At 52.4% G+C, this 62680-nt stretch overlaps 19 protein-coding genes across 19 annotated transcripts; 13 read left to right on the top strand and 6 right to left on the bottom strand.

Annotated features, from left to right (window-relative positions):
• Positions 1 to 6637: 6637 nt before the first annotated feature.
• Positions 6638 to 7570, top strand: DACRYDRAFT_24952 (uncharacterized protein). Its single transcript, XM_040773931.1, has one exon. The coding sequence runs from the start codon at positions 6687 to 6689 to the stop codon at positions 7326 to 7328; it is 642 nt and encodes a 213-aa protein (XP_040624457.1). The 5' UTR covers positions 6638 to 6686; the 3' UTR covers positions 7329 to 7570.
• A 530-nt stretch (positions 7571 to 8100) lies between these two features.
• Positions 8101 to 9385, top strand: DACRYDRAFT_84520 (Aldo/keto reductase). Its single transcript, XM_040776686.1, has 4 exons — positions 8101 to 8265; positions 8314 to 8397; positions 8451 to 8501; positions 8551 to 9385. Exons 1-4 carry the CDS (start codon positions 8152 to 8154, stop codon positions 9340 to 9342), a joined length of 1041 nt encoding a protein of 346 aa, XP_040624456.1. The 5' UTR covers positions 8101 to 8151; the 3' UTR covers positions 9343 to 9385.
• A 2219-nt stretch (positions 9386 to 11604) lies between these two features.
• DACRYDRAFT_58917 (uncharacterized protein) lies at positions 11605 to 12012 on the bottom strand (the record flags this gene model as incomplete). Its single annotated transcript, XM_040775527.1, has 1 exon — positions 11605 to 12012. A coding segment is annotated over one exon (408 nt), but the record flags the coding sequence as incomplete, so codon positions are not given.
• Positions 12013 to 13881: 1869 nt separating this feature from the next.
• On the bottom strand, positions 13882 to 17140 carry DACRYDRAFT_24950 (HOOK-domain-containing protein; the record flags this gene model as incomplete). The annotated part of the gene is made up of 10 exons (XM_040773930.1): positions 13882 to 14085; positions 14146 to 14313; positions 14364 to 14438; positions 14484 to 14540; positions 14591 to 14726; positions 14771 to 15008; positions 15060 to 15822; positions 15883 to 16123; positions 16184 to 16432; positions 16483 to 17140. Coding segments are annotated over 10 exons (2744 nt in total), but the record flags the coding sequence as incomplete, so codon positions are not given.
• A 1171-nt stretch (positions 17141 to 18311) lies between these two features.
• On the top strand, positions 18312 to 19421 carry DACRYDRAFT_24949 (uncharacterized protein). Its single transcript, XM_040773929.1, has 4 exons — positions 18312 to 18579; positions 18635 to 18756; positions 18823 to 19128; positions 19186 to 19421. The coding sequence occupies exons 1-4, from the start codon at positions 18458 to 18460 to the stop codon at positions 19344 to 19346; spliced, it is 711 nt and encodes a 236-aa protein (XP_040624453.1). The 5' UTR covers positions 18312 to 18457; the 3' UTR covers positions 19347 to 19421.
• Positions 19422 to 19664: 243 nt separating this feature from the next.
• DACRYDRAFT_119237 (uncharacterized protein) lies at positions 19665 to 22462 on the top strand (the record flags this gene model as incomplete). The annotated part of the gene is made up of 9 exons (XM_040770751.1): positions 19665 to 20691; positions 20746 to 20883; positions 20949 to 21267; positions 21313 to 21347; positions 21398 to 21484; positions 21535 to 21813; positions 21871 to 21932; positions 21992 to 22025; positions 22072 to 22462. The coding sequence occupies 9 exons, from the start codon at positions 19665 to 19667 to the stop codon at positions 22431 to 22433; spliced, it is 2343 nt and encodes a 780-aa protein (XP_040624452.1). The 3' UTR covers positions 22434 to 22462.
• A 904-nt stretch (positions 22463 to 23366) lies between these two features.
• DACRYDRAFT_84517 (Zn-dependent exopeptidase) lies at positions 23367 to 25959 on the top strand (the record flags this gene model as incomplete). Its single annotated transcript, XM_040776685.1, has 6 exons — positions 23367 to 24384; positions 24435 to 24571; positions 24624 to 25148; positions 25210 to 25319; positions 25366 to 25748; positions 25805 to 25959. Exons 1-6 carry the CDS (start codon positions 23616 to 23618, stop codon positions 25957 to 25959), a joined length of 2079 nt encoding a protein of 692 aa, XP_040624451.1. The 5' UTR covers positions 23367 to 23615.
• A 1107-nt stretch (positions 25960 to 27066) lies between these two features.
• DACRYDRAFT_119234 (uncharacterized protein) lies at positions 27067 to 29547 on the bottom strand. Its single transcript, XM_040770750.1, has 5 exons — positions 29381 to 29547; positions 28904 to 29320; positions 27712 to 28689; positions 27292 to 27665; positions 27067 to 27237 (listed from the first exon to the last, which is right to left on the bottom strand). Exons 1-3 carry the CDS (start codon positions 29529 to 29531, stop codon positions 28508 to 28510), a joined length of 750 nt encoding a protein of 249 aa, XP_040624450.1. The 5' UTR covers positions 29532 to 29547; the 3' UTR covers positions 27067 to 27237; positions 27292 to 27665; positions 27712 to 28507.
• A 589-nt stretch (positions 29548 to 30136) lies between these two features.
• On the top strand, positions 30137 to 31355 carry DACRYDRAFT_97006 (uncharacterized protein; the record flags this gene model as incomplete). The annotated part of the gene is made up of 4 exons (XM_040777417.1): positions 30137 to 30557; positions 30617 to 30967; positions 31021 to 31123; positions 31173 to 31355. 4 exons carry the CDS (start codon positions 30137 to 30139, stop codon positions 31267 to 31269), a joined length of 972 nt encoding a protein of 323 aa, XP_040624449.1. The 3' UTR covers positions 31270 to 31355.
• Positions 31356 to 31434: 79 nt separating this feature from the next.
• DACRYDRAFT_119232 (uncharacterized protein) lies at positions 31435 to 34827 on the bottom strand (the record flags this gene model as incomplete). The annotated part of the gene is made up of 4 exons (XM_040770749.1): positions 32417 to 34827; positions 32273 to 32364; positions 31665 to 32224; positions 31435 to 31617 (listed from the first exon to the last, which is right to left on the bottom strand). Exons 1-4 carry the CDS (start codon positions 34813 to 34815, stop codon positions 31435 to 31437), a joined length of 3234 nt encoding a protein of 1077 aa, XP_040624448.1. The 5' UTR covers positions 34816 to 34827.
• A 464-nt stretch (positions 34828 to 35291) lies between these two features.
• Positions 35292 to 36443, top strand: DACRYDRAFT_71837 (uncharacterized protein; the record flags this gene model as incomplete). Its single annotated transcript, XM_040775955.1, has 3 exons — positions 35292 to 35500; positions 35565 to 35825; positions 35877 to 36443. Coding segments are annotated over exons 1-3 (969 nt in total), but the record flags the coding sequence as incomplete, so codon positions are not given.
• Positions 36444 to 39931: 3488 nt separating this feature from the next.
• On the top strand, positions 39932 to 41923 carry DACRYDRAFT_24946 (uncharacterized protein). Its single transcript, XM_040773928.1, has 5 exons — positions 39932 to 40131; positions 40183 to 40643; positions 40695 to 40837; positions 40889 to 41015; positions 41066 to 41923. The coding sequence occupies exons 2-5, from the start codon at positions 40593 to 40595 to the stop codon at positions 41753 to 41755; spliced, it is 1011 nt and encodes a 336-aa protein (XP_040624446.1). The 5' UTR covers positions 39932 to 40131; positions 40183 to 40592; the 3' UTR covers positions 41756 to 41923.
• Positions 41924 to 42129: 206 nt separating this feature from the next.
• Positions 42130 to 44261, bottom strand: DACRYDRAFT_119229 (WD40 repeat-like protein; the record flags this gene model as incomplete). The annotated part of the gene is made up of 8 exons (XM_040770748.1): positions 44072 to 44261; positions 43826 to 44018; positions 43592 to 43744; positions 43323 to 43536; positions 43200 to 43267; positions 42724 to 43138; positions 42512 to 42670; positions 42130 to 42396 (listed from the first exon to the last, which is right to left on the bottom strand). Exons 1-8 carry the CDS (start codon positions 44091 to 44093, stop codon positions 42130 to 42132), a joined length of 1491 nt encoding a protein of 496 aa, XP_040624445.1. The 5' UTR covers positions 44094 to 44261.
• A 154-nt stretch (positions 44262 to 44415) lies between these two features.
• On the bottom strand, positions 44416 to 45285 carry DACRYDRAFT_84508 (uncharacterized protein; the record flags this gene model as incomplete). Its single annotated transcript, XM_040776684.1, has 3 exons — positions 44416 to 44716; positions 44842 to 45054; positions 45115 to 45285. 3 exons carry the CDS (start codon positions 45283 to 45285, stop codon positions 44465 to 44467), a joined length of 636 nt encoding a protein of 211 aa, XP_040624444.1. The 3' UTR covers positions 44416 to 44464.
• A 200-nt stretch (positions 45286 to 45485) lies between these two features.
• On the top strand, positions 45486 to 46889 carry DACRYDRAFT_24944 (NADP-binding protein). Its single transcript, XM_040773927.1, has 3 exons — positions 45486 to 45704; positions 45758 to 45958; positions 46010 to 46889. The coding sequence occupies exons 1-3, from the start codon at positions 45512 to 45514 to the stop codon at positions 46717 to 46719; spliced, it is 1104 nt and encodes a 367-aa protein (XP_040624443.1). The 5' UTR covers positions 45486 to 45511; the 3' UTR covers positions 46720 to 46889.
• A 1110-nt stretch (positions 46890 to 47999) lies between these two features.
• DACRYDRAFT_119226 (uncharacterized protein) lies at positions 48000 to 49712 on the top strand. The gene is made up of 4 exons (XM_040770747.1): positions 48000 to 48255; positions 48307 to 49058; positions 49107 to 49358; positions 49408 to 49712. Exons 1-4 carry the CDS (start codon positions 48058 to 48060, stop codon positions 49652 to 49654), a joined length of 1449 nt encoding a protein of 482 aa, XP_040624442.1. The 5' UTR covers positions 48000 to 48057; the 3' UTR covers positions 49655 to 49712.
• Positions 49713 to 54328: 4616 nt separating this feature from the next.
• DACRYDRAFT_18532 (uncharacterized protein) lies at positions 54329 to 55417 on the top strand (the record flags this gene model as incomplete). Its single annotated transcript, XM_040771365.1, has 5 exons — positions 54329 to 54564; positions 54613 to 54955; positions 55001 to 55086; positions 55140 to 55194; positions 55391 to 55417. The coding sequence occupies 5 exons, from the start codon at positions 54329 to 54331 to the stop codon at positions 55415 to 55417; spliced, it is 747 nt and encodes a 248-aa protein (XP_040624441.1).
• A 1197-nt stretch (positions 55418 to 56614) lies between these two features.
• Positions 56615 to 56830, top strand: DACRYDRAFT_42507 (uncharacterized protein; the record flags this gene model as incomplete). Its single annotated transcript, XM_040774520.1, has 1 exon — positions 56615 to 56830. A coding segment is annotated over one exon (216 nt), but the record flags the coding sequence as incomplete, so codon positions are not given.
• A 1297-nt stretch (positions 56831 to 58127) lies between these two features.
• Positions 58128 to 58706, top strand: DACRYDRAFT_59008 (uncharacterized protein; the record flags this gene model as incomplete). Its single annotated transcript, XM_040775532.1, has 2 exons — positions 58128 to 58265; positions 58326 to 58706. Coding segments are annotated over 2 exons (519 nt in total), but the record flags the coding sequence as incomplete, so codon positions are not given.
• Positions 58707 to 62680: the final 3974 nt, after the last annotated feature.

Below are 62680 nucleotides of genomic sequence, written 5' to 3'. Positions count from 1 at the left end.
GAGGGNGGGGGGGACGAGGAGGCTGGCTGGAAGAGAGGCATGGTGCATTTCTATAGTGATCATTGTAGCAGTGGATTATTCTACAGTATTAAGGGGTACTAATTTACTCCTTCTGTTGCCTTTTGCTGTCCCCTTGTTTGGCATTGGCCTTGCCCCTGGCATTTTGCTTTGGCTTTGGCTTTGGCTTTTCCTGCCTGCTCCCAGCATCAATAGTTGATATCTCTTCTTTGTGACTGTCTTCATGGTGACTGTCCTCAGGGTGCATCACATCCTTTTGATCTGATTTCTCTAGTGCTTGCATGTCAAGCCAGAAGTTGTCAAAGAGGTCCTGCCTTGTCTCTTCAGGTTCCTTGTCATCAGACAACTGATAGGAATACCAAGCTGTGTCCAGAGCCTCATCCAGCCATTGATCCTGAATGTGACTGGGAATGTCCTCCCTGGGCCACTGCCAATCTTGGAAAGAAACTATAGGACAATGTTATTGAGACTGTGAGAGTGGGGAAATAGATACTTACTGTTCTTGTAACCATGCTTGTGTCTGAGGCATGGGTGAGACAACCCTTTCTTTTGACATTCTATGCAAGCAGTGCCTTCACATCTGTAACAGCAGTGTTCTAACCTTCTACAAGGCATAGATCAGTGCCAACACTCATAGCACATATCATGTCTGAAATAGATCTGTAATTCATGAGTAAGGTATCATGGAAAGAAGATGGAGAATGGACCCAGAAAGGAAATGGGAAGAGGCCTTTGACCCTAACCACATGTGCAGACTGGCAGACTTCAAGGTTGGGAATAAAGTTGATGTCTACACTCAGAGGTGGGCAGTGGAGAATGTTGGTATTGATATTGCCAATTTGAAGTCAAGTGGAGAGGACCACAGCACTCTCAGGATAGAGATCAACAAGAGGTTCTTGCTCAGGATCAGGCCTAGCAACATGTCAGGAGAGCGAGATAATACCTTCATAGATTTCTTCCTGGGAGGATGGTTGGCCAGCAGATTCAAGATCTGCCAGCATTTCATCCATGAGGAATGGACACACATCAAAAGAACTGTTTGTCATGAAATCCTTGATGGATTCTGTCAGGGGATGTCCCTAAAATCAAGTGCAGACACACTGCAATTGACAACAATCAGAGCACAGTCACATGGCATGACACCCCAAATGACAGCCAATACTATAATCACCTGACTCCAGGAAGGACAGATCCCAGAACATGAGATGTCAGTCATAGATTGTGTGGGACCAACCAGACAAGAGACATAAGGTGCCTGCCCTAAGCAAGCTGTATAGTCAGCCATGGAATTTGCTTCCTTTTTACTTCCATACCTAGACATATATAGAACCCTAGGTATAGCCCTTGTAGCTCTTTAGAGCTAATCTCTTAGGAACCCCCACAGTCCAAGGCCATTAGGTTCTAACCACAAAGCTTTACTCATTCCAAACATGCACATGACATGCACACAATTGTGCCTGTCAGCTGCCAATCTCCCCTTACTTTATAAACCCCCTGTCGATCACTCCATTTGTGAACAAATGTTGAGGTATTGATTGATGTATGACTCACTACTCTCTGATTTGCTCATTGCCTGTTTGGTTATTTGATCATCAACAATTGTTGGATTGTGTTGCCCTCACAGATTCAATAATGGTGTGTGGTAGGCCTTCCAAGGTGAATGGCCATTCTTTGAGATCATATTGGAGATGGGCTGTAGCAGCATGTCTGAGGACATCACGCATGAGCAGGGTGAAGAGGGGAGTGAAGGGGGAATTGAAAAGCTGGTGATGGAGTAGAGGATCAACCTAGAATAGAGATCAGATAAATTAGGGAAAAATGTGCAATGAGAAGACCAACAAAATAGGCATGAATCTTGGCTATCCAGTGTCAGGGGACGTCGCTAAAATCAATTACAAACAGCTGCAATTGACAATGATCAGAGCACAGTCATATGGCATGACACCCCAAATGACAGCTGATACTACAATCACCTGACTCCAGGAAGGACAGACCCCAGAACATGAGATGTTGGTCATAGATCATACAGGACTGACCAGACAAGAGACACAAGGTGCCTGCCCTAAGCAAGCTGTATAGTCAGCCACAGACTTTGCTTCCTTTTTTACTTCCATACCTAGACATGTATAGAACCCTAGGTATAGCCCCTGTAGCTCTTTAGAGCTAATCTCTTAGGAACCCCATGGTCCAAGGTCATTAGGTTCTAAACATGAAGCTTTAATCATTCCAAACATGCACACAATACACACACAATCATGCCTGTTGGCTGCCAATCCCCACTTACTCTATAACACCCCTGTTGATCACTCCGTTTGTGAACAAACATGGAGGTATTGATTGACATATGACTCACTACTCTCCACTTTGCTTGTTGCCTGTTTGGTTATTTGATCATCAACAATTGTTGGATCATGTTGCCCTCACATCCAGTTTGTGAACTGATGAGGATGGTGGTCAGGTTTGGGGGAAAAGGGTGCAAACTCACAGAGCATGCCTATGTATTTAGTGGAGTATACATTGTCTTGGTACCTTTCAGCTATGGTACCAAGGCTGCCAGATTCACATTGGCACAGTACTTCAGTCAGAGTCCAGTCTGGACTGAATGACTCGTTGACTTCCTTGAGGTACTTGATGTTGATGTGCAAAGAAAATTCAAGCTTCCAGGTCCATATATTGATGAGATTGTAAGTAAGGGGCCCATGCATTTGTAGCCATGTGGGTATTTTCCCCTGGTGAATCAAGTGAAAGTAGATAGACTGTAATGAAGAGCAGAAGAAAAATTGGTGGAATTGGGAAGACATACCATCCACTTGCACCAGTCATTTACACCATGTACTGCATCAACTATGTTGAGTGGGTGGATAATGGGAATGGGAAGACAGCATTCAAGGTCATTGATGAGGTCAGCTTCCTTGGAGTCAAGGATGCATGTATGATAAGAGACATGCCATGTTGAGATTAGGTGGGTGAATTCATCTTCTTTGACTTGGCTCAGAGGAGGGAAGTTGCAGTGATAAGTTGAAGGAGAGGTCAGGAATACATTAGGGAAAGCCTCAGTGTATATGTGGCCAATGTAGTGAATGAAGAGGTCGAGACAGCCATGGTCAGATTTCAGGGTATGTGAATACCACTGTTTGAAAAACTCCTGTGAATGAAGGTTCAGCACTATGGAATGAGGATTGTGTTGTGGAAATGCTTACATGAGTGGATAAGAAAGATGGAAGAGCATCAAGAACATCTTGAATATGGTTGGTGAGCTCCTCTTCAGCTTTGACAAGAGTTTCGATGGCCTCAAGCACCTTGGGATTGAATGAATAGAAAACCTGGTTCTGAGTGCCAGAAGAAGCTTCTTTGCTGGAAGTATGGAGGGTCTTCAAGATAGCCAGGACAGACGCATGCTTATGTGCAAGCACCATGTGATCAGAGAGCCCTTCCTCTGAGTGCTTGGGGGGCCTGCTTCAATGTGGGGTGGAGGGAGGTAAGATAGTCTGGTCTGTTTCATCTTGGGTTGATTGAAGCTGATTGAACTGACTATTTTGATGGGAAAGGGACTGCAATTGTGTTGGGTCAGGAGAGGGGTCTTGAAGGACAGCAATGGGAGGAGGGGAGATGACAGGGAGGTCAGGAATGGTGTGTAATCCTTCAGCAGTGTCTTGCAGAAGGAAATTCACTCTGATCATTGCCAGCTCTTCCCTATGATAACTTTGACGTGATTGCTTGTGTGTTGGAGGAGGTGAAGGAGTTTCCAGGTATCGGAGAATCTCTGTCAGAGAGGAGGGACATGTGTCTTGTGGGGGTGTTGAAGGATGGTGAGTGACACTGGGTTCAGGGTCAGGGAGTTCTGCTGGGGGGCTGTTGCTACCAGGGAGAGTAGAGATCCAACACCAATAAGGTGTGCACTGCCAAGGTGTGGTTTTCCTTTGGTTTGCCATGAAAATATGAGGAACAGGAGAAAGAAAGAGAGAGTGGAGTTGATGGCAGTAGACAGAGGAATGTGCAACTTATAGACAATGATGCATGCTAAGGGACAAGGCCATGGAAGATAATGTGCAGTGTTAAAGCGGAGCTTGAACCTAAATTTAATTACCCTGCATACAATGGGTCTGAGTATTTAGGGGAGTCAGACCCTCATGAGACCCTTGTGAGACCCTATGCGAAATGAAGCTGTCCTCTCCCGCCGTCCGTACAATCCTGACCCGTCCCTGTCGGTTCCTTCAGGCAGTGCATCTCCCCGGTTTCTTCATAAGTACATTTGCACTAAGTTTGCCTTGCAACAAGCTTACCAAGTCGGATCTCACCCCACTCATGGCGCCTGCATTCAAACTACCTGCGTTCAAGGTGAGCCTGTTGCTCGCAGCCGGCAGTCGATTACCGAATGAGCTCACGTTGCGCTGCAGTTGTGGTTCAAAACCGTCATTCGATCTAGCGCGAAATCCATACCAGTGGAGAATGGAGCAGTGTCTCGAACGGACTCTATGGATAAACTGCCTGTAGAACTATGCGAACTGGTCCTCCAGCATCTGCCGCCGATGTTTGCCTGGAGATGTCGTCATGTCTGTCGATCTTGGCGATACTACATTGAAGAAGTGCTGTCCCGCGATTGGCTGATTGGAAGTCGGCTTTTGATGATGTACCTTAACCATCCGAGGGTGCTAGTCTTGGATACTAGCGAGAAGCGCGCTCTTCGGCTCACAAGAGGTGATCTCATACTAGATCTTGTCGCTCGAGAAGACGACTGGCTTGTATTCAAGCTCACAGCATCCTCACTTCGAACACTGTCAGAACTATCAGAAGATGACACCCGGTCAGTAAGAGACTTCTGGCCTGAGCTCTTAGTCTCATCTTGTGCAAGCCGCTCGGCTTTTCGGCCTGTCCGCCTACCTTCTCGTCGAGAATTGAAGCTATATATCTGGACAATATCCGTCACTCCACAGACACATTCTGACCCGGATATGCGCTTCTTGACGTTACGAGCACGCCCATCCAGCGTTTTCTCGACGAAGAAACCACGCCAGGATTTCAAGCTTCAACCTCCGCATTTTTTGCTCATCAGTCGGCGAATACTGTTTTCCAAACTGTTCGGAGAAGACGAGAATGAGAACATGCCGGTCATGCCATTCCTCGGCCAAGGTCCGTAGTCACACGGTCTCATGTTCCTAGTGAGTGTGTCAATTTGCAAAGAAGCCTCCTCTCACATCTTCCCGGCGGTGGCCGTGCAGATGGCAACGATTCCGGCCCGTCAGGGTGCAGGATATCAGGCGCATCAGTGTGCGAGATGACCCATGCAGTGTGGTAGCACTATCACACTCGTGCGATCTTTGCTATTTTGTTGGGACTATACTTATATATCGCCGTTGTCCCATTGTCCCGTTCAACTAGCGCGATACTCAGCTTCTGCATTCACGCGCACCCGCCCCTAGCTTCTTTATCAGAAGCCTATCCCAGAATTGTCAAGAACGCCTGCCTTCTGGCTTCTTTCTTCTCATCTGTCCCCGCGGATCGTCCCAATCGTTCCGCGGCTATGCTCCCCACTTAGGATTGCGCTACAAAATCGCCGCAGGCGTCCTGGCGGGCCGCATTCTTTTGTTCTCTTGTCCTCCTTCGTCCGCATCACGTTATACACCTTGTCTCTCCTCATTCACCACACGCCCTTTTGGATTCCTGTACATCTCTCTCTCTTATGCCTTGGGTGGGAGACGGTGCTGTTGGGCTGTGTTCTTGATTTGTCAACTCATTAGCGCCGCAAATCCCGTTTATCACGGCTGACGCGTCGTTTGTGGCCTTTTGCTGTCAAATGGATTTATGGCAATCGGACACACCTGTGCCTGCGATGGACACCGATATCGAAACCACGGATGAGGGCTCGTCTTCCAGCCCCGGTCCGCGTCGCTGTGAGCCTCGATTAACCTCCCGATGACTCGATTATGACGCTTTGATGACTCACAGCATGCGACTGGAGCGAGGCGCCTGTCTTCCGTGCCACTACGAAACATTCTCTGTCTGATTTGGCTTCAGACATCATTTCTCGAATCCAAACGCATGATCCCAAAGTCGAGATACCTAACCGATCTGAAGTCACTTATATCATCCAACCGATGTACACGACCAAGAGCGAGGAATATCCTCTACACTCAGTACGAGAGGCACAACAATGGCGCAGTCTGCTCCACAAGTACCCGTCAAACATGCGGCCCCGCTCGAATAGCAGCAAGGGGAACACGAAATCAACACGTGGGCTCGAAACGCGCGGGACCACGCGGTTTCGCAACGTGGACGAGGAGTCTGACCCGTCTGTGCCTGCTTCTGATCCGTCCAACTTCGAGCTGCGCTGGATGCTGCCTGCGCAATCCATCACCCCTGAACGCTTAACTCTGGATTCTGACAATATGGATGACGACAACGATGACTTGGACTCTGACGACTACCTGCCCGACTCGCGACGTGTGTCAAGGCGAAGGGCTTATATCAAAACTGAACCGAACCCCTTCCGGGAGAAAGAAGGTCGCTATCAGTCGCGCTCATTCAACATCCGGTTTGCTGATATCCCCCTCACCGAGCGCCGGCTCGCTAAGGAGAATGCGTCCTTTGCCATGCGCAGGGCATTGCTCGCGCAAACGCACCAGGGACTGAAGATCCAACCCATCGGTGGAAATATCGCCCGCATCGTCATGTGCGGGTTCATGAAAGCTGGTGACCCGACGATGACCTGCGGGATCTACACGACAAAGACATACGATCTCATCCGACATCGTGTTGCACACTTGTACTATGAGTGCCTCGTCTCAGAACTCGACGAGATCCCCCCTGGGGGAGGCCTTGTCTTTGGCGGGTTCCATGTCGAGCTCCCGACCTGCCCCACCTGCGGAAAGACCTTTACGCGATACGACAGCTTGCAACGACATGGGAAGCGCACGGACACTGCCTGCTTCGCGCCCAACTTTGAACGCTACTCGGGCGAGCGCGAGAACAAAGTACGCCGATTAGAGATCCTCCGTCGTGAACTGGAGAAAAATGTCGGCATGCAGTACTGGATTAATACCCCTCAGCCGCTACCCAAGACCGTCAAAGCCAAAGTCGGTATCCGGAATGGCGGCCCTGGGCTGGGGAGCTGCGTGCTGGAAATCCTCAGTGTCGAGGAGACCTATGCACCGCGATACGAGTTTACGACGGTGAAGGACGGAAAGGAACTTCAGGTCAGGCTGCTGGATCATAATGAACCGGGAGGGATACCGTTCTATCGACCGATGAAGGGGAGTTACGACCCTAACCCGAACGGAAAGGGGTTGGTCCTTCCGCCGGCGGATGCGTGAGACACGACGTGGATTTCTTGGATCATGTTTTGACGGATGGACAATGCGTGGACGAGAATGTCTTGGATGATGTCTGAACGCATTTGGATACGATTGAGAATGGACCTGGGCAGTTTTTCCCAAAATCGCCAGGGTACACCGCTGGCAACGGTAAGCTTCTTGCATGTTCGCACATATGGCGATTGTTACGACATTTTTTGTATATACATGGATACATCGACACAAGCCTCTGTGAGAATAAGGATACAAATTGGATAGTCTCCCTCGACCTTGGTGGAACTCTTGGAGCTACGCATCAGTGACAGAAACACGCCCGTCAGAAGCGGGAGATTCCCAGTCCTTCGTGATTAGGTGGAGGCTCTAATTCTGGTCCTGTGGGGAATTGCCAGCTCACCAGTGTCCCCACTAACCGAACCTAACGCCCCATGCTGAGTCAGCAGTCTGCGACAGAGCAAGAGACAGGTATTTTGGAATGACACGAGTCATCAGCGGGGAAAGCTCGGCTCCAAGTGGAATGATGTGGGGAATCGGGCCGGTAGATGTACCACGGGGACTAAATGGGATAAGGTTGCGCCATTCTGGGACGTCTTCGACAAGTGATAGCAATGTATAGGGCTGCTATACAGTGGGGGGGTCACTCAGCTGGGAAGCCTTTTGATCCACATGTACCCTGTCGTTGTCGACCGGGCATGGGCACGGGACGACGACCTCCACCGGCTGCCCCAATGCCTCAAATAGCGTCATCCAGCATGCGGCAACCCATCGTCCCTCTCTGCTTCGTATTCCTACATCGTACACCTCACCTTGCACTACAAGCGAAACAATGGCCGATCAGAAGAACCTTCCTCAGGTGGAGTATCGCCGTCTTGGCAAGTCAGGCTTGCGGGTTTCTGTTCCCATCCTGGGTGCGATGAGCTTCGGCTCGCTGAAGCAGATGGTGCGTCGGTCATACTGAATAGGTCGGAGATATGCTGACCATGCATAGGACTGGGTGATCGAGGAGGAGGAGGCTCTCCCTCTGCTCAAGTATGCATGGGACAGGGGTGTCACTACCTGGGATACCGCTAACGTGCGTTCGCTGGTACAATGTCTATGACCTGCGACCCCTGATGCGAAATATAGGTCTACTCGGCTGGTGTATCCGAGAAGATCATCGCGAAGGCTATCAAGAAGGTGTGTTTCACTGTACGCCGTTATCGAGCCCCGCTGAGGATATGTGCAGTACAACATCCCTCGCTCCAAGCTTGTCATTCTCACAAAATGCTTCGGGCTTGTACCTGACACGCTTGATATCCGGGCAAACGACAACCCGGACTTGAAGAACACGCGTGACTACGTCAACCAGTCCGGGCTCTCCCGCGGAGCTATCTTCAATGCCGTGGAGAACTCGCTTGCGCGGCTCGAGACGACCTACATCGACCTTCTGCAGATCCATCGTTACGACCCTAACACACCGTTTGAGGAGACGATGTGCGCGCTTAATGACCTCGTGCGCTCGGGCAAGGTGCGCTACATCGGTGCGTCGTCGATGTTCGCCTGGCAGCTGGCAGAATACAACCACGTCGCGGAGAAGAACGGATGGACCAAGTTCGTTAGCATGCAGAACCATTACTCGCTCATGTACCGCGAGGAAGAGAGGGAGGTGAACAAGTACTGCGAGTACGCCGGCATTGGCCTTATCCCTTGGGGCCCTGTTGCTGCTGGCCAGCTGGCTCGTCCGCTCTCGGACCAGAAGGACACCGCACGCGCCGTAGCGAGCGCCGCGCTGAGGACTCTTTCTGCCGCGGACGAGGAGACGATCAAGCGCGTCGAGGCGCTGGCGAATAAGAAGGGCTGGACGATGGCCCAGGTCGCGTTGGCGTGGATTGATGGCAAGTGTACGAGCCCGATTGTTGGCTTCTCCAGCCCGCAGAGGCTCGAGGAAGCTATCATTCCGGACAAGACACTCTCTCCGGAGGACTACAAGTACCTCGAGGAGCCGTACGAGGTCAAGACGATCCGCGGGCACTCGTAGACAGTTTGGGTATACAGTTGAGAGATATAAACACGTAGCAGGCGACACTGAATAAAACCTGTCAACCCTTTCGTTGTCTTGATGGTGTCCCATGTTAACACGCACATAACCTCGGGGGTTCAAACATGTTTCTGTGGCACATGTTCAGGATATTCACATGGATGACACGTGCTCCTTCCGCATGATGGGACTCAAAAGCAAAGCAATGAGATTGTGTATGAAAACAACAGTCTTGGATATAATCAATGGAACTCCAACCTGTCCTCTGACCTCATGTATCTCACATCATTTCGTGTCGTTTCAGAGCAGATCAGCCAGGACAGCACCCTCAGCCCCACCATTGGAGGAACTCCGCGTTCTCCCCAGTCCCTCCTCGAGCTCCTTCGCCCTCTCACTCTCGTCCGGTTCCCTCTCATCCTGGCGCGTCCTGCTACTGCGTGCAAGTAAATCCTGGACGCCATCAAATTGCCATCCATCAGCAGCGATAATGTCAAGCAAGCCGCTTCTCTCCAGGTACTCGAAGTATCTTGCTGAAAACCGCACTAACACTTCCCCAACCGCACCAGCTAGCTGGGGGTCGTTTCGGACAAGGTTCCGGAAGCCATATTCACTGAGCAAGTCGAGCCAGCCCGAGCGCAGGATCGGGTCTGCGGCACGGCGCTCGCGCGGTTGCGCCGTGTAACCGTTATACAGCAGAAGGGAGGCAAAGCTCGCTGCTTCCGCATCGGCGAATCGTCGGGCGCAGTCTATCAACCTGAGAAACTCATCACTGTGGATGGCGTTGGTGCATGCAAAACGCAGTCCTTCTTGGGAGATGCCGGCATGTGCTCCATGCACATGAGAACCGGGAGAATGCACCAGTAGCCGTTCTTGCGCCTGTGTTGATTCCTCAGCACTCATCCCAACTTGACCGCCCGTGAGAGCGATCAGCTGCAAGTGCGCGAACCGCACTTGACGCCAGGTACTGTGATGCCTGAGCAGTGCAGCCACGCATGTTTCTGCGATATTGAGGTCCACCTGCCTAACGAGGGGTAAGGCGCTCAAGGTAGGTAACGGCGCCTGCCTTTCAGGATAGACGAGCGCCTCACCCGCAAACCGGGATACGATAAGGTCCAGCACAGGGAGCGCATGGTCTACGTCGAGGTTGTGTAACACGTACGAGCGGGCGGTGAGTTCTTGTTCCAAGGTACGGTGGGCGTCTGGCCCAGGAGGGAGAGTGAGGAAAAGAGGCTCCCGAGCGGGGAAAGAGGCCATGACCTGCGGCACTTGGGCGAGTCGGCCGGGTAAATGAGATCCATGTCGCCCTTGCGTGTTCTCCGCTGCCCATAGAGCAGGCATCAGCCCCGCGAGAGCAAGGGGAACGGTTGCGCTGCTAGCGAGGAGGTCATCCATCGCTGGCAGGAGGGTACTTGTGATCCGTGCTTGGGCGGCAGGCCGTCCATGGGTTGAAAGGAGCATCCGGGCATCCTCACCCATGAGCCAAGTACCGAACACACTTATCTCCTCACCATACAGTCCTTTCTTTCCCATCTTCTTCTCACCTGCACGGCCGAAGTGCTTCGCTGGTCGTCCCATCGCATCCGCCAATTCTTCTACAGCAACAGCATGAAACTCGTCCCATCTCTTGGCCTCCACCCCCACCCTGTTCTCCCCAGCACACCAGACCCGAAGGGCCATGGCTCTCTGCCGCTCTGCCTCATCGACAAAGTCCATCCCCTCCACTCCCTCCCAGAGACGCTCATGCCATGCCGGCGGATGTGAAGTGAGATACTTCTCCGGTGCGAACGTGCTAAACACCGCGAGCTTCTTCGCTGTCTCTTCTACTTGGGACCACTCGCGTTCTCCTGACCAGGAGACTCGGGCGATCCCAGCTGCTGCGACGGCTTCGAGTGACTCGCGTATCATATGCCATAGGGGTGCACAAGGCGCCCAGCCCCAGAAGGCTTGGAGGACAGTTTCTTTCTCTTCCTGGCTGCCGCACGCGCGTTCCAACCAGCCGAAAGCACTCGTATCAAGCTTGGATTCGTTCCTCGCCATCCACTGTGCGGCGCGCCGGTCAAGCCAACCATGCCTGGGCCCGAGGAGTTCTCCAAATACGCGCCACTCGATCACCGCGCGCAGAGTATCCTTTCGCCCACCCCAGAGGGAATGGGTGACGGTGCGGAGTTGGGGGCTGAGAGTCAGCAGCGAGAGCGGGGACTCGAAGGCGCGAGTGAATCCACTGTTGTACGGGCATGTAGGGAAGATAAGAGGCGCGATGCCGAGTATGAAGTACCCGCTGTAACCGCCAGCAGTGAGTACGGTCATGAGAATTGCGAGAGTTGTGTGTAGCTCCCAGAGGTAGACCGTCAGCCCTGCGAGGAAGCAGAGGACGGCGACGTGCAGATAGAGAGGAAGGGACTCGGCTACGTCTTGCACTTTCCAAGCGACGAATCCCAGGTGGCGGAAGTGCCGCTGCCTGGCCTGGATGTGCGGCTCCGCAGAGGCAGAGCAATGTGCGTCGTACGCCCTTATCCACTCCTTGACGAGCATGGCGAGCACAGCTGTGTACAGGGCGACAACGAGCGATGTGAGCCAGAGACCGTTCATCCACAGAATGCTGTTGCTTGCTTCCTGCGGATCCGGAACTGCGAACGGTTCTGGTGCAGAACCTGTGCTTCCGGCCGACATGGCCCGCAGTTGGGCAGAGATGGTCGCCAGGGCGTCGAGCTGGTTTGCTGGGTTGTCGGGGGCGAGATAGGGAAGGGAGAAGACTAGAAACGCTGCGAGCACAGCGGAAAACAAAGCCGACTGGCCCATTAGGTGTCCTCAGCATGTATGTGTATGCTTCTTGAGCAGGTAAACGCACGAAAATAAGCAGTACATCCATCCCCTTATCCCATTGTTCGACCATCTCCCTATCACACACCTCCGCCTTCTTCAGATACAGCTTCCACACCGGAGCCTCGGGTCCATTCCCCAGCTCCTTAGGCATGTCATCCACGAATCGCCTCTGAACAGCTGGGTGTTCCCAGGGCCTCGTTTCTTCAAGCCTTGATGGGCCGTTCTCCTCAGACGTGGAGAGGGAGGACCATCCTTGTTGTTGCAACTCCGGCGGCGTAAGCGGGGAACGCGACTTTTCGCCTCTTGTCATCGTCAGCTCGCTCGCTGAAGGGTGTGCAAGACAAAGACGCACTGAAGTCTGCTATCTCTCCGTATGCCTATGTACCGGCAACGTGCGCGCTTCGTTTCATTCTTCGCCTCCCTGGAGTGATGCACCGCCTGTTGAAAAGCAACGTTGATCGCCATCAGGGCATTAATATATTATTGTCATGAACTACGCCTTGTCGACATTAGACTACAAGAAGTATCGAATTGTTCCTCTCCATGAGGGGTAGGTACGGATTGTGTGGTTGAATGAGATTGAATGAGATGGTGGGAATGACCGATGTGTGTTCAGAGCCGTAACATGAGGCATCATCAGCCTGGGAGGGCTGTGCAAATGATAATGTATACAAGGGGAAGACCATGAGTCCTTGTTTGAAAGCAAGGAACGAACAAAGGGGTGCTTGTCATGCATCGTGTTGAGTTGCTCTTTTCGTCTCTCACCCCCTCACAAAACACCCGGATGATGGCGACACTTCAATCTGGGTCTGAGCTTTGTGACAGTGATGACAGATGTTAGAGGTACTGCAAGAGTTTTGCCGAGCAATACTTGTTTGACAGTCTGTTATGAATGAAAGTGTCCAACTTGCTCACACACACTGCAACCCTGCGAGATAGCCCTAACCCTGCGATTCAGCCCTAACCTGTATGGCCAACTCCATGTAAGTATATGTAGTCCTGAAGTCCTCGCATGCAACACCGACTTGGCACTTATATCATTTACCAGAACAGTGAGTTATGGATGGCTTCAACTACATGAATATGATCCTCACTAGTTGACATTGTCTGACGACCCCAACCAGCCCGGCAAATACAGTCTTCACCCAGATTGTGGACATAAGTCCCATCGTGCCTACTTGGCCCATAGCCAGCTCAGCACATAGCACACCTCATTGCTTTCGTCCTGCCACGTAGTAAACTCATCCTTCCCCTTGAAGTCTTCCTCGAGCAACTGTATCTCAGATCTGCACTGAGGGGGAGGAGACAGAGGTGCAGTGGAGTGCAACAGTCTTGCGGGGTAAGGCTTGATCCATCCAGAGGGGAGGTCCGTGCCAGGGGGGGAGCTCCAGTGTCTTGAAGGGTTGACAGTCAGCCCTGCATCACCCAGGATGGGCAGCACAGACAGGCCAGAGGTTTAGACGAAAGCAGAGCACATCAACATCGATGTGCAAGAGAGCAAACAATGCTCGAAAGTGTGGGAAAGCGGGAGGAAGAGAAGATTTTTGCTTCCGGGAAAAAGTCACGTGGGCTTCCGGCACGCTCGGCAACGGTGGGACGACACCACGGTGCTCGATAACTCTTTCTTACTTTGAAAGCAGGGTTGGGTTCAATATCTCATCTTCTGCTCGGAATGAATGTAACACGCGAATCTCAAACGGACAAGAGATTAGAGCTATTAATCGTGTATTCATAACTTCGTAATACGTTACAATCATAAACCTATAACAAGTGCCTCGTGTACGTATAGGCAAGATACTCGATCGCCCTTCCCACATTCCTCGCGGGCATAGAGTGGGTCGTCAAGTTCCAGCCCATACGGAGCGGGCGGGGTATGACCAGCCTCTCCACTCTCAGCGGGAGAGGTTGGCCATCATCTGTCTACAACATTAGCCTCGCACCCAGTACCAGTCATTAGGATGACCAGAGAGAGAGACCTACGTGTTCCCGCTGTTGGGCTAGCCAGCTCTGCGGCTGCAGGCGTGTTCCGGTACGAGAGGCTGCAGTGCGAAGTTGGGTCTGACGCTGCTGTGATCCTAGGACGCGGAACGAGCTCTGCAGCTGTTGTTTTTCCCGATCGTACGCAGCGGCGTTCTCCTTGATCGTCCGCTAAGGCGGCGTTAGTCAACATGCACGCATGTTGCAGAAAAAGGACTGACCGTGAGAAGCGCGATCTTATCCTCGAGCGTGCCGATCTGCGACTTGTACGCCTTCTCAGCTTCGGTAAACGTGCCCTATCCTGTATAAGCGCGCGGCCAAGCATGAAGAACACAACATACAGGATCGACCTTGCCCGCATGCTGCTTGCTGAACAGTTCATCCTGGTCCTTGATAAACTGTCGCAAAATCAGCATTCCCCAAGCGGGCAAATCCACCCCCGCCTCACCTGGCGAGCCTTGACAAGCTTCTGTCTCTCGAGCTTGATCTCTTCCTTCAGCCTGGCATTCTCGTCCGCCAAATCGATGAGCCGCCTCTTAGTCTCTTCAGGCAGGTCCTTGCCGGCAATAGACGCGCGCAGGTCCCTACATCTCTCAGTTTCCTCCTCACCCAACGAAGGCACACGCACCCGATATCCCTTTCCCGCTTGAGCATCGCTTCCCGCTGCCCGATACCTTCTCCCTGCAACTCGATCTTCTCCATGAGCAAGCCGTTGACCTGCTCCATCTGCATCCGGTTCTTCTCTCTCAGCTCGCGTTCTACCTGCTTGAGCCTGTCCAGCTCCGCAGAAAGACCGGCGTTGTCAGACGAGACAGATGCGCGGAGGGAAGCGAGTATCTCCAGCTGGTCCTTGTTTACCAAATTCACTGTCTTGCCATCAGCACTATCCCACACGAGGAGCACAAAGAAAGACATACAATCCGACTTGGCGACCGTCAGTTCCCGCAGGACAGAATCCAGCTCCACACCCTTCTCTTCCAAGCTCTTCTTCGTCCCGTCCAGTTCTTCCACAAGCTCGTTCAGCCTCTTCCGGACGGCGATGACCATCTCCCCGCTCTCTGCGCCTCCCTTACCCGCGCGGATCTCCTCCACCTCGCGGCGGAGCACCAGGGCCTCCCTGTGCGCAGCCAGGTACTCCTTCTCGTACCTCGCCTTGAGCCGATTGGCGTCCTCGAGCAAGTTCTCGAGCACCAGTACACGGGAAGCAGTCCCATTCTCCTGCTGGGCGTCCAGGAGCTCACGCTCAAGAGCCCGGATACGCAGCTTGAGATCAGTCATCGTCGTCCCGCTCAAGGCGTCATCAAGGGTCAACGCCTCTCCCTCCGTCTCATGCGCCTCTCCCAGTCCCAATCCAGGACTAAGAGGTTCCTCCCCTCCCCACCCTTCGCGCAGCTTGACCCTCATCCCACTCTCCAGCTCCCTAACCCTCTCAGCATATCCCTCCGCCTCGCGCCTCTCCTGCTCCCTAAGCCTGTCCAGCTCCACCCTAGCCCGCCTCTCTTCCTCCAACTTGACCCTGAGGCCTTCAACTTCCGCAGCACGGGCAGAAGCCTTGGACTCGAGCTCGCTTATCTGCTGTTTGTACGCGTCTAGGAGAGGCTTGACGTTTGCCGATTTGGAGGACTGAGCTTCTAGCTGAGAGTTGGTATTCACCAGCTGGGTATTCTGTTCCGTAAGCGTCTACAAGCGCATTAGCACGTCATCTACCGCGGAAGTAGCATAGGTTGGAAACAAACGCACCTTGACCTGCCGCCTCAGATCGGCCGTCTCCTCCAGCTTCCGTTTATACTTCTCGATAACGTTCTCGTTCTTCTGCGCGCGCTCAGCCGCATGCCGGAGCTCGTCCACCTGGTCCTTAAGTCTTCCCGCCGAGTCAGCCTTCTCCTGCAACTCCAGCGCGCGCCGGGATATATCCGACAAATCGCGTTCCTGGCGCTGCACCTGCCCTTCGAGGGAAGAGATCGTATCCTCCGACGTGCGCCTGCGGAGAAGAGAACCGATCAGCAACACCGTCCGCATCTAGGGAAAGGAGTAAGCGCACAGTGTATCCTTGAGGCGCTCAATCTCCCCCCTGAGGCCGGCTTCTACCTCTCTCCCTCTTCGCTCCTCCGCTTGCGCGCGCAGCTCTCTCGCAGTCTGGAGCGCGTCGTCTTTCTCCGCCTGGAGGTCCGACGCTTGCGTCTGGAGCTGATCCACTTGCACCTGGAGCGCCTGGAGGGCAGAGTGAAGCTGGGTGTTCTCCGACTGTAAACGGGAGCGCGCAGACTGCAACGAGTAATAATGGTCGTCACTGTCCCAAACCGCGTCAGCCCTGCACAAGAACCAAGAAGAGCATCTCACTCAGTCATCATACTCGTATCCGCGTCCTCTGCCGCGCCCTCCGCTCTGGGCGGGAAAGCAGCCATAACACGTTCAATAGCGCGCATCATAAGCGTCTGCTGGTCCGTCCTCAGCTCCCTAATCGCACCCACCGCTTCCTCCTTCTCCTCTCCCTGCACAGCGACGCCCACAACGAGTCGGAGGAGTTTGAGGACTTCTCTTTCCCTCTCCGCGAGGGAAGGGGAGGGGGAAGAAGTGTCCACCAACAGCTGGAGAGAAGGTACCCATTCCTCTCCTGACCCGTCTTTTTCCCCAAGGCCAAGGAGAGTATCAGAGCGCTCAGCATACCACTGTGCTACGCGCCTGTAGAGCGCTTTGAGCTGCGTGAGCCTGAGGGGCCAGGGGTCGGAGGGGGAGAGTTGGCGTGCCGGGAGGGGGAAGTGGGTGGTGGAAGCGCGGGAGAGGAGGGAGAGGAGGAGAGTGCCGTCTGTGAGGGATGTGAGGGTTGGAGAGGGCGTGTTGGGCGGGGAGAGGGAGAGGAGGGAGAGCCAGGCGAGGAACGCTGAGAGCTCGGCGTCCTGCGGGGGAAGGTCTGCCTCTTCAGCTTCTGCGTCTTCCGCTACGGGCGCGGGGTCTGGCACAGACTGCGCAGAATGGGAGAGTTCGACGTCGGCCATCAGTACTAGTGAGTGGGTATCAAGAGTGGGGGATATAGGACAGAGTGGGGAGGGCGCGGTCGCTCCTGGCGGGAGGGAGGACGACGAGGGAGACGACGGCAAAGAGGGATTAGACGATGAGCACGACCTGTACATGTCGGAGAGGACCGTTCCGTCTTTCCCGCTCTTGTAAGACGGTGGCGGTGTTTCTTCGGAAGCGAGCGGAATGGCTGCTTCTCCGAAAAGGGAGAGGGAGGCGCGTCGGTGCGCTTTTTGCCGGGCGAGTTGACGTGCTCGGAGAGAGGATTGGAGGCTGGTCATCGTTTGGCTGTGAATGTGAGCGTGAGTGCGTGTTGTAGTATTCTGTGCAGTGAGACGCGTACATCGAGCTCGAGGCGGACATGCTGCCCTTTTGCACGTGGATACGTTGAGGATATTGTCCAGGTACAGTAGGATAACAGGAATAGCATGTCCACTCCTAGCTAATTACTCTCTGTAACAGCGATATCCCCCACTGAGTGTGCAAATAATATTAATGAAATGATCATTAATAGTGTCAACAATGGATGACATCATCCAGTTTCCCAAATTGTAATCCGCTCCGCGCACCCCCTGGGCAACCCTACGTGCAGCATACGTGGAAATGCAGAGACAATTAAGCAAAGCGAGTGTCAGTTTATTTCAAGGGAGTCGGGAGGCAACTTGAAAGGAGACGAGCCATGCTATTAAGTGCAAATCTGCTACACTGAAGTACTTGTACAGCTGCAACATAGCGTAGAGTGATGTTATATAATGTAGAGAACCCCCAACTGCGCAGGGCCAACAGGATGGGTTTGACATACAGCGAGAAATCAGTAAGAGGAGTTGAAAGCAAGGGTGGGGAGGTCGGCTCCATTCATCTGTGTAATGCATTTCCCTGCGCTGTCGACACAAGCCTGCATGATAACTTGCCCCTGCGCAAGAAAACATACCCAATTCATCACAATCTGATGTTATTAAGAAATGGAATGGCGGGATGTGGAAAAGAAGAAACATATACAGAGACAAGGGGCGGGACGTGACCAGGCAATCCACAGACAGGCAGCAGGCACGTGAACCGGTTAAACTACTTAACAGGAAGTTTGGGCGGAAGTAAAAGGGCAATTTCTCCCTGCCCAAAGCCTGGACAACTCCGACACACCCGGGTTCATTCGACCGACATTGCCTGTATTCAGAGTCCTTCTCAAAGCTCAGTCATCCATCATCGGTCGACAACCAAGTACATAACCCTTCCCTTGCCTTTGAGCCCACACATCCCCCACCCCCTGCTCATCTTCCTCTTCCTCCAACCGACACCAAGCATGGAAGACAAGAAACTCATCCTCTACGACCTCCGGAGCGCGGAGACAAAGTGCTGGTCCCCCAACTTGTGGAAAGTCAGGCTTGCCCTGCGGTACAAAGGGATCCCTTTCGAGACTGTCTGGTGTGTCCCGTCTCCCCGGATTGACTGTCCTGCACCACCTCACGCGGCTGCGCAGGCTCACGTATCCCGATATCAAACCCACTATTGGACAACATTGTCAGCAGGGCGAGGAGGCGCCTACCCTGCCTACGATCCAGCACGGGGATGTGTGGGTGTACGATTCCTGGTCCATCATCCGTTCGTCCCTCCCCCTCCCCCACCTCAATCCCCAATCCCCCATATCCAGCCCCTAACCCCGCTTAGAATACCTCGAAAAAACCTTCCCCTCCACTCCCTCCCTCCTCTACCCAAACCTCGAAACAAACCATTTCTTCCTAACGTTCTACACCCAGCTCCTCTGGGCCTCTGCGCGGCCCAAATTGCTTCCCCTCTCAGCGGAGATCCTGGACGTGAGGGGGAAAGAGTACTTTGTCCGTACGCGCAGGGCGAGGTTTGGGATGAGCCTGGAGGAGATGGGCAGGGGCAGGAGCGTGCTGGATTGGAAGAAGGAGTTAGATGTTGTCGTTAAGCAGATTACGAGTACTGGAAAGTATATCTTTGGACATCAACGTGCGTCCCGCGTCCCCCTGCTTTTTCCATCTGCATGCACCCGGCTAACTAGGATAGTGAGCTACGCGGATATACTCGTCCTCTCCCTCCTGCTGTGGATGGTCAAGGTCGACCCTGGACTGGTGGAGCAGACGCTGGAGATGTACACCGGGAAAGAGGGGGAGGCGTTTAGGGGGTGGTATGAGCGTGTGAGGGTGATCGCCAAGGAGGATCTGTAGGACGTCTCGGGAAAGAAGGTGGTAAAGTAAAGAATCAAATGGTTATAGACACAAAGAGAATGAAGAAGCAGAATTGTCAGAATGTATGCTGTTTTCGATGTGTTTTGTTCTATTCTACTAACGTTGATGCAAGAATAGCCGCCCATGTGCACAGCCACTATTACCATTTCTGATCGGAGTGTGGTAAACGCCGGTTTATAGTGCGGCTTGCATCCCCTTTACAGCACTCAAAAACCTTGTAAATATTAATGGAGCATTTAACAGCGTCTCTCCTCTCTCCTCTCTCTCTCCCCTTTGCACCACCTGTTCATACCACCCATGTCCACACACCACCGTCGTCCCAAAACCCTCTCTCTCACTTCCCGTCCCTCCATCTCCTCCCTCCCAATCATCCCCCTCCTCACCGACACAGAAGAATACGACACCTCATCAGGGTCGATCTCATTCCACGCTGCTGCTTTGCTCTTGGAGGACAACGCGAGCGGGGCGAGTGTTCGTGATTGGGAGGGGTGTGGGAGTGCTAGCGTTAGCGGGGAGGAGAGGAGGAAGTCGAGTGGGAGTTCTCTGCCTACAGTGCACTCTGAGCAAACGTCACCTTCCCTTTACTTCCCCTCGAACGAGGTCCACCCTCCCGAGGAGGCTAACCCACCCTCCCGCAAACCGTTCCCAACCACCTCCCCCTTACAGGACCGCACCTCCCCAGAGATGGACAACATCTTCGAGCCCCCCCAGCTCCTCCCGCTCATGGACAGGTCTCGCACATCTTCGACCTATAGTTTCTCAAGCAGTTTGAGTGGTACGTTTGGCAGGCCTGGGCCTGGGCATGGACAGGGGGTGGGGGTGACCCCTTTGCCCTCTCCTACTAGGGAAGGGTTGCCCAAGACTGGAGGGGAGGGGGAGGGGGAGGGGTATACCTCTGGACTGCCGTCTTCTTTTGAGCGGAAAACGGGTTATGGAGACAATGCTGGCCTCTCGAGAGATCCGGGGGAACCGATGCCTGTTTCTGACTCTCCAGAAGTGGACATGGAAGGTCCTCCCCGTCCAACACCGGCTACACCAACAAAGTCCCGCTCGCTAGACACGCACAACCTCAATTTCCCCAATCTTTCTCCCTCCCGCACGCACGTCCTCAGCCCGACACTCGTCGCCAGCCCCGAAGAGGGCGCTCCGCCCAGCAACGTAACCCTCTCTGACCTGCTGCAGCAGCTCAAGCGGCAGCCGTCTGTCTCTCCTCTTCCTGGTACTGGACGAAGTGTCAGTGTCGGGGTGGACATACGCCAGTATGCGACTTTCTGCGTCTTGTTATGGTGGAGAACGCTTGCTGCGGTGGGGCACTCTCTGGGTAGTAAGTACGGGTTCAGGAGGGATGTCACTCCTGAGTTGAGTTCTAATATTCTAGATCCGAGGCATGTGTGGGACGTACTTACCGTAGCGGCGCTGTCGACCCTCTTCCCGCTTCTGCAGTACTTGGCTCGTCTGGTCGAAGAAACGTGGACTCTACTCAGGATCAAGTACCGCTTTCCTCCTCTCTCTGACCGTAAGTACCCACGCTCTGCACCAGTATATCATGCCATGCTAACCCCCTACCCCCCTCCCCCCCAGTCCTGAAGCTGAAACACGAAACCTCTTATACGTTATTCGACTGCTTCTCCCCCTCTCAACTCTCAGCAGGCAAAGAAGCCCTCTCCACCCTTCCCCTCCCCGCCCACTCCCACTCCCAATTCTCCCTCCCCGCCGCCCGCGTGCTGCTCCAGCTCTGTGCGCTCCTTGCCTGCCGCCAGCCCCGGCCTGGGACAGGGGACAGGTTCGCCAAGCATGGAGAGGGGTATGTGAGGCTCGCTGCTAGAGCTTTTGGGCTAGAGTACGTCCCTGTTAGCGCGCTTAATACGCGTGGAGAAGGCTGTTGTGCGGCGTTCTATGAGTATGTATCGTTTGTGGTTTGGGAGGCAAGCTTACCCAGGAGCAGTATGAACTCGAATTGGATCGTGCTGGTTTTTCATGGTACTGTACTCTCCTCCTCCTCGTCAGGATAACGCAGCTAACAGGAGCAGCGGAATGGAAGAGTATGGTAGACGAGCTCCTCTGGACATCCCAGTCCCCCTCAGTCCAGCTAAGTCAGATACACGGGTTCGGCAAAGGTTCGCTCCCCCCCCCAGCTCCTACTTCTCAACCCACTAACCCCTGGCAGTCCGAACCTGCTTCTCAGACCGTCTCTTCCCCACATCCACCCCCTCCGCCCGGCTGCCATACCACACCATCCTCCAAAGCGTGCGCATACTCTCTTCCCAGCTCCCAGCTGCACACGTCCAGCTCTATTTCACTGGCCACGGAGCAGGGGGAGCGGTCGCTGCGCTCGCGATGGCCGCTGTGCTGGATATAGAGCAGCGGGAGCGGGAGTGGGGAGTGCAAGTGGGGGATGGGTACGTGTTTGGCTCGCCGAGTGTGTGTGATACGCTCTCTGCCAGAGGTGGGTTGGTTGGGTGGGGATGTGCGAGTTTCTGCTGACGATGATTGGTACACGTAGCGTTTGACCAGAAACTGGCTAAGAGCTGGGAGAGACCTTGTAGACTGTGGAGAGTGGTGAACGTAGGCCAAACCCTTCCTACCAAGTACTCTCTCTGCGGAGGTTAACGCACAGTGTGTAGGAAACGGACTCTCTAGTGCACAAGAGCTGGAATCGTGCGTCTTCACACTACATCGGGTCTACGTACTTAGTTGTTTCTAGTCGACCCCCAGACGCAGGAGTATCTCGGCACCTCTGTCCTTCTTTCCCATACCAACCCCCTCCCGCTCCTCCCAGTGCTCCCCTCCCACCCAGCACCCGCTCCCACCAGCTCTCTCCCCACCCCTAACTCTCTCCCCACCCCTCTCCCAACTCCTTCCCCACCTGCAGCCCGCCCCGACCCCCAACGTCCCGAACGTACACTGATGGACACCCATTCCCGAGTTCGGAGGCTGTTTAGGGATTGGCCGGTTCTGAGGGGAGTGGTAGCGCATGAGATGGGCGAGTATTGGGAGTTGTTGAACTTGCCTGGCCAGGGGAGGGGAGGGGAGGGGGGATACGATAATCTGCTAGTGGGGTATTAGAATGAGACTATCATACTCTATGTTCTATGCTTGGATAATAAGTACTTGATCTGTTGTTGTCTCGACTGCTCGGAAAATGTCTGCATGTTCTTGTGTTGTCGTACACCTTCTCGGCATGATGATGATGCTGATGATCGGCCGGCATCTTCCACACTTGGTTTACACGACCACTATACTCCAGCCGAGTCATCTGTACTTTTCTCCTGCTAATGCTTTCACTGTTTATGATCATGATCTCTGATGTGCCGGACAGAGGTCCAACTGCCTAGCCCTCCATGGCCAGGTCATGTCAAGTAAGACCCTGCCGCTGCGAGTGCCCGGTGTATTCCCCCTTGTCAAACATCGATTCCTGTCTGCTCCCGATCCATGTGCTGTTTTCTATAGGCCAATCACTAGTACTCGTGCTGGCATCTGGCTTATCTTGCTGGCTGAACTTGGGGGCGTGGGGGTTACCTAGCCAACTGACGACTGTGCACGAGAGCAAATGAGCAAATGGTTAAAGCATAACTTGTTCCTTGTTCCTTGTTCCCTGACCATCATCTCCCCCGCGAGGCTGGCAAAACATGCCGTTCTTTAGCGAGAAACGCTCGCTACTCCCCCAGGCCGACCCCGCTGATCGACGAGCGCCCCCACGGCGTCGGGTTCTCAAGCGTGTGCTCGTAGGCTTATACCTCACGGGACTCGTCGCCCTCCTCTACCGGCACGGGCTGTCGTTCGCCCCCTCCCACCAGAAAGGGAAGGTGCTCGACTTTGGCGCTGATCAGGAAGAGGCTAGGCGCACTATGGCCAGGCTGTTGGGGATGAATGATGAGGTTGCTGGGTTCTGGATGGGGGGGATGCAGGAGAAGACTATCGGCTGGAAGGAAGCTCAGGATCTGTTTATGTACGTCTCCCCTTGCATCTTGAGAACTGAATAACATCCCTCGCAGTACGATCCCGACAAACGACTCTGCACACGCTCGGTCCGTGCTCCTCGCCAGCACGCCGCACCGTGCCGCCTCCGAAGGCGACCTGATAACGACCCTTCACGTGCTCTCGCACTTCCAGTCCAAGTTCGGGATTCCCGTACCCTCCGATCCGCCCATCTATGACGCCGGTTCCCCCGCTTCGCAGAGCGCGACGCTGAGCGTGAGCAGGTTTGGGCAGAAGCCTTCGGCATGGATCGATAAGTACTATCCGGTGATGAACGAGCCTGTCAAAGGCGGGCAGAGTGTCGAAGTATGGGAGGGGGACGCGCTCCTCTGGTCCGCACCGTTGGAGGAGATCCCCCTTCCCGGCGACGCGGGAGGAGAATACGCAGAGTCCGTCGGGCCCTGGCATGGGCTAAGCAAGAACGGGAGCGCCTCCGGCCCACTTGTGTACGCGGGGTACGGCACGCCGAGAGAACTTGCTAGCGCGCTCTCTGCCCTCCAGGCCAAGGGAGTCGACACGGAGGACTGTATCGCCCTCGTCCAGTATGGAAAGCTCTTCCGGGGACTGAAGGTCAAGGCTGCTGAGGAAGCGGGCTGCTCTGCTTGCCTGATCTACTCTGACCCGGTGGACGATAACGGTGTCCTCTCCCCTCCGTATGAGGAGTACCCTGCTGGTCCTGCACGCGCGCCGACAGCGATCCAGAGAGGAAGCGTACAGTACCTCAGCGTGTACCCTGGTGATCCTACTACTCCTGGCCAGCCGGCGTATCCGAACAGTACGAGGCTGGACGGGGGGAACATCCCCGGTATCCCGAGCTTGCCGCTGTCGATGGCTAACGCGGAAAAGCTCAAGCTGCTCGCGAAGAAGGGCGCGGTCGTGAAGGTCGTGAATAAGGGTGGGTCGCGCTCGTTCCCGGAAGGGATGATGCTGATCCAGAAGCATCTAGTCAACGACCATGTTATGCCTATCTGGAACGCGATGGCCGCTATCCCGGGACACATCGCCGACGAAGTCGTCGTCATCGGCAACCACAGAGACGGTGCGTCTTCCTCACCTTCTTCTGCTCCGCCACTCGTTAACGGGACGTAGCATGGGTGATGGGCGCCGCCGACCCTACTTCGGGGGGCGCGACGGTGCACGAGATCGTTGAGGGGTTCTCGGTGTTGTTGAAGAAAGGGTGGAAGCCGCTCAGGACCATCCTGTTCGCTAGCTGGGATGCTGAGGAGGTGTGTTCAGTCTAACCCAACAAAGGAGTCGATTGCTCATACCGTTGTCTAGTACGGACTCATCGGCTCCACCGAATGGGGCGAAGACTTCGCCTCCTGGATAGAGGAACACGTCGTGGCCTACCTAAACGTCGACGTTGCCGCCTCCGGCTCGCGCTTCCACATCGGTGCCTCACCCTCTCTCGCCCATCTCGCACGGTCGAGCGCCGAGCGCGTACCTCATCCTACAGACCCCGGGCGCAGCCTGTGGGACGCGACGAAGGATTCTGGGATATACACTGCCCGCCCGGGGTTCGTCCTCTCCCCCGAAGAAGCGGGGATGTTCAGGGACGAACGGCTTTCCTGGGTGGACGAGGAGCATTCCCTCCGCACCTCCATGCCCAGCAGTGCAGAGTACACCGCCGTGTCTGCGCTGGGGAGCGGGTCAGACTACACCGTCTTCCTCCAGCATATTGGGGTCGCGAGCACGGACGGAGGGTTTGGAGCCACAGTTTCCGACCCGGTGTATCATTATCATTCGGTGTACGATTCTGTAGGGTGGATGGAGAGGTTCGGTGACCCGGGATATCATCGGCATGTGCGTCTTTCCGGCTTTCCGTTTCCCACTTTCTAGAGGGAACTGAGTGCGATATACATAGGCGGCTGTGGCAAAGTATCTCGGCTTGACGGCACTGAGGATGTCGGACACGATCATTCTGCCGATCAATACGACGCAGTACGCGGCTGAGATCTCTTGGTATCTTCAAAAGTAGGCCCTCTCACACCTCCGAAGCGGAAAGCTCACGATCCCCTAGGGTAGAGGCTATCGCTGTAGCCCAGTCGTTCGAGTTCGACTTCTCCGCTCTGCGCGAATCGATCTCCTCTCTCCAAACGGCCTCCGTCGCGCTGGACAACGAGAAAGTGACCGCCGAGTCCGAGCTACTCAAGGAGCTTAAAAAGCTGAAACACCGGCCTCACGCCTGCCTCGCCAAACTGGGCAACTTCCTCAAACGCCTCCTGGGAATGCACCCCGAGCCGGCTCAAGTGCGAGTGCCAAAAGCGCTGCTGAAGGCTGTGAAGAGGGTCAGGAGGGTTAACAAGCAGCTGAGCAGCTTTGAGCGGGCATTCATAAGCCCGGAGGGGCTGAGGCACAGGGAGTGGTATAAGAATGTGCTCGTTGCTCCGGGCTTATGGCTTGGTGAGCTTTTCCTGCTTATAACCTTTGCCCGTGGCACTCGGCCTGACGTTGTCTAGGGTATGGCGCGACGACCTTCCCGGGGCTTACGGAAGCGTTCACGATTGAGCATGACTCGGAGCTGGCAAAGTCCGAAGCGGCGAGACTTGTCCTGTTGATTAATGGTGCTGTTGAGCGGCTGGAGGTCAAGGCTGCTGGATGCCATTCTGCTTGATGTATAGGAAATGTGGACATGAAAATGTGGATGGATATACATGCCCTCTGTTCTTGGATTAACATACACAATCAATTGTAAGCTGGTTGATATCGATGTTATGATGTTGACCGAGAGATGAACCTGATTTGGTACTCGTCTTTTCCCACAAATTGGAAAACCTACGCGGTACCGAGCAAGTAAAGTGTGCTTCTGGAAGAGACATCCTGCGCGGAGTCTGCTTCATTCTGGCTTGTGCAACGCTTCGCAAGATGACGCAACGCTCCGGTGATATCAAATCACGGCCCACACCCACCCACTCACACACGCTTCGTATCCGTATCCATTCCCGTATCCATGCTCAAATTCAGCTTCAGGGCGGACATTTTATCTAGATTTTCACAGGAAAGTACGTCGAAAAAAGTGAGTAGCGCAGAGTGGGCTGGGTGGGCTTGACGACTGCTCCCCACCGGCAGACGGTTGCCGCGTTTCATGTTTTTCTTTTCCCTTTTTTTCAGGTCCTGCTGACGAAGTCGGAGAGGAAGGGAAAGTGAACAGATGGGGATGATGGGCTGATCACAACTGATTCTGGTCTGGCCCAGGTGTGTGCGTGTGTCGAAGCTGTACTGGCAGATCGGATCGTTACGAGGTTCGTAGAATTACGTGCCCGATGGTCGCGATAGCATGTATACCGTACTACGTGCACATATTCGTGAACTCGTATAAGGGGATATTTTCCTGTTCAGTTGGGTGGCATGTGCGTCGTCGTCGAATCGTGAGCAGATCTGCCTGTGATCTGCATAATGCCGAGTGGACGAAGGGTCCTTTGCTGGAACTCTCCGAAGAACGCTGAGAAAAAATAGAGTGAAAGTACTGGTTTTTTCAGCTGCGTCGATCCACGAGGAGAAGATATATGCGCATATACTTGACTCGACTGCCTCAATCCCTGTGTGCTCAAGTACCGCTGCTCACCCCTTCTCCCCTCCTTCCTTCTCAACCACCACCACCACCAAGACGCTGAGCACGATGCCTCCCCCTCCTCCTCCCCCTTCCCGTCCTCGCTCTCCTCCTCCCTGTCCTCCCCCTCCCCCTCCTTCCCCAGTACATCATTCCTTCCCCACCACCCCCGAGCCCATCTCAGCCGCAGCATCCACACCGGCGCTGCCACAGAGGGACTACACCCCCGTCCTCCCCCTCGTACTCGCCTCCCACTCCGACATCACCGGCATGCTCCGCTCCCTCTTCCGCGTCCTGTCGTGGGTCAGCGCAGCAGGCGGCGTAGCGGGGTTCATCTACCACGTATGTCCACTCTCTGTCTCTATAGCATAGCACGAGGTTACTCACTATGTGCAGAAATGGGTCTTACCTAGGTTGGACGAGACGCTCGCACGTCGTGCAGGGCTCAAAGCGCACGCCTTAGTGCTGGCAGCACGCCTCTCCTCCCAGCTACAAGCCCTGCACGCAGCGCAACTCGCTGCCCACTCCCAGCCTTCTGCGTCCCTCTCCCCCCTCACTCCCGCTCTCGACCACCTGAAAACGAGCCATTCCTCGCAAAAAGCGCTCCAGACGCTGTCAGAACTGACAGGATACGTCTCTTCCCGCACTTATGGCCCTCTCCGCACACACGGCCAGAATCAGGCATGGGAGGACGCACTCGCCAAGTGGGAACGGGAGGCCGAGGGAGTGCAGAGGGAGATGAGGGCTGCCCGGGGACTGGTCCTTAATCGGTGAGTTGCCCTCCGTTTGGGGCGTATGACCGCTCATCGGTTATAGGAGGAGCTTTGCCCCTGTTGCTTGAGCTGCTGGCTGTTCACGTTCAACCGGCTCCTACGCCAGCTCATGCACCCACTCACCACGGCGGAAACGCCTAAAAGTACCATAAGACCTGCGATCGACGATAGACGTACATCTTCCCCCCACCCTTCGATCATCCACTACCCGACATAGCACGCACCAATAATCCGCCTTTCTCTTTACAACTTCGCGTCCCAATCCCAGTCTGTCCGAGTCCGAGTCCATCCACAATACGCATGCGAACAAAATTCCAGATCCCGTCTCAAGCATCCTCCGTTTAATACCCTTCGTGCACATATGTATCTTTCTTTGGTCGCCTTGTCCCGCCATCGATTCGTCTCTTTTGCTGCCTTACGTCCTAGCCAATATCGATACCGTCGGCATCGGCATCTGTACTCAGTCCATATGGTGAACGGCCGTGACTCTCCGGCTTTCTTTGGGAGAGCGATAGAGGAGTGTCTTGTACCCGTCTGCGACCTATGGCGAAGATCGAGCAGGAGAGCAGGTGTCGCTGAACAGTTGAGTTGTTGAGGTGCTAGAGTGTAGTGAGGGGGAACACGGCGTAGCGATGTAGTGAGTCAGTAAGGAGCGAGACCGAAGTACGCAGCAGCGAACGTTAATCCTAATCCTATTTCTTGTACTATCTCGACGTTCCCCTAGCTCAAAGTGTCCTACATTGTCCCGCGCTTTGCCCGATCCCATCGTACCATTGCTTCCAATCACCCTTTCCTGCATGCTCGACACCCTCCCCCTCCCTGCCTTCCCATCCCCGCGGTTACTCCGCCGGTTCTTCCTGGACGACCCCCAAGCCCTTAACCCTGTCAAACCACTCCCTCACGATCGGCGCCCGGCTCACGTTAGACGAGGGGAACATGTCGAGGATCGTCTCTGTATCGACGGGGTTTGCGCGCTGGAACCAGAGGAGGGTGGAGAGCAGGACGAGGTCGGGGTATGTTACTGGGAGGGGGTTAGTGTGTTGTGGGAGAGGAAGCGAAGGGCAGGAGGAGGGGGAATAGCAAGGAGGGAGGGTAGGAGGAAAAGAAGTTAGAATGGGGTAACCCGGGAGAGCAGCCAAGGAGAGCAGGAAGGGAAAGCGACAAGAGATGATACGAAGGGACAGCAGTAGGACAGTGTGCAATAACAGAGAAAAGCAAGGTCGGAAAACACTCACCCTCTTCTCCCGCCAAATACGGTCCAAACTGCGCCAAATTCCTCGCCACAACCCCCAACGGCCTTCTAATCTGGTCAACCGTCTCCCCCCTCCCCACATCCTCCAGCTTCATACCCAGGTCTTCCTCTCTCGTCCTGACGAAAAACACCTTCCCCCTCTCATCGAGTATGTTCGCCACGCGAGGGGCAAAGAGGTTCCATACGGATTCGACGAGGACGGTGTCGTTGTACAGTTTGAAGAAGTGTGCTGACTGCGGGTTTGGGAGGAGGGAAGGAGTGGGGAAGTGGGCTTCTAGGTACCGCACGATCTCCCAGGAGTCGAACACCCAGGTTTGGCCGTGCTGGATCACTGGCAGGGTTACGGTCTTCGCTTCGGGCTGGGTGTGACCTAGGAGGGGCTTGATATCCGGGTACGAGACTGCGGGGCTCGTGTTAGACAGTGTAGAGAGGAAGGGGAGGGGGGGGGGGAAGGACACACCCCAGACAGTACGGAACGGGACATGCTTGTATTGTAGAGCCAGCCGGGCTTTCCAGCAGTGAGGTGACCAGCAGGTGTTAGGCGTCGCGCATTTCAGGTCGTAGAATATGACTGTACCTGGATCGGCTGTCGTCGGGTTTGGGGCGGACATCGTCTATGGTGGTGGTAGTAGTAGTATAGACGGTGGGGCCGAGTGCAGCAACAGAGTTGTATTTATGGACTGCGCTGTGCCAATGAGCGATAACATTCATTGCGCCATCGTCGAGAATAGCTGGTGACAGCGTGCACAGAACCACCGTTGGGCGCCTGTTTGGCTTACTTGAGGTCTGTCGTAACCCTTCTTTGAGCGCTTCTTGAGCTGTTGAATGACTTTATTTAATTATTCAACAAAAGCAGAAATAAATATGTACACCGATTGTCAGAACAGTCGCCAGCATTACATTGATATCTGATTATGTTATTTCAGCAGATCAATGATGACTAGTGCGGGGAAGGGAAGGGAAGAGTCCCACGAGAAATGAATAGCTCGCATCATCATTCATCCCTTCTCTCATTGTCGACGTCCACCATTCCACCCCCACATCTACAAGTCTCTTGACTATGCTGCTCCACACTGGGAATGAGTAACCGGCCCGTAATATCCTCCTAGCAGAACATTCCTGCCAAGGATATCGATGAACAGTACATAAACCTCTCTTCAGAAAGTAAGATGTCACCTCCATCCTCCACACCCTTCATACCCCCCACGCACGCAAGATGATCGAACCGCAGTCCGTTCCCTGCTGGGCCGACCTCCCCCCCGTCCCCGGTTTCCCACACGGCACCGCCTGGTCCATCTGGGGCTCCCAAGACCAGCTCGGAGCACTGAACATGCTCACTCCCTGTGTCGTCCGTTCCGCCTTGGGGGAAGTCACCACCGGCGAACGGTATCAACTTGATTGGTCCCTGTCTGACCCGCTCCACCCGTCCCCTACTCGGGTCCCCCTGGCGCACAAGGTCATCTGCACGGATGGACCGGGCTGGTGGGGGTGTGATGATGAGATTCATATCAATACGCAGAGCTCGAGCCAGTGGGATGGGTTTAAGCACTGTGCGACGAAGGAAGGGGTGTTGTATGGCGGGTTGAAGCTGGAGGACGTGAAGCAAGGGAAGGAGGTGATGAGGAATGGGACGCATCGTTAGTCCCTCCCATGCACGGAGTACTACTTCAAGCCTTCAGACGCTGATACACGGTAGACTGGGTCGAGGCAGGGGGCATCGCCGGCCGCGGAGTGCTACTCGACTGGGCCCGCTGGCGTCTCCTCACAGACCAAACCCTGCCGAAAGCGTGCACAGAAACGAACGTCCCCATCTCCGAGCTGCTCCAAGTCGCGTCCTTCCAAGGTACCGTCGTCAAGCCGGGTGACATCCTCTTCGTCAGGTTTGGCATGCACCTGTGGTACGAAGCTGCCAGTGTGGAGGAACGGAGTTGGGCGTTTAGGGAGAATGGGGGAAAGTGGATAGGCGTTAGGGCGGATGAGGAGGCGAAGAAGTGGATATGGGACTCTCATTTGGCCGCTGTGGTGGGGGACAATGTCGCTTTTGAACGTGAGCCCGTGTCTGGCTGCAAGGGGGGAACTGACGGTTGATGGCTGGTGTAGAGTGCCCTGGGATCACCGGTGACGGACTGCATCATTGGCTTCTCCCCCTGGCGGGCATTCCCATAGGAGAGATGTTCTATCTCGAGAAACTGGCCAAGGCTTGGTACGTTTACCCCATATCGGAGGGTATGTTCTGACGCGAAGATGTGCAGCGAGAAACAGAACAAGTGGACGTTCTTCTTCACTAGTGCGCCGCTGAACGTCCCTGGCGGAGTTGCATCGACGCCGAATGCTATTGCTATCCTGTGAGGCTCAGAGAGAGGACAGGCGGGAGACAGTCGTGATCAGGATTGCGTACCACTACATGTACAGATACACATCATGCAGGAATGAATACAACGCACAGTCCAAGGAGAAATTCGAATAACCAAGCAAGCGATAACGAATCAGAACAAGAACAAGAAACAAACCAGGTCAGACTTCGATCTTCACGTCGATCACTTCTGGCGCCAGGTGAGCGTCGGGCAAGGGAGGACCGGAAAGCGCATCAGGTGCTCGGTGCCATGTACGTTGGACGACCTTGCGTCGTACTTCGACACGTTCCATATCCCTTCTTATATTCCGCTCGCGAAGGGTGAGATCCTGCAGGTTCTCCTCCTGGCATCGGAGTCAGCATATGCCTACACGAACGGAAGGTGACGGACCTCCAGCGCTTTCGCCCGCGCTACCACTTCGACATGGGCCTTGTCCCAACCCCGATGACGATCACATTTGAGTCCCTCCTGGCACACCTCGGCCACCTCGCTGGGGTCCACAGCGTCGATCTCGTCCCATCCACAACCCAGGCGTTCGTCGTACCCGCAAATGCCCTCGTCCTTCTGCTCGTGTTTCCACCGACTCACGATAGCGTCAACGATGCGCTCGCGCCGTTCCCACGTCTCTAACCGGCGCTCGCTCTCGGCACGCTCGTCCAGCACCTGTTGCAACGGCTCTTCGAGCATGGCCAATTGCGCGTCTTCCCCCTTGCCCTGGCCACTGACGCGGCCAGTGACAGGATCCACGCGGCCCTCGGGTCGCTTAGCACCTTCCACGACTTTCTTGATAAGAGCTTGAACAGACTTGGGCTGCATGTTGTAGATCTCTTCCACTCGCGCCTGGCCGCATTCGTCTGAGCAGTACTTGGAAGCTGGAAGGCGGGAGGGATTCGTGCAAGAGGGATATCGGGCGCATGGACGTTTGTGCGTCGTGTTCAGTGTAGCATCGGCTGGATAATAGTGAATACCGACGAACTCGGAGTGGCTATTGTACGCACCAGCAATGCATCTCGGGCAGAAGAACTTATCAATGAGATCTGCTTGCTCTTCTTCCAGCCCCACGCAAGCAGGATGATACCAGTTATCGCACCTTTTCATCCTGTAAGTACACGGCGTTCGTATCACGGATTATGAAGACTCACTTGTCGCACCCGATCATAAACCTCTCCTCGTCATACAACGTCTCACACACGCAATACAGCCGATCGTCCTTCTCTTTGTCTTCCTCGTCGTCGGCCTTCGCGGGCTCTGGAGTCTCTTGTGGCGGTTCGAGTGAGGCCACACGGGCCGTTTGCTTCCCGCTAGACTTCTTTGCCTTTGTTTTGGCCGCCGGTACAGGCGAGGCATCCGCCGCTCGCGGCTTTGTTACATCCTTGTCCTTGGCGACCGGTGTCTTACTTGAATCCTTCGCCTTAGACTTGGACTTCGATTCTGTCTTGGATGTGGAATTCGATGCCTTATGATGACTCTTGGCTTTCGACTTGTTTGGCTTGCCCTTCGAAACGGCCGCTTTCTCTGCGGCAACCCCTACGGCTTCAGAGAGAATGCTTGTACCCCTTGGAACGTCTGGCGTTGGCTCTGGCCCGTCAACAACATCAACCTCAACATCGTCCTTGCCTGCCACCGCCGGTGTCTCTGACTTCACGGATGGATGAAGCGCCGCATCCACAAGGCTCGTCAATTGTGTTGATTCGGGCACCTTAATGTCATTGCCAGAAGTCGGCAGCGCGTCGGGTGGTTGCCTGATGATGCTTGACACGGGAGGGGAAGGTACGTCAACGTTCAGGACCGGACTTGTCGGTTCTTCTTTGGTCTCATTCCGGAGGACGATTGGTGCTGGCGACGGTTCGACACGAAGGACAATCGGCGCTGGGGATGGTTCCGCATCTGGCAATGTAGAACGTCTCGGGATTGTCGGAGCGGGTGAGGGCTCGACGGCGTCCGTTGCAAGAGGCACGGTTGAGGCGAGTGAAGGTGAGCGATCGACGATGGGGAGTCTGGTTTCGACTGGGGTTTGATGCGGGACAGAAACAGTCGCTGCTGGTGACTCCGAAACGATGTCTATATCCATGTCGGCAGGAGGTTCTGCTTTGACCTCGACCTCTACCACAAGCTTCGGATTCGGCTTCTGCGGCTCAGACTGTGCTGTCGTCGCATCTGCCGGAGGTGCAAAATTTTCTTCAGGTGCAGGACCTTGTTCAACTTCCAGGACTTTTGCAGCAGCTATCTGAGCTTTGACAGGCTGTTCCATCTGATGGGATTCGTCATTTCGCGGTATGGTGGTAGGTTCCTGAAGCAAAGGCACTTCGTCTCTTGGCTTTGTTGATTCTGAAGCATCCGGCGGCGGCAATCCGTGGACCCCATTGTTCGTCATCGTCTCATGAACGGGCTCCTCTCTGGTCGCCTCCTCGACCTTCAAGATGACAGGCGAAGTCTTTACGTCGCTCGTTGCACTCTCAGGCATTTTTGCCACCCACCTTTCACCCGACTGCTTACGCCTTTCCTCCTCCCGCAATGCCATCTCAACCACTGAGCTCGTCTCCGTACGTGGCACAGCGTAGGGAGTGGCGATGATCGGCTCTCGATTACCAGATACTGGTCGAGATCCATACGGAGACTGCGAATGGCGCGCCGGTAGGAACGCGTATGACGATGTTGGGGAATGATATGGCTGATATGGAGCGGGTGGAGGCGCATAGGATGGATGATGGGACTCTGCATGCGGGGAAACTCGCTCGTGCTCCCGTGCAGGGCTCGTCGAATAACGCATATAAGATGGTGGGTATGCATACGACGATGGTGCGGGAGCGTGTTGATAATATTGTTGACGCGGGAAATGCTCACCGGAGCTCGGTGTATGCGTTGCCTGAGGGGGCGTATGTCGACGTGGAGGATGCGTATGAGGTGGTTGGGCGTAGTAGTGGGGTTCCACAGGGGGCTCGCGTGAATAGTGGATATACACGTCCGGTAACGGTGGCAGCGATGGTGGCAGCGAGTGGCTGGGCGATAGATGGGGTGGAGGAGGAACTGGTTCGTATGTCTCTCGCATATCGGAGTATCCATATCGGCTTCTGACATCCCTCTCCCGGTCTGTTGGGTCCACGACACCTTCATCCGAGCGTTTCCTCTTCATGCCGGTGACACCGAGAGATGTGGGCAGCTCAGGTGATCGTGAGTGTGAGGAGGTTGATTGGATAGAGTGACGAGAGTAAGGGCGCTCATATGCCTGATAGGCACTCGGGGGTGTATGTCCATACGTTGGAAGGTGGGCTGGCGGGTATGCATAGCTCGACGCTGGGGGTGGGTAGCCAGCATATTGAGTGTGCGGACTCGACATCGGAGGCGGGTAGTAGGTGACGTGGGCGTAGTACGTAGCGTCTTCATGCCGACCGTTGTCCTCAACGGATCCATATCGGTGTTTGGGCGAAGAAAGTCCAGCAGTAACCTCTGCTAAAGATGGCAGCGCTTCTGCCTTGCCCGCCGGGCTGGGGCTGCCAGATGGGCCATCAAGGAGGGAGGATATTGCCATCCGCGACGCCATTGTGGTAGTCGTAGATACGATATCTGATGAATATAGAGAAAAGCAATGCGACGTTACACGTAACGTGTATTGTGGGAGGTGGATTGAAGTTCTGGTGGAGGACGACGAGCAAGAGGATTTGGTCAGCGTCAAGCGACCACAGGGCAGCGACCAGCCAGCTTGAGTCGACGCGGGCGGGTTGAACGATCACTGATCGAGCGGAGGAACTTTCGCTTCCGCTCGTTGTTGAACTATAGCACAGACCGATAACAAGCGCAACGTTGTCTTTCTCTTAACTACTAGCTTGAACGAATCATTGCTAACAAAGTTTTGTGATCTACATGCATAGCTTATCGTATGTGACTTGCACACAATTGGGAATGTTACTGGTTCCTGTGCGGCCGCATACCTTTCGATTCAATCGGGGGGAAATGAAGTTCCTATAATCCGGCGACTCGCACTGCGTTCATCACCGGTACTGCCAGCTATCTCATCAACGGAATGTCAACGTTCATCAGTGGGTTTATTGGGCGATTGAGGAGATCAGCGACCCTCTTAAACTCTTATGTACGCTGTGCTAACAGGGTGTCCGTTGTCAACGTCTATTTGTGACGCTGCAAGTACCCTGTACACCCTGAGCTGCAGGCAGGGCGCCTATTTTGTTTTGTTGCTTGTCAGCCTCCTGCTCGACATGGGAAACAACTCTGTATGTGGCTTACAACTGAGTCGCACCAGTCGTATAACTTGCTAACACCGATCTTCAAATTCAGCCTGAACAGGCGCGTGCTTCACCGCATATTGAGACCTCCAACACTGGCGATGAGAAGAGGACTGATACCAACACTCCCTTGCAAGACACTCAACCATGGGGCCGGCCGGCAGTGGATCGAAATTTTGCGAACGATCTTCCTTCGTGGATAGGCAAGGGCGACAATTCGCCTGTCTGGTCGTTATACAATCGTAGAGCTGCAGATGTACATGGCACAAGAATCGAGAAATGGGACGCGAACATGGATGTGCTGCTTGTTTTTGTGCGCTCTGAGCCTGTGGATCCACGAGTTTCCCAGCTGACGAGCTTGCAGTCCGCCCTTTTCTCCGCTGTGCTGACGGCTTTCCTGGTCGCGTCCTTGGGCGCGTTGTTCCCCCACAACTCTCAGCACACGGTCGATGCTCTGGTCGTCCTCTCCGCTCAGATTGGAGCGCTTAACAATCCCGGAGTTGTCCCACCGGAGCCCTACCAAATACCCAATTCGTTTGTACCGACAACGATGTCGGTATGCATCAATGGGTTATGGCTCATCAGTCTAACCATAAGCCTGTTCACATCAGTTGTCGCCATGCTCGCTAAGCAATGGTTCGGCGCATACAGCGCTGATCTTTCCTCCGTCGAGATGGAACAAGCGCGACAACGACAGTTCCGATATACAGGAATCATTGTATGGCACGTGCATACAATGGTGAACTTCCTTCCTATTCTGCTCCACATTGCCGTCTTTATCTTCCTCGTTGGATTCATCGTATATCCATGGGGAGTTAACACCGTATTGACGGCCATAATGGCCACGATCTGGTTATCTGCTGGAATACTTTACGTGCTCGTCTCGTTGGCACCTATCATTTTCACGAGCTGTCCATACAAATCTCAGCTTACATCCGCATTCGAGCTTGCGACTGGATTTCGGTTTCGACACCTCCGTCCTACTCGAACTCTAAACTCACTTCGTCAAGGGTGGAATCTGCGCCGACATATCTTTTACTGGGTCATGGATATCCAAGATATATTGCAGAGAATCGGTGACGAATTTCCTTGGTTGAATCGCCGAGCAGAGATCTGGATCAACCAGAATCAAGCATTTGTCGATACAGGTGCTATAGGTTGGCTTGAACGCACCTGCACGGATGAAGACGAGAAGGAGACAGTTCTTTGTGCTGCGTTCGGTTGGAGTTGGCATCCAACATTCGAACAATATCGCAAAGTCTTCATGCAAACCGCTCGAAGAGCAATTTCTCGCCTCCTCCAGCCTGGATCAGAGCAACTGCATTGCACGATGACTTGTCCAACTGAAGCCGAAGATCTACTGGTGCGACTTGCGATATTTACGACCTTTGATCCGAACATGTTGCCCCCAGGGTTGCCTCGTTCATGGCTCTCTGAGCCTTGGACCATGTTGGAGCCCGCATTCGAGGACAACAGTCGTGGCGCAATGATTTGTTTTGGGTCTTTGCTCCTAACTGTCTTCAACACGCGTGCCTCTTCGCCCAATTTTGAATGGGACCACTCGGACTTGATCGTCGGTTTCAATCCATTCTGTATGGCATTGAATGACCCCAGCAAGCCAGCGTCGCTCTTCGGTGCATGTATGGCATTTGAATATCTTCGCCTGGCAAAGCTTCAAGGACTATTATCGACGATGGCTCTGCAGTCTCGGCGCAGCAACATCCAGGGTGGCAGATTAACAGGCACGGGCGAGCTGGCCCTCTTGGAGTTCACAATGAGATTTATGTCAACCAGCAAAGACATTCCAACACCTCTGTTGAATGTCGTTTCCGCTCTCTTGGGCGGCCCGACCGCCAGCCGACCTGAATGCCTAGACTATCCCGGTAGCACGATGCTGGAACCCAAAGCATCTTGGGTTTGTTGTCTCGAAGGAAAGATTTTGCAAGAAACTCGCGTCGCATTGATGTCTTATGCTTTGCACAACGTATCAAGCCTGCGACCAACGGATACTAGATTCCGATACACAGAGCATGACCACGCCTACACTCTCATGCAACACCTTCGACGCTTCTTCGAAGAGAAGAAGTTGCTCCACCCTCTCCGCACCGGGCCACTCCCAAAGCGAGAGTATTTGATGGCAAATTACGCGCTGGACATCAAAGTGGCAGAAAGCTGCGCAACTACCATGTTATATTCGGACATGTCGAACTTCGATGCGGAGACTTTCCTGGCCGCTCTGCAGATATTTGACCTACAGTCTGACATCGTCAAACAACTTGTCGGCAGACTTTTATCTGGCCCCATCAACCTTGTACCGAGGACCGACTTGCGTTTGCTGCTGAAGAAACCGTCTGTTCTCAGTTTTATACGCGCTGCTAGGGAAAATCAGGATCCACGAGCTGCGGAAATTACCACTCTGCTCGTATGGGCAATGCGCGTTGGCACGACTCAACAGCGCTATTGGTTGCGTGTTGTGCTCGCAAGTGGTTGGATAGGACTGCTGGAAGAATATGGGTACATGGTCCTACGGGTCGATGTGGATAAAAGTACACTCATGCAGGAGGCAATCTTACAATTCGGAGAAAGCATTATTCCCCACCTCTCCAAATTGTCCAGGATCGTTAACCAGTATCCGCCAGCTGTCATTATCCCGGGGTTCGATACATATTTGGAAAGAACATCGCCAGGCGAATCACCATCAACCGCTTTAACGGTGGACACCTCCCCTCGACTGCCTGTGTTAAACAGGGGGTCTGGGCAGCCGACTAGCCGAATGTGGAGGCCGCCTCGGTTGCGGGAGACAGATATCGAACTAGCTGGGGGAGATGAGGTCGCACAGGATGTTGGATCTCCAGACAAGTTGGACGAGAACGTGAAGAAAAGCAGCGTCAGTGTAGCCCTTGCTTCTCCAGAATCCGGAAGGAACGTATAATAAATTGTCTGATTAATGCTCATATTGTTGTGTCTGACGCCTCTGTTCATAGGTTACAAAGCGTGCGATGTAGGAGAGCGCCGATAGTGAACGAAAGCGCCCAAACTTGCAGCGAAGGGTCTGAACCCTCGTACACTGCTTTGGGGAAGATGCGATGCTAACACAGCTAGTGACGTCTTATTTCCGGAGCTGCTTCTCGAGATCCTGATTTCAGGGTTCAATCATAACGTAAATTCTCACATTGATCACCTCCTGAGCCGGAATTGTACGACCAACAATTGCACAGGTACGTTGTTGAGGCCCGAAGATAATAGAATCCACTGGAATCTACCCGAGGTGGGAGGATGGTGATGATGAAAGAAACTTGGCTTGGATGGGAGGAGCGACACCACCAGCGTCAGACACCAATACTCAATGCCCACCATAGATCATGCCTTCTGTGCGCGTGGATGGCGGTGAGCAGATCGATTCTCGTGATTGCGTCATTGATCAATCGGGATGGTCTTGTTGACGTGGTCTCATCCAAGCCTTCGGTGGTGAAGCTTGCCGATAACCGTGTGGTCGAGACAACATGACGTGAAAATCTCTCACCTGCGACTCAAACAAAGCGTTCCTTTGAATCTGGCACCACGATCCTCTTACGACACGTCCAGACGGCGGAACCTTGTGTTTCTCTTATGTCCGTGTGTTGCATAGCAACGAGGGGCGGTGCTCGGTCCGTTGCCGTTCAGGAATCTCTGCGGCAAGGGTCTTCCTTTTCACTTCTTCTTGCTTTTTGCCTTGTTTGACCGGTCATTTCCTTCTTCTGGCTTTGTCGACATGAACAAGTAATGTTGAGAGGGTCGGCGCTTGTATGGAGCTGAGTAAGGGACCGGAAGCAGGACCTGGCGTCGACGCCGCAGGTTGGTTGTGTCTTCGTCCTCCTGCCTCCTCACCCAGAATGGCACTGGATCCACTCTTCTCTCTCATCACTTCTGCCGTTCAATCCAGCATTTTTGTCGATCAAGGGCTTCATGCTGTATTCACTCAGCTGCGAACTCCGACAGCATATTGACGGCTTCAACTACGCTCTGGCCGCCGAGAAGCGTGTTCTTCATGATGTGGTTAATGTCTGAAACCGCTTATTTCGCGGCTGGATGGTTCGATGGCCTAATTATCTGTGCTTCTGAAGATAGGAGCTGAGAGCTAGAAGCTCATCCTTATCGGTGCGTCCCGGCTTAGATTACCCATCTCCAGGTGGTCTATAGCCCTATTGCTTTCGTGTTGCGTCGAACACAACAACACTCGAAACACAGCTAAAACAACTCCTGCTATCGTTGCTAATAGGAACCCGATGTAGGGGTGCAAGAAGCTGGATGATAGTATTGTCGACACGGCGCCAGCGGTGCTGCTGCTTCACAGTGATCACTGGCGCAAATCCGGCTGTCCAGACTCTCGGTGCGGCCGCTGCTTCTCTCCTTACGTCCTTACAAACACGACACGCCCGGTCCTCGTGTCTCGGCGCGGGGAAGTGTTTGGCAACGTGGGCAGGCCCTCGTTGCTAACCACCGGGAAAGCGGACAGGCTCGGAGGCGGTGGTCGACCCTCGGAAAGCGATGCGTGGGGTCGGGAACGGGTGGCAGTGCCGACTCACTCTGTTGCGGCCTTAGAGCGGCATTTGCAACTGGGCCACGAACAATTAATCAATGTATGTCGAATCGTTTCTCCTCCACGCTGATAATTGAGAGCCGCCTGACAGTACGCTTGGCCTGGTAGTCTGCAGCAGTGCCTCGTGGACGTGCGGGGGAAGCGCTCCCTCCCTCTTCCATCTGCGTACACCACCGCCGTATCGACATGACAACCTTCTCTCGTCGGGACCGGCGCAGGCTGTCTCGTCGGCGTGAAATCGTGTGGTCTCGTGGCACCCTTACCTGCTGAAGCCGCTGCTTCGTACGCAGGCGCTTACCGCATACAGCCGATGATGTCTGGCTGGTTCTACAATGGACCGCCTCAGCCCACCAGTCCATAAAACCCTGGCTGTTGAAGGCCTGATGTCCTCATTCCGCCCTCCTCCTCCTGCCTCGTCCTGTAATTCGACAGAAGTTGTTCCCCGCCATCGTCCTACGGCCCAAGTCCACGCACTCTCTCCCATTATTGCACCGGTCTGCAATGCCTTCCCACCGTTCTAATCAGAAGTCGCGGCAAGTAGCTGGCTCTACTGTACGCTATCCCTCCCTCCTTTCAGTGGGTCGAGCCTGACATTCTCCTCAGCCTTTCAGGGTCAAGTACCTCTGTCCTCACCCCGAGTGCAAGAACATGCAACCTCTCTCCTGCGGTTCCACCTACGCCCGGCACTACCGCTCCGCACATCTTAGGCAGCGCCCGTGGCATTGCACCTCTCCCCACTGCACATTGTAAGTTCAAGCAGCTTCACCGTTCCTCACACATGCTGAAATATTTCCAAGTGATACTACGCGGAAGACGCTCCTTCAGCAGCATTGGCTCCATGCCCATAATGTCGTCGTTGTCCTGAACAAACGTCCTCGCGGTACCTTGCCCGTCGTTCCTGCCCCGACAGAGGTTGAGGTCGATGTGAGTTGCTTCGCATACCCTGCCCAACAACCTTCTGACTCATTTGGCAGGATTTTGACAACATCATCTTCCGGCGCCCGGCTAAGGCGCATCGCTCCTGGTTTTCCCCACAGGCTCGCGAGCTCTCACCAAGCCACGAAGTCGCTCTGATGGCGGGACAGCTCGTTCTCCGTGCACCGCCTGGCAGTCGTCGTCCCTCTCTTACCGTCGAGACTAACTCCGCCATGGTTTTCTACAAGGCGCCCATGGTCATTCCCTCGGTGCCCCCGATTCCAAGTTTCTCCGCCCCGATTGCCTCATGCATGGCCCAGCTAGACCTGCAAGAAATGTACGATGGCGCCCTTCCCTACGCGGACTACTCGGGTTCGATGGGTTCAGTTCCCTATCCTGAGAACACAGTGTACAACTTGTACATCGAGCGGAGCTCGAGTGTGCCAACCTTCTCGGCTTACGGCTCCGCCACCGCGGTGGATAGTGCTGTGCCATGGGCTGCATGGATCACACCGACGTCGATGCCGGATAAGCAGCCCTACTACACCAACTGGGACATGCCAATGACCATCTCCACCATGTCCCCCGACCACTATACGGTCCACTCCACTCCTCTTACTCAGGCTTCCAGCCCCTCTAACTCTCCCACGCCGTTCCCTGAGGTCCTCGCCGACCAACCCGCGTTGGACCCCGAGCTCGAGAGCATCCTGAAGGACTTCGACGGACTTAGGACATTCGCTCACTTCTGATGTTGCTCGTTCATGTAGGAAGCGGGTATCTGGGCGCGCTGCCACGATTAGCATCTGCAGAACGACCAGATATGAGTTGCACGACAACACAACGCCTCTCAACACGATCTTCATGATTATTTCAGATTTTAAGGACTACATATCATGGGCTTGCACATGAGTGGGTGCTGGGTACTCCACTCACGGGCTTGGGACACTTACGACGACACTCGTTTTTTTTCACGCACCACTAATTAATCTGTTGTTGTACCGCTGTAACACCATTAATGTTGATGCTGATCACCATGACCCATTGATGTTAGGCATCAGAATCCAAGGAAACACGATTACATGGAATGGTACAGTTTCACCATATACAGCCACATGGCGCAAGTTCAATCCTCCAGCTCCACAGGAGGGAAGAAGTCCGGATCGTCCTCACTCTCGCTCTCCTCAATCCCACCATCCACATCTATTCCCTCATCCTCTGCATCCACAGTGTCCACACCGTTGACCCCAACACCCTCGTGGAATGGCATCGGTGCAAGATGCTGCCTATCCACCCTGATTTTGGCCCGTCTCGGCGGGGGCGGGGTTCCGCCGATGTCCACGTCCATCTCCTCAATCGCCCGCTTACGCCTGCGAATCTCATCTTCGTCTTCCTGAACACAAGAGGCCGTTAGCTCTATTCATGAACGACATGGGAGAGGAAACAGGTTGTTACGGGTAGAGGGAGAGGGAGAATAGAAATAAGGGGAGGAAAGCGGAGGAACGTACGATATCAAACTCGTCCTCCCTCTCCTCATAATCGATATTCTCTTCAAGCTCCTCAAAGGCAGGGGCAAACGCGCTCCAGTTCTCCTTTCGCAACGCACTCCAGAGGTTGATCCGCCCGTTATTGGACACACTAGCTATGAGCGGGAGGTAGGGATGCCACTGTTCTCGGGCACATCAGCGTTTGTGACAGGCAGAAACAGCGAGTAACGCACCGCAACATCCTCGACGCCCACTCCCCTATCCTCCAACACCTTCGCCAGTCCTCCCCTTCCACTCCTGTACCAGATAAACAGCTTATGACTCCCCTTGTCAGCGCTCCCCGCCAGTAAGCACTCTCCATCCGGACTCCAGCTCAAGCCCGTCCATGCCGAACGCCCAATCTGGTCCGAATAAGTATGCTCGATCGCTACGCCCGGCTCGTCTTCTTCTCCTTCTGCAGGAAGAGGCGAGATTGCAGGGATGGGAGAGGCAGCAGAGGTGAGGGTTATGGAGGGTGTGTGACCGTTCGGTTGAATAGGTGCAGGGGAATCAGGCGCAGGAGGAGTAGAGGCGGGAGGATGTGAGAAGTCGGGAAGGGTGACGCTGCACACGCGTACAGTGCGGTCTGTGAAGATAGCGCCAAAGTACCTGTCGCGCATCAGCACAAGAGTAATCCTGTCTGCCGGGTTTGGCATAGCGATGGACGGACCTTCCTGTCGGGTCCACCTCGAGCAGACGCATCGCCGCCTTCGTCTCCAACGAGCAGCTCAAGATCAACTACCACAACCCGACCTCAATCAGCCCCCGCGCACTCGTGCTACGCCTCACTCACCTGTTTGCTCGCAACATCGAATATCATCAGTCCACCGGCTGCTGTGCCTGCCCATACATACTGCCCATCGGGGGTAAAGCGAGCGGTTGTTACCCCAGTAGACCTGGAGTACTCTTCTTCCGCGTCGTAGAGGTACCACCTGCCTGCCAGTCTAGACTTACGCAGATCAACAAGAACGCATTCGTTTGTCGTCACCGTGGCGAGGATGACGTGTCTACCAAAACGCAAATATGTATGAGCTAGGCAGGTGTGAAGAACGGTAGGCGCACGATGTACGGGGGTGGAAGACGGCTCCAGTGAGGGGGGACTCAAACCATACTGTGTCGCGCTTGCACCCGGTGCGTGAGGGGACGGCGAGGTCCCATACTGCGCATGTGAAGTCTCTTGACGACGTAAGTAGATAGCGGGAATTCCTACTCCAGCTGCGGGTGGTCAGTCAGCATCATCCTCATCCTGCGCCAGATGTCGTGGAAGGCGCAGCGTCCAGCAGCTGTAAGACGCACGAGACAGAGACGACACCCTTCACATGCCCCTCCAACCTCCTCATAACCCTATAGGTATGCAAGTCCCACACCTCAACTGTCCCGTCATCCCTCCCCGCCGCCAAGAGCTGTCCATTCGGCGAGAACTGAGCTACGGAGGCGGAGGAGTCGAGGAAATGGGTGATCTTGTCCGGGTATTCTTGCGCTAGGGGACCTAGGATGCGTTGGGTTAGAAGAGAGGAATGGGAGTGAGATGAGGAGGCGTACTGAGTAGCTCGAGGTTCATCATCTTGCCAAATGATCAAGGACGCGTTGTCGAGGTCATGCGACGTACACTGGCACAATGGCACCTAACAGACCACGCCTGCGACACAATAGATCAGATAACGCGTCGTAATATAGTACAACACTGAGAGGAAATATTGTCCTCGTCGTCGTCGTCGTCCGTGTGGTACGCGTTGGAGAACGTCGTGGTCGCGCGCCTTCGTAGGGACGTCTCCACCTAAGCGCTCATGGTGGATGGAGCATACAACAAAATATCCGTTTCATCTAATAGTACTACACATCGTACATCATGTGTCATCGAAAATCCGCTCTCGTGCATTATCCCCGTGCATATCAATCCCACATCCACCCCACATCCTTCCATGAAAGAAAACATTATGTCGCCTTAACAGCCTCTGCCTGATTCGGCTGAGCCTCCACAGGTGCCTCATCCACAAAGTCCGGCTGAACGAGCGTGTCCTGCAAATAACTCGGTGTTGCTTCCTCTTCCACCTCCTGACTTAACGCATCCAGTTCCGCCTCCAGGTCCGCTTCGTCAAGCTCTTCGGGGACACCATATGACCGACCCATCGTTTCTTGGATCTCGTTTGCTTGTTCTAGGAGATCGGACAGCTCGTCGTGCATTGCCTGGTAAGTGTATCAGATCTGAATCCCATACCGAGCAACAACACATTAAGCCGAGAGAAACGGAGCGGGGGACCACCCAGAAAGGGGAGAACCAAGATAAAGAGAACGAAGGACGAACTACCCACATCAATCTTATCAACATCCAACCTTCCATACTGCTTCCTCAGCTCCTTATTCGCATTCCGCATAGCGTCTACAGTAGCCATCGTATTCCTCAGGTTATCAGTAGCGATAGCCGCGCTTTCCATGTTGAACGTCTGCTGTGTCAGCTGATCCAGTTGGCCTTCATACATCTTTTTCTGCTTCAAGACCGCCAGAGCGCGCTGCTGTACCGAGCGCTGCGTCCCCACGTGAGCCAACTCAACGACCATGAAGCTGTGGAAAAGCAGAGGACGCACCTTTCCAGGCCCGTCACGCATTCGCGACATCTGGTCTTTATACCGCGCCAGCTCCGTATCCAGCTTATGGATCTTGACTTCGATAGTGCCAATCCGCGCGTCGGTAGAAGCAATCGCATCCTGCAGATTTGGCCTTGGCTTCTTTGCTGTAGAGCCGAATATACGATTCATCGTGAATGGAAAGGAGAGGTCGAAAGAGAGAGGAGGTGGAAGTGCATGCCACACACGCACATACAACGCAGTCAATCATCGCTTTAGTGGCTGTGTGAACTGCACGTGATAATCAGCATAACAACGCTATAGTAACCATCCAGAACAAAGTACTTATACCCTCCCACCTCTCTCAACAACACTCCAACGCCCCGGTGGCTCTCACTTCCCCCCTCTACATAGCACCATGTCGCCAGAAGGGATGACTCCGATATTCGACGACTTCAACCTCGACCTCGTCATCACCGTTCTCTCCCACACCCTCTTCTCACCTTTCTTCCTCGCCTTTATCCCCATCCTCAACTTTGCTCGCGGGTCGAGCTGGGAGGACTCGACTCTCAGGTGGCCAGTCTACTGGCTTGGCGCTGTCTGCCTCTACCGTATGCCTGCTTCTTACTTTCTACTTCCTCTGTCTCCCCTCATCTCGGAATAGACTTCCTAGCCTTCACAGGCCGCGTACATAGGTCGGGAGGGACATGGCTCTTCAAACCCGCGCGGCTTGACTGGGGCGAGCAAATCGTGCTCATAACAGGTGGGGCGTCTGGCATTGGTCTGCTACTCGCAAACACCCTCGCAGTGCGCAACGTCATCGTTGTCGTCCTCGATCTCAAGGACAAGCTGGAGAGCGAGAACTGTACGTCCCCCTCCTCTTCCTTTTTTGAGCCATACTGACTGGACTGGGAAGATAACATCTATTATTATAAATGCGATGTATCTGATCCCGAAGCGGTGGACGCTGTCGCCGCCCGGATAAAAAAGGAAGTCGGCAACCCAACAGTGCTGATCAACAACGCGGCTATCGTTACTCCTTCGACGCTGCTCTCTGTAACCCCCACTGCCCTCTCCCGAACCTTCGCAGTCAACACCCTCTCGCACATTTACATCCTACGAGCGTTCCTCCCTCACCTGGTGGCAGAAAACGCAGGGCATGTAATTACGATATCCTCCGTGCTCGGACAGCAGGGTGTTGCCCACCTCGGCGCATACTGCAGTACGAAAGCCGCGCTGGTCGCTTTACACCGTACGCTCCGACGCGAACTGCTGACCGTCTACTCCGCTCCTGGAGTACGAACGACCCTTCTCGTCCCCGGACAAGTCCACACACCGCTATTCTCCTCCCTCCAGCTCCCCCCGAACAAACTACGTGACTTCCTCGCTCCACCCCTCGCACCCCACACCATCGTCAAAGAGATCATCCGTTCCCTAGACGAAAGGGAGAATGGGGAGAGGTGGATGCCGTTCTATGCCAGGTGTGTACCGGCGCTCGAGTGGATGCCGGGCTGGGTGGCGGACGCGTTCCAGGCATGGACGGGGGCGGACGGGGGGATGAAGGCTGCTGCTGAGGCTGAGACTGGGGTTGCGGTCGTGTCGGAGAAGAAAGGGGCGGTGGTCTAAGATTTGGGTTGTATACGGGAGATTGGGCGGCGCTTTGGGGCAGTGAGCGACAGGCTGCGCTCCTGCAGGTACGGTAGCGTACTTGTATGTATGTTACTGTGCGACACAGTTTGAAGAGAGTGATCGGACCACTGGAATGCTTCAAAGGTATCACGTGATGCTGTCTTATCATCAGTGGAAGATCAACATTCCTGAGAGTTCATTCTGGGATAAACAAGTAGTGGATGTCTCATAGAAGCACGCATAGACACGATCAATAAGGGAATCGTGCATGCCAAAGGTGATGTATATGCCGCATTAATTGGGATACTTTGGATGTAGTCACATGAGTTGGCACAAAGGATGTTAGTACAGCATAATTTGAATTTGGGTATATAAGCTCTTTACTTCGTTCCGTGATCCCCGTCCACGATGTTCCCTCGTTGAGCGCAACCCCCCGAAGAAACTTCCAGCAATTCGGCATCACTCCAGAACAGTTGCGCTCTTTGGGCGGCGGTAATAAGGCGGCGCGTTGTCGCGTTCTGTATATGCGTCGACGACCGCACCCCTTTTGTTGATACCTCTCTTCCACCTCTCACTTTGTGCACAGTACCATGAACATGAGCGATATCCCTTCTTTCTACTCAATAGGCGCGTACGACCCATGGACAGGAAGTGGGTACGTCTTCCCTGCCAGTGTATTGTACTCTCGACCCAGGCAAGCTGACTGACCTGCCCTCTCTGCAAGCAAACCCAAATGGCGGACCGAGTGGACCGACAGGACCGACAAATCGACCAGGACGTCGTTCCAGATACCCTGGTCTGGGATGGAGAACGATGATCGGATTATAGAGATCCTATTTGGTATCGAGCCTGGACATGATCGGCTCTTCTCCCCTACACTGGGACTTCAACTCGTCCTGGGTAAGGCTTATCGCATCCCTCCCTCCCTCACTCCAACACTGATCCCGCGCATATATGCAGGTATCCTTCCCAAGGGAGACTATGCGACCCTCGTACCCTCCTTCCGGGCAAACGAGCTGCGCAGTATCGGCTTCCTTCCCTCAAAACACTACGCGAACGAGTTCCTCTCCCTCTCCCCTATGTACTTCCGAGAAAAAGCCGAGCTAGCTGTCGCGCTCAAAGAAGGGAAAGAACGGCGTGCGAACCATCACGGGCAGGCTAATGCCCGAGGTTCGTGGGATACAGAGCCTAACGCTAACGCGCGCAAGCTGGCCGCATTTGAGCATGCGAGGTACTAGCTCCTCCCACGTTGGATGAAAGCGTCTCACTCGGCCTAGAGTGTTCTACACCAGCTACTTCAGAGGCTTCAGACCACATGAACTAGGCATCCCCGCTATGTTCTCCCATACCGAGCCGAAGATTGTCGTCCTCCAATTCAACTTCTTCCAGCCCCGAGTCCTTGCGGAAGATATGGAGGACCTGCTCCTCGACGCCGCGTGGGGCGTGGTCGACTTTCCCAGCAGGTCGATCGACGATATCATCCACTTCTCCGTGAATGGGGCGCTGAACAACCCTGGACGGCCACCGCGCCCTGTGAGGCAACCCCAGGATTGATACGTATTTCCTAGCTGATGGGGTCTTTAGGTGTACGGAAAAGAAGAAGTAGAACTCGCTTATGGCGAAAAGAAAAAGGAGACGATCAGGGTGTCCGCCCCTCAACTGGCCAATCACTTAAGACGGCTGTTGCTCTCGCTCGATCCGAACGCAGACATAGTCTTCCTCACGCACGACGTGTACAACCTCTCGCGCGCTTTCTGCCATCTCGGCCTGCAAGACCTGTACCCTCAAGCAGCGACGACGAAGAACAACTGGAGGCTCTATTACGGGATCCTCAACTCTTCCAATGACTGGGAAGGTATAGGCGCTCTAGTCGGCTATCCGGAACGCGTACCTATACAGCAGAAAGGGAATACAGCTATGAAGCCTGATCCGGGTCGCTCCAGCACCGCGTCCGATGCCTCGCGCGCGTCTAGCAGGTACGACTCCCGCGAACCTAGCACGACGCCATCGTCCCGCTACGGGAGCGCGTCGCCTATGCCGGACTCTCGGATGTCACGGGACACCACTTTGGTCCCCGGCACGCAGAGCAGGGGATCTTCGATCTACTCAGACAGGTACGACGAGCGCTCCAACCGGGAATACTCGCGGGGCGTATCAACGAAGCAAGAGCCATACGAGAACGAGCGAGATCGCTCCCGCTCACAGCTGTTTCGTCCACGTTCCCGTTCGCCGTCTTCTCGTCCCTCGTCTTCTGTCTCTTCGCGGTACACCTCAGCGACTTCTGTCCCACCGGTACAAGGCGAAGAGGAGAAGTTTGCACCGCTTGGGCAGGAACTGTATGCATCCTCTACGCCCTTTCTGAACTTTGCTGAAGAGTCAAATAGGTTCGTCCCGCTGAAGCATGAGCTACCACTCAAGAACCCGATCAAGAACGAAGACGAGAAAAAACCTTTCGTCGGTCAAACCCCGACTGGTGGGTTTGCCGGCGCGCCCAGGCGGACATTCGTCCTGGACACGCAAGTGTTGTATGGTACATCAGCGAGAACGTGGTCGGATCTCCATCCGTTGCACACGGTTGCTGTAGCCATGGGACTGAGGGAGGAGGACCAGGGGATATGTGCTGCTTACGAACTCGTGTATGCTTCACTTCTTTTCCTTCGTTTCGTATTCGTGACGGTATCACAGGGACATCTGGGATATCGCCTCCCGCCTGCTGTCCGGTCCTCCGGTACTCTTCATCAAAGGATTCATCGACGAAGACGTAAAAGTCAAGAAAGCCGAAGAGGAATACTATAAACTGGAAGAACAAGGCCCTCCTCCCGAGGACACTCAGAGCACCTCGCACCAGGGAGGCATGTTTGGCGTTCCGTACAGCAAACCGAAGAGAGATTTCTATGATGTGGTATTTGAGGATGATGATGATGATTATTGACGAGGGTGAAGATCTGTGACTGGTGTATCATAGCGTACATCTATGTACATAGTGTACGTTGATATGAACAAGACCAATCCCAATGCCAGGGAAGAACGTTCTTTGTTGTCAGAATGGGTCCATCATAGTGAGATGATGTGAAAAGTGGGACCGAGAAGACCCATTGGAGTGGAAAGGAGGAATACACATGAATTTCCCGTTCTTCAGGCTCATTCGCATGTATATAGTCCGTGTGCCCAGCTTGGAAAGCGGACAAGGCGCAAAGAGGGCCGATGTACGATCGGCGGTACCGAGTTCGGCCCGAGCTCCGGTGGGTCTTCTTCCCTTCTCTCTTCACTGTCTCTGTACGGAAACGCTAAGAGGACAGCGCTCCCTAGGTTCGCGCCAGACTCCTCTAGACCCTGATTGTCTTGGCATGGGTCTCGTCTTGTTGTGCACTTTATCTTCCTGACCCAAATTAATTAGTCATCATAGTTCAATCCCCAAAAAGCATCTGCCCATCTCCAGCTATTGGAAACTTGCTACACAGGTTGCACCTCAGCAGTCAATGTCACCTTTCAGTTTCTTGCTCATGTCTATCCATGACTCATACAGCCCATCCAAATAGATACTCTGCTATATGCAGACTGCTATTTGTGATCTTTTTGGAGCTCACACAACACCTATTGAGGCAAAAAGGTCAGCATATATGCATTCACACTCCCTTGTTGGCTGCCCTGACATACAGGTCAGTCCCCCGCCCATGCTTGGCTATAATCCCTTCACATCATTCAGTCACTATACACCCAGTGAACTCTATGAGTTAAACAGTCTCCCAAAGCCTAGGCTAACCAATCCATTGCCCATGCCACAGCAGCCTGAGCATGCAGACCAGGAACCTCATGATCACCCCAGAAGTGTGGATGTTTCTAGGATTCGACTGCTGTGGTTAATGCTTATCTAGGCACCACAGTGCCTGATGATGATAACTATAGCATACTGCTCCATTGTCCACCCAGCCCCATACCATTAGTCAGTTTGTCTCCTTTTTCCTACCTCTATGTCCCATCTCTAATTATTGTCATAGTGCATGGCATATGTCATGGTCTGCGCATGTAAGGGGATGACACCAGGCATCCGGACAATATTGTTTGATGTTTCAATCAGAGTCTCTGCCCCTGCTGAACATGCTTCTGAAATGGAGCACAATGCAGATGGCAAAAACATTGTCTCTTCCCAGCATTCTTCACCTGATCATGCATCACCTTTCTGTGCAACTCCACATGACAAATGGTGGGATTCTCAAGCAAGCAAACATCACAACAACACTGACATAGCAGACCAGGCATGGGATATTATTGTAACACATAACCCTTGCACACCACACAAACAGGCATGCTGCTGTTCTGCGAGGACAGGCACTAGACTAACTTCTGTAGACACCATCACAATCCAAAGCACAAGAGGACATCAACAGAATCACTGGTACACCTGTAGATTCCCCAGGGCCTGTTTACTGCCTTCCAGTTTGTCCATTCTTTATTGCATAATTGATGTTCTGGAACTAACATGTTATATTCAAGACTCGCAGTCAAACATCTGTGTTTTCCCCATCTTGCTTGGCTGCATCTTCATCCACATCCAAGCCTGCTCCCTCACTCACTGCCAGTAAACCACAAACTGGTGCTCTCTGTATGGGAAGCAATAATGATAAGGAGAGGTATGCAGTCATCAAGTCCTCTATCTACTGTAACTTATCTACAAAGTCCTAACCCCCCCCTCTGGCCAACCATTAGCATACACTGAAGACCAGAAAGCCAAACAAGTCAAAGAAGACCAACTGGACCTCTACCCATACTGCCTCAAAGTGGGTCACACAATTGCTGGGTGACTATGGTGGTATTGCCTGGTATGTGTGATCTGCATTTCCCCTCCCATCCTTTTCAATCGACTTATCATATCTGCATAGAAAGTTATGAAGACACAAAAGTGGATTGTCATGGGAATACCAGCTCTGGCCGCACTATGACCCAGACCCTCCTGTTGTTCAAGGCTGGCAACCTGTTCTACCCGATTTCAATCAGATGAGAATGCACCCACAGAACACATATTACTGAGATGTCCTTGTGGCCACGTCATTGAATGCTATGCAAGTATGTTCCCTCCCTACTTTCTAGATTGTTCATGTTGGCAAACATGGCATATAACAGAACAATTCATCCCAAGATGCCCCGGATGCACAATCCTGATGTACTGTATCATCCGCTGCCCTGGAGAAGTTGTGGGACTGGTTGATGTGGGATTCTGCTCTTAGACAATACTGAGTGGAGAATATTCCATCAGCTCATGAGGCTCATGCTTCTCAGGCCACCAAGAACCGAGAGGCAAAGTCACAAGCTTGCAGAGCCACCATGAGTGTTCATTCCCTCTCCTGCTCATTTTCTCAGCCCCCCATCCAGAAAGCCACCTGCTAGACACATGTATATTCTCAGTCACAGGACCATATGGGCCCTTGGGCAAGATACCATCCTTCAGTCAGAGCATTGGTGATAGAGCTTACAGCACTCTGACCATATTAGGATGTGTTCATTGTTGCTGTCATACTACCTCCTGGAATGGTTCATCCTTCATGTGTCATAACTCTGTATTCTTTCTGTTTATGCTGGCCATTGAACTAGTTCAATTTGATAGATCCATACAGTGAATTGAATTTGGATGTGATTTTGGTCATATGAATGGTACACTCCTTCCCAGCCCATCACCACCTCTCTGCATTCCTTTGTTAAATACCTCTCACACTACTCCCAATATTGAGACTAGGGTTATTAATATCTCTCCCCCCTACATATGCATGTCAGAAATGATTCATTCAATTGTCACCTAACCATTCTTCACACTGGTGTCATTGTATGCATCATGTAACCCTTTTCTCTCTGCTCAGTACAGACCCTTGCACCAGAGTGACCGAACTTCTCTCCATGATTCCAGGATCACACCCTCATTGAACTGAATATCTTGTCTGGGCCAAATGGCAGGCAGATATCTTGCTGTACACACTGAATTGTCAACCGTTACACCACTGCACCACAGAAGAAAGTACTGTTCAGGTGCGCATGGACCATTGATAACTATACCTTCAAACTGATAATCCAGTTTGAAACAACACAATTCTTTGTACATGCCCATCATAGCCAGTTTACTGAAGTTGAATGTAGCTGCAGGTTCTGTCCCTTTAGCAGGTATCAATATCAAGTAAATCAATCTCAACTTGTCACAACAAAATACACTTGCAGAGAGCAGGCTTGTCATTTGTTCTTCTGGATGCGTCACAGTTGCCCATAAGTGAAACTCTTCTACTTTGAGAGGAATGTTGTTGAGAACTATGGTAGCATTAGACATCAATGTAGTCAGGCGCAATATCCACAAGTTACTGCACACTTCTTCTTTGGAGAGCACTTTACACCTCCGTGTGACTGCCTCTTCACTCAAGCAGCCCATGAAATGAAGTGTGTGTATCAAGATTCTTCCATGGAGCAGTCACCACAAATTTGTTGACAACTCCCACAAGTCCACTGTCAGACATGACAAGCAGGTTAACCCATCAATACCTTCCAGAAGCGCATTCATTGTGGATCAGTGCCATTCTTTCACACAATGAGTGATCGACAACTCTTTGAGCAGTGTGTCTACATGTTGCAGAAACTTCATCATTCCCTCCTCCATGTTGTGCATCAATGATGCAGTATTTCTTTTGCAGCAATCAAGATCGAGATATAGAGAGAAAAGCAAGTCATGGGTAAAGCACAGTATGAGACCTGGCATCCCAGATTGATTGGTGATAAGATATAATGCATGCAGATTTGGGAAGAAGAACTTGGTGTCCTTGGGTCCTCTAGTGGCAACCTTCATAAGCCAACTTGTCATATTGACATTCTCAAAGTCCTTCAATGTGGGCACATTCAGCACAATATTTCTGATGTTCTCATGGTATAATGTGGATTGATTACCAAACTATAGGCATTTTTATCTGTCAGTGATGCATACATGCACCCACCTTTGTTTGTGCACTCACCAGAGTCAAAGATTCCTCTGTGGCAATTAAGTCCATCGGCAGCAGGTACTGCGCTGTTCCCAGAGTTTTCCATCTCAAGGCTATCAGATGCAGAAAGGAAGAGTTTGTCAGACCCCATGAGATCCAATCGTCCATGTCAAGCTCAGACAATACAGTGTAGGATATCCCTGTGGTTGACAATGTGGTTCATGTTTTGCGGTATGCATTAAAGATGTACACATGTCTAAAGATGTATGCATGTGACACAGATGCATCGCAACTCTTGATCTTGAACAATCACAAAACCAAGTGCATACAATCAACTATTTCCACATTCTTCATCCTCAATTTATGGCAGCAGTATGCTACTTGCTTTGTACCAGAAAGAACAGTAGCTGATATGGATTGTTTCAGCACATCCAAATTGAAATTGGTGCTGTTCTTCCACTCACTCTTATGTTGAAGGCACTTTGCACTCATGCTGGGAAGAATGCCGTATGTTCTCACCTTCCATCCTTTCTCTTAAGTAGACTCAGCCTTTCTTTGGGCAGATGGTTGGTATTTCATGTCATAGTGCTGGTCTGCAATTTACAGTTGCAGTGGAGGGGTGGAGACTCTGTCAGTGCCTCCACCATTTCATTCCCATGCTCCCTGCTCAACTCATGCAAGCAATGCATGGGTTTACAATGATTTGTTTAACCACAGTGTTGGAAGGATTGATTGAGGATGACTGCAAACCTATCTTTGCAGTGCAGCTCAGCATCCTCTTGACTGCTCTTGATGTCTTTGGCAGTGGAGGCCTTCATGTTCAGTCTTGGGGTACTCAGACTGCTGCCTTAATTGAGTGGTCTGGCATCGGTCATTGTTTCCTGATAACTCTGTAAGCAGATCACACACTCCCTTAACCCCATATTTATTAGTGACATAGTCATGAAGTGGACAGTGAGGACTGTTGCTCCACCCAAGCTGCCCTGTCAACATATGAGTGGCACAGCAATGCCCATGTGCTGTATGATGAGTACCCAGAGTCCATGGCACTCTGTGGCCTCTCGAAATCCTTTTTCTCATGCACTCAGCACTCTTTTGTCAGAATCATGTGTACAGTGATGCCGGGTAAACACTTTGTGGATCTCCTGCATAAAATCAGTGGCTCCAGTGATCCCGATTACATCTACATTAGCTTCAGCACTGCCCCCCCAATGGAAGACGGTCGTTCTTTGGCATGCATATCTTTCAAATGGGAATGCTCTATGGGATTCTCCAAGAGCTCAGTATGTCTCTTGTTTGCTGTGCCTCTTCACCCTGCCCTGTTCTAGGTCCACTACTCATCAAGTGACACCAACCCCTCTGTTGTCACATTTTTGGAGATTGATACCCTGGAGGAAGACATGATGAAGTTCAAGTACTTACTTTCATTACTTCTGCTGTCTGCTGTTGTATTAATCATGTGCATAGATATTGTGCATCAGCTATCCTGGCAATGAATCTGGCTGCTTCAATGGCCCAGTCAGTAAGTATTAGCATCAACAAGCAAGGGGTCCTTTGCCTTCAATTTCAAGTATCTTACAATTGGGAAGCCATCCATGATAGTGAAGGTATTTGCAACATAGTGGACTGACCAGATGATAGCTTTATTGAGTTCAAGGCAAGTGTTTGATCTGCACATACACCTTGTTTTGTCACTAAGCTACCCCTGATCTTTCCAGTGTTTGACAGCTTTCATGCCCCATTAAGCTCTGTCCATAGCTCAGAAAATGGTTTCCATGCACATCAATTAGCTATGAATAAGTTGCAATAGTTCTGTATCAGCTACTGTTGGAAGATAGTGTATCATTCCTATGCACATTATTACTGCCCTGTCAAGATATGAAACACTGGGACCCCAGGCCTTTCTTATAGAAAGAATGTAACGAGGGAGGCCAGCAAGGCAGTCCGCTCCAGGGGCAGGGTGCTAGGGTGGCACTTCCCCCTGTAAAACTTTTCACTGCTGCTCTTTGGGCTGTTCATTGTTCTATATGGTTTTGTTTGTCCTTGCTTTGCTGTTGTTTTCTGGGTGTTGTGGATGGACTGCATGTCTGACCCAGCCCATGTTTCCCTTCTGGTGCCTGATATGGATGCTCCAGACAGACCTTTGCCCCATAACAAGAGGAGAAAGCACAAGAGTGATGCAATGAAATTGTGCAGCTATATGGGTTGGCTTGAGAGGTGCCAGACCAGGGGCTTGGGGGATAATGGTTTGTCTTGCTATACTTTGGGTTGCATCTCCTGTATACTCACATGACAGATAGATGTTCAACTTATTCCCTCCTACCCAGACCTGTTCATCAGATGTCCTTCCAGCAATGCAGCCATCTTGGATTCTCTCACGGCTGCCTTCTTGCACAACCCCCTTCCTACACCCATTCCCTGTGCTCCTGAGACTGGTGATTGGGTGTACAGGGTCAATCCAGCCCAGCCTCTACCCAAGGGAGTGACACTAGATTGTCCTCTCTTTTGAGTTCATGATGGTGTTCCATCTCAGCATCTGGACACCTTGCTCAACCTCACCAAAGACTTCTACTTGAAACTTCCCAAGTCTTACCTAAGACAGGAGGAAGAGTTCAGTCACTCATCAGTACCTGGACTCCACTTGGGTGTTTGGAGAAGATCCAGCCCAGTGCCTGCCTTTAGCAGAGATTTGGTTAACCAGAATCCTTTGGTGAAGAGGTGGATGGATGTCCTTTTGGAGGTTATGGACATGGTGGTGGGCAAAAGGGCTATGAGGTTGTTGCATAGTCATCAACCTGAGGTATATGAGGAGAGAAAGAGGTTTGTCCTTTGACATGCTTTAGATGGGTTACTCCTAACACTTTAGCAGGATCCTGGACTGGACCTATTCTCACCCAGCATTGGCTAATACTTTGGCTGATAGACCTCAGCTTTGACAATGTGCCTGGCACATGCTGGCCTTCAGAGAGGGCCATGCCCCTGTGCCCCATATTGATTCAAATGATGATGGCAATCAGTACAGTATCCTGTTTGTCCTCGGCAACTTCACCACTGCCTATTTGGTCCTCCCTCAGCTAGGGATTCAGATCCCACTTTGTCCAGGCCAGTTGCTGTTTATCAACACCAGGCACTTGGCACATCACACCACATACTTTAGGGGAAGTAGGTATGTGTTTTCTGGCCTTATGGATGCCAATCTTTGCAAAGATTATAGAAAGACAGTAGCTTAGTACAGTGACTAGGTGTTATGGTCCTCTTTGATGATACATGCTACCTATTTTTCCATCCCCTCCCTAAGTATAGACTTTCACATTTTTTGGTCAGTTCTCAGTGATTGACTTGTGATTGCCATGGTGCTAACTTTGGTATGGTTGATAGTCAACATGGTTTTGCATCTCATTGGATGTCTGAAGGTGTCACACATAATTGGTTATTTGGGAGGGTAACATGTGATACTTTGGCATGTCTTGCCTATTGTGGGGGGGTGTTAAAGGTCCATACCTTTCAGCCTGTGAGGCTTCTTGGAGAATTCTTGGCATTCCTATATCAAAACAAATCCCTGGCATCACACAACTCTCTGTACATCTAGAAGGAGAAACCTATGGCCAATTATATTGACACCATGGTGGTCAGTCAACAGCCTCAACACTGCTTCAATACTTTGCACGTCCATGCCATCCAGCCCTACTCCCTTTGCTATATGCAGAATACTTTTTGAGATATATCTTGGATGCATGGAAAGGAGACCTCCCTCCTGGTGCATTCCTTGAAGAAGTGCAGCCAGGAATGCCACAGAAAGTGATCAAATGAAGAACCACAGAACACCATGCCTGTTTGCAAAGCATCTCACTATCTTCAGGGGATGTCTTCTACCTTTGGTGTTTACTCCAACACAAGGCTGCAAAAAGCCATGAAGGGCTATACTGGGTGAATGGTGTTTGATATCCTTCATACATGGAGGCAGCACATGCCCAAGGCCTCTTTGATAATGATAATGAAGGATACTATGCTTTGCAAGAGGCTGTTGCAGATCTTTGTACTCCAGCACAACTACACTTTCTCTTTGCATGTGTGGTTCTGGAAGGGTATCCTGCTCCACCCTTATGGGATACATTTTGAGTGGATCTCTCAGCTGATTTTCTTCAGCACCTCCCACAACCTGTCACAGCATGTAACCAGGCTCTTCTTTCTATTGGAGATATTCTTGCTGATGTGGGAAAGGATCTATCATATTATGGGCTCCTGCAGCCTGCAAGGCACTCAGTGGAGCTCACCCAAGAACTTGCTGCATTTGCAGGTCAGGAGCTGCAGTTGGCTGAGGCTGCTCGCATTGGCTATGCATGGCTGACAGAAGAACAATGTGTGGTATATGATGAACTTCATGCATCTCTACTCACAGCATGACATTGAGACCATGCATTTGGCCCCTACTTTCTTGAAGGCAAACCAGGATGAGGCAAGACATTTTTGGTGGATACACTCTTGGCCTGGCTCAGGAGCAATGGACACATTGTTTTGGTGGTTGCATCAACAGGTATTGCAGCTACTATTTATGAGCATGGCCAGACAGTGCATTCTCTCTTCTGCATTCCAGTGAAAGACATTTGTGTCTCTCTTCATTCACAATTGCAGTGTTCTCATCTTTACTACTAGGACCACATTGGTATTCTCTCTGAAATCCAAATACCCTCTGGACAGGCAGATCTTATTCATGCTGCCAGCTTAATTGTTTTTGATGAGATGCCAGGTGCCAACAAAACAACAGTGGAAGCTATTGACATGGTTTGTCATCATATTACAAGCTGTGATGTCCCTTTTGGTGGTCTTCCATTTCTTGGCCTTGGAGACTTCCATCAGCTAGCACCAGTGGTCAAGGGGACAGGTGAAACAGCAGCCCTACAAGCCTCTATTCTCTCCAGCCCACTCTGGCCTATGTTTAAGATTTGCCACCTCCATGCACTAGTGCACAATAGAGATGACCCAGAATTTTCAGCCTTTGTGGATTATATTGGAGAAGACACCTCTGGAGAATGAGTCAGGCTCCCTCTACTTCAACCAGTATCTAACCTTGACATGGTCCTTGACTTTTTGTATCCACCACACATTCTGCAAGACCCTGTCCAGTGTTTAACTCAAGCATTTCTCAGCCCCCATAATGCAATGGTGGATACATTCAATGCACAGACATTGGAGTTGCTGCAATCAGATGAAGGTGTGTCTTCTGACTCAAAGCAAAAAAAAAAGAACACTCACAACCTTTGCAGTAGTTTACACTAGCCTTGACTCGATCAAAGATGGAGAAGCCCTGGATCTGGATAATGCAGAATGAATGCCTGAATACTTAAACATGCTCACCATGCCAGGGATTCCTCCACATGCCCTCACATTCAAAGTGGGGGCAATTTGCCTGCTCATGAGGAACCTGTCAATGGCAAAGGGCTTGGTCAAGAATGCCAGAGTAGTTCTTGAAAAACTCAATCAATGCTTTGTTCAGGTACAACTGCTAGCACCTAATGGTGAGCTGAGCAGAGTGCTCTTCTTTATTCCCTGCATCTGTTTTGCATTTCAACCACAACATTCAAGCTGGACAGTGATTTGCACACAACTGCCACTTTGTCTTGCTTATGCAACCACTTTTCATAGCTGTCAAGGGCTCACCCTTGATAAGACAGTACTAGACTGTCACACTGATGTCTTCTCTCATGGCCAGCTATATACTGCATTGACCTGTGTGTGTACATGAGCTGATAGCCTAATTTTTGTCCCCCAAAACTGGGACTTCACAGTTGCAAACATTCAGAGCAGTCAACTCATGTTGCCCTTTGTACCTATATAGCATATGGAATTCAGCTGCACACACATGTTCATTCACTGCCTTGCTCGTGCACAGTGCCCTCTAAATTAGGGTCCTTGTTATATCTTATTATTAGTCTTGTGACACATTGTACATCCACTACTTTCTTCCCTTTTTCACTGCATTGTTATGTCAATTGTTGCAAAACAAATAATTGACTTTGAGAAACCCATCAGCGTTGCTCTGGTACATTGTATATGATGTAAAACATCATTAATCAGCCTGCCCCCACAAATTGAAATGTGTATGGCCATGGCTCTAGCCTATTTGCAAGACTGGGGAAGCATTGTGGTTGGTTATCCACTCCCCCATCAAGAGCTTGACTGATTTTGGATCAGAATGCTGCATACCATTGTCTGGACGGTCTTGGGTCTACTCTTCTCTCCCATCTGTGATCCAGTTTGGTGGAGTGGCTGGAGTATCATGTGGGATTCCAGAGCAGGCATGCATGTAGTCAGCCCAGCTCATCAGATTTGGTCCCCCTTGCAGTGGATATTGCATATATTGACACGGACTTGTGCTGAAAGTACAACCTATCTCGGAGCTCAGCAGCAGACTTTTGTGTCTTGCACTGAACCTCTGGTGAAGATTACCATGTTGCCAATATGTGTTTCCCAGGCTTTCTATGGACATATTCCTCATTCATGGGTGGAGCTCATGGACAAATCCAACCTCTACCATGCTCAGCAATCTATCTATTTGGACACATTGCTACTGGCAGGCATCACAGATATGTGTGAATCCCTCACACATTGGTCTCAGCTTGAGAATTATATGGAGCACTTGCCTGCTGTGCATCATCATCACTTGCATAGTGCACAATGGTATCTTGCTGCAGTTACTTACACTTGGGTATGTGCTGCATTTATGTTCAACTTTTATCAATTATCTGTTGATTTGTGACATAGTGCAACTTTCTTGTCATGCATGTCATATCAGATACTAAACCTTCCATCAATCATCAACAATTGCTAATGAAATTCCTGGCATATTCATCCAAATGGCACAGTTGTTGGCCCATTCCTGTGACAGCCCAGCTGTCTTGCTTTTTTGATGGACTTCACAGCCTTCAAGCTCAACTCCATCATTTCCCTCTCTCAGCCACATCTGCTGCATGGCTCCATTTATGCACTTGCATGCCAATACTTCCCATCAAACCTGAGAAAGAGTGCTTATGCACCTGGTTGTGCCTTCATTGGGATTTGTTGGTAAGTGGGAACAAGCACTGTAACTGTGTCTGCATTCATCTTCCTGCATAGGGCCCATTTGCATCCAGACATCGCTTCACTTCGGAAAGCAATATCCCTTGCCAGATGCTGCCATGGATTCATATGGTTTTGATGCACTCCATCAGTGCAGTGATTGAGCATGATATTGGCATAGAGCACCAAGTAGCTCTGATACCAACATCAATGTGGGAATGGTCAGAGAGGGTGATGAAACAACATGGACTGGACACTAGTTTGCTTCACACAGTCAGGTCCACAAATATCTTTGCTCCCCCATGGATGCTGCTGCAGATACTACCAAGAGTCTCACCAACTGATAAGCACCAACACCATGATGTTTGCCCCTTCTGGATATTACATGTATCCACTCCAGACCTCAACCAAAAGTCCACCAAACATTCAATTCTTTGGAGGGGTCATCCTGTCCCAAGATCTTCAATTGTGTCTCCTTATGCACATCCCGATCATCACTGCTCAGTTTCAATGAAAATCCCTTCTCGTCTTCCTCAGTTATTAGATGACTCCATTCCCAAACCTATTGTGGAGAGCAATGATTGTCTGTCCACTGCAATACTCACATTGACACCCCCAACATGTCTTGCATCTCAGGCACTGTTGGGTGAGGATGAAGAGGTTAACAGGCAAGACCTACCCCAGGGAAGACTTCATGAGACTATGACAGAAGATCTTCTTACATGTACTGTCCGGGTCTGGTCAAACACCAAAAAAAGTGCTGTGGGAAAGTGGAATCTGGCGCCTGTCCAACTTAATGCTGCCAAAGTTGCTCATGTGCAAGATATCTGATCTGTTACCTGTTTCATCCTTAGGGGATCTGGAACTGTTCTGCCTGCTGATGTTTACATATGCACTGGCATGCTCCACAAAGCAAAGAGTCTTTTCATATTGCTGTACAGGTTAGCTTTGGCAGGGCAATGTGCAAGGCTTGTTGCTCCTGTGCTCAGGATCTGATGGAGACAAAATTGGGTGGCAAAGCCTGTATATCATTCATACAAAGCAAGTTGTCAACTGTCAACTAGCAAACAACAGTGTACTTATAGTACTGCACAATATACGGCTGGTGAGCACATAATATCCCGCTCAATTGGGCCACCAACCTTGACACATTATTGGAATATACAGTGTCTCATCATATTTATTATGGTTATTCAGCGCAAAGTTATGACAGTTGACTTTCTGTCCTTGGATATTTGGTGGTCCTCCATGACATGAATGACATTGACAATCCCTTCCACTGCTCTGACCAAAACATGCCAGTGATAGTAAGGCATGTTTACCTGGATAACAGCACATTTATCACATACAAATGCCATGTGTCAGCACATCCTGCTCATATTAGAACCATGTAAATAACACTGGTTCCTCTTCACCAATTGAGGCTGAACCTGGACCTCAAGGGTAGTACTGGATCACATGTTTGGCAGCAGCCTGCAACAAACATGCACATTTTACCTCCGTGTACTCCATGGAAGTATGCCCCTATTTGTAACAGAGATGCCAACCTACCATTCTAATAGCATCCACCACTTGCTTGACTGGTTTCATCAGTGTCCATGCATCTTTTAAACCTGTTGTCTGGACACCATCAAACACATAGTGATAACAGTGTAGACCACATATGGCCTCATGCCACAAAGCTCTGGAAAACAGATGTTGATGAAGATCACTGTGGTTCTTCCCCAACCAGTGAAGACTCCAGCATGTATGGCATGCAGGGCTCTTTGAAAGGCACAACCTCTGACATGGCTGTTGAACCCAATAATGGCTCACTGAAAGCAATGTGGGCCAGTGTGTCTTACAAAAAGTCCATTGAAATGGAGGATATCTGCAAGTATGCCAAGCCTATGCCAGAGGCAGCAAAGTGGAAATGGCATCCTTTCCTTGAGTGTGTCCATTGTCTGATTGCT

This window comes from Dacryopinax primogenitus (assembly GCF_000292625.1).
Source record: "Dacryopinax primogenitus strain DJM-731 SS1 chromosome Unknown DACRYscaffold_22, whole genome shotgun sequence".
NCBI lineage: Eukaryota > Fungi > Basidiomycota > Dacrymycetes > Dacrymycetales > Dacrymycetaceae > Dacryopinax > Dacryopinax primogenitus.
Note: the sequence above shows the minus strand (reverse complement) of the source record. Positions and strands in the feature narration are given on the sequence as shown.

Bases quoted from the DNA above. Each gene is read 5' to 3' on its own strand.
- DACRYDRAFT_24952 (XM_040773931.1), top strand. From the start codon at position 6,687: ATGTGCGGGTTCATGAAAGCTGGTGACCCGACGATGACCTGCGGGATC.
- DACRYDRAFT_119226 (XM_040770747.1), top strand. From the start codon at position 48,058: ATGTTCTCCCATACCGAGCCGAAGATTGTCGTCCTCCAATTCAACTTC. The intron at 48,256-48,306 runs GTGAGGCAACCC...TGGGGTCTTTAG, and splicing joins CTGGACGGCCACCGCGCCCT to GTGTACGGAAAAGAAGAAGT. The intron at 49,059-49,106 runs GTATGCATCCTC...AGAGTCAAATAG, and splicing joins GCACCGCTTGGGCAGGAACT to GTTCGTCCCGCTGAAGCATG.
- DACRYDRAFT_24944 (XM_040773927.1), top strand. From the start codon at position 45,512: ATGTCGCCAGAAGGGATGACTCCGATATTCGACGACTTCAACCTCGAC. The intron at 45,705-45,757 runs GTATGCCTGCTT...ATCTCGGAATAG, and splicing joins TGGCGCTGTCTGCCTCTACC to ACTTCCTAGCCTTCACAGGC. The intron at 45,959-46,009 runs GTACGTCCCCCT...TGGACTGGGAAG, and splicing joins CAAGCTGGAGAGCGAGAACT to ATAACATCTATTATTATAAA.
- DACRYDRAFT_84520 (XM_040776686.1), top strand. From the start codon at position 8,152: ATGGCCGATCAGAAGAACCTTCCTCAGGTGGAGTATCGCCGTCTTGGC. The intron at 8,266-8,313 runs GTGCGTCGGTCA...GACCATGCATAG, and splicing joins TCGGCTCGCTGAAGCAGATG to GACTGGGTGATCGAGGAGGA. The intron at 8,502-8,550 runs GTGTGTTTCACT...GGATATGTGCAG, and splicing joins TCGCGAAGGCTATCAAGAAG to TACAACATCCCTCGCTCCAA.
- DACRYDRAFT_24946 (XM_040773928.1), top strand. From the start codon at position 40,593: ATGCCTTCCCACCGTTCTAATCAGAAGTCGCGGCAAGTAGCTGGCTCT. The intron at 40,644-40,694 runs GTACGCTATCCC...CATTCTCCTCAG, and splicing joins GGCAAGTAGCTGGCTCTACT to CCTTTCAGGGTCAAGTACCT. The intron at 40,838-40,888 runs GTAAGTTCAAGC...AATATTTCCAAG, and splicing joins ACCTCTCCCCACTGCACATT to TGATACTACGCGGAAGACGC.
- DACRYDRAFT_119234 (XM_040770750.1), bottom strand. From the start codon at position 29,531: ATGTCCGCCCCAAACCCGACGACAGCCGATCCAGGTACAGTCATATTC. The intron at 29,321-29,380 runs GTGTGTCCTTCC...CGAGCCCCGCAG, and splicing joins CCCGTTCCGTACTGTCTGGG to TCTCGTACCCGGATATCAAG. The intron at 28,690-28,903 runs GTGAGTGTTTTC...ACCCCCTCCCAG, and splicing joins GTATTTGGCGGGAGAAGAGG to TAACATACCCCGACCTCGTC.
- DACRYDRAFT_24949 (XM_040773929.1), top strand. From the start codon at position 18,458: ATGGAAGACAAGAAACTCATCCTCTACGACCTCCGGAGCGCGGAGACA. The intron at 18,757-18,822 runs GTTCGTCCCTCC...AACCCCGCTTAG, and splicing joins CGATTCCTGGTCCATCATCC to AATACCTCGAAAAAACCTTC. The intron at 19,129-19,185 runs GTGCGTCCCGCG...TAACTAGGATAG, and splicing joins GTATATCTTTGGACATCAAC to TGAGCTACGCGGATATACTC.